At 33.0% G+C, this 69385-nt stretch overlaps 9 protein-coding genes, 1 non-coding gene and 1 pseudogene across 25 annotated transcripts; 5 read left to right on the top strand and 6 right to left on the bottom strand.

The window, feature by feature from the left end:
• The first annotated feature begins 5980 nt into the window (after positions 1 to 5980).
• On the top strand, positions 5981 to 8581 carry LOC108450795 (laccase-17-like). The gene is made up of 6 exons (XM_017748566.2): positions 5981 to 6223; positions 6308 to 6459; positions 6573 to 6817; positions 6905 to 7033; positions 7128 to 8099; positions 8193 to 8581. Exons 1-6 carry the CDS (start codon positions 6041 to 6043, stop codon positions 8321 to 8323), a joined length of 1812 nt encoding a protein of 603 aa, XP_017604055.2. The 5' UTR covers positions 5981 to 6040; the 3' UTR covers positions 8324 to 8581.
• A 13399-nt stretch (positions 8582 to 21980) lies between these two features.
• On the top strand, positions 21981 to 24012 carry LOC108451511 (zinc finger protein CONSTANS-LIKE 1). 2 transcript variants are annotated; one of them, XM_053028998.1, is made up of 3 exons: positions 21981 to 22495; positions 22598 to 22762; positions 23603 to 24012. In XM_053028998.1, exons 1-3 carry the CDS (start codon positions 22112 to 22114, stop codon positions 23798 to 23800), a joined length of 747 nt encoding a protein of 248 aa, XP_052884958.1. In that variant the 5' UTR covers positions 21981 to 22111; the 3' UTR covers positions 23801 to 24012. The 2 variants fall into 2 exon arrangements, with proteins under 2 accessions (XP_052884958.1, XP_017604683.1); XM_017749194.2 differs by having other exon boundaries at positions 21987 to 22495; positions 22589 to 22762.
• Positions 24013 to 26006: 1994 nt separating this feature from the next.
• On the bottom strand, positions 26007 to 29408 carry LOC108453344 (protein GAMETOPHYTE DEFECTIVE 1). Its single transcript, XM_017751391.2, has 6 exons — positions 28681 to 29408; positions 28524 to 28601; positions 28357 to 28437; positions 27927 to 28081; positions 26477 to 27837; positions 26007 to 26352 (listed from the first exon to the last, which is right to left on the bottom strand). The coding sequence occupies exons 1-6, from the start codon at positions 29113 to 29115 to the stop codon at positions 26219 to 26221; spliced, it is 2244 nt and encodes a 747-aa protein (XP_017606880.1). The 5' UTR covers positions 29116 to 29408; the 3' UTR covers positions 26007 to 26218.
• A 212-nt stretch (positions 29409 to 29620) lies between these two features.
• LOC108453345 (histone H4) lies at positions 29621 to 30147 on the top strand. Its single transcript, XM_017751393.2, has one exon. It carries the CDS (start codon positions 29621 to 29623, stop codon positions 29930 to 29932), a length of 312 nt encoding a protein of 103 aa, XP_017606882.1. The 3' UTR covers positions 29933 to 30147.
• A 426-nt stretch (positions 30148 to 30573) lies between these two features.
• On the bottom strand, positions 30574 to 31291 carry LOC108452547 (calcium-transporting ATPase 4, endoplasmic reticulum-type-like; annotated as a pseudogene).
• Positions 31292 to 33706: 2415 nt separating this feature from the next.
• On the top strand, positions 33707 to 36702 carry LOC108452239 (probable LRR receptor-like serine/threonine-protein kinase At1g05700). Its single transcript, XM_017750009.2, has 9 exons — positions 33707 to 33786; positions 33932 to 34451; positions 34550 to 35025; positions 35118 to 35250; positions 35339 to 35407; positions 35504 to 35575; positions 35661 to 35732; positions 35825 to 36054; positions 36371 to 36702. Exons 1-9 carry the CDS (start codon positions 33723 to 33725, stop codon positions 36550 to 36552), a joined length of 1818 nt encoding a protein of 605 aa, XP_017605498.1. The 5' UTR covers positions 33707 to 33722; the 3' UTR covers positions 36553 to 36702.
• Positions 36703 to 39547: 2845 nt separating this feature from the next.
• On the top strand, positions 39548 to 45354 carry LOC108453291 (probable NOT transcription complex subunit VIP2). Of its 10 annotated transcripts, none has more exons than XR_008283093.1 (15): positions 39548 to 39677; positions 40707 to 40810; positions 41283 to 41391; positions 41466 to 41644; positions 41836 to 42217; positions 42520 to 42732; positions 42823 to 42918; positions 43214 to 43302; positions 43496 to 43678; positions 44059 to 44286; positions 44408 to 44481; positions 44583 to 44635; positions 44716 to 44757; positions 44841 to 44985; positions 45083 to 45354. XR_008283093.1 is itself a non-coding variant. In XM_053028235.1 (15 exons), exons 2-15 carry the CDS (start codon positions 40793 to 40795, stop codon positions 45140 to 45142), a joined length of 1773 nt encoding a protein of 590 aa, XP_052884195.1. In that variant the 5' UTR covers positions 39549 to 39677; positions 40707 to 40792; the 3' UTR covers positions 45143 to 45354. The 10 variants fall into 10 exon arrangements, 9 of the variants coding, with proteins under 9 accessions (XP_052884195.1, XP_052884193.1, XP_052884194.1 ...); XM_053028235.1 differs by having other exon boundaries at positions 39549 to 39677; positions 41283 to 41361; positions 41836 to 41884; ... (1 more) ...; positions 43496 to 43603; positions 44059 to 44481; XM_053028233.1 differs by having other exon boundaries at positions 39549 to 39677; positions 41283 to 41361; positions 41836 to 41884; positions 41999 to 42217; positions 44059 to 44481.
• LOC128293642 (small nucleolar RNA snoR35) lies at positions 41311 to 41391 on the bottom strand. Its single transcript, XR_008283822.1, has one exon. It is a non-coding gene; the product is annotated as a small nucleolar RNA snoR35 (small nucleolar RNA).
• A 3868-nt stretch (positions 45355 to 49222) lies between the features above and the next one.
• Positions 49223 to 56616, bottom strand: LOC108453471 (E3 UFM1-protein ligase 1 homolog). Its single transcript, XM_017751588.2, has 20 exons — positions 56302 to 56616; positions 55706 to 56017; positions 55355 to 55621; positions 54857 to 54904; positions 54303 to 54368; positions 54094 to 54197; positions 53801 to 53894; positions 53657 to 53713; positions 52533 to 52971; positions 52252 to 52406; positions 52031 to 52096; positions 51885 to 51953; positions 51699 to 51791; positions 51550 to 51615; positions 51295 to 51341; positions 51115 to 51178; positions 50629 to 50706; positions 50481 to 50543; positions 49926 to 50018; positions 49223 to 49709 (listed from the first exon to the last, which is right to left on the bottom strand). The coding sequence occupies exons 1-20, from the start codon at positions 56473 to 56475 to the stop codon at positions 49602 to 49604; spliced, it is 2463 nt and encodes an 820-aa protein (XP_017607077.1). The 5' UTR covers positions 56476 to 56616; the 3' UTR covers positions 49223 to 49601.
• Positions 56617 to 57403: 787 nt separating this feature from the next.
• On the bottom strand, positions 57404 to 61327 carry LOC108453841 (nudix hydrolase 9). Of its 6 annotated transcripts, none has more exons than XM_017752174.2 (9): positions 60322 to 61132; positions 60149 to 60213; positions 60008 to 60064; positions 59717 to 59767; positions 59393 to 59451; positions 58961 to 59109; positions 58682 to 58825; positions 58031 to 58189; positions 57404 to 57782 (listed from the first exon to the last, which is right to left on the bottom strand). In XM_017752174.2, the coding sequence occupies exons 1-9, from the start codon at positions 60403 to 60405 to the stop codon at positions 57687 to 57689; spliced, it is 864 nt and encodes a 287-aa protein (XP_017607663.1). In that variant the 5' UTR covers positions 60406 to 61132; the 3' UTR covers positions 57404 to 57686. The 6 variants fall into 6 exon arrangements, 5 of the variants coding, with proteins under 5 accessions (XP_017607663.1, XP_017607664.1, XP_017607662.1 ...); XM_017752175.2 differs by having other exon boundaries at positions 59685 to 59767; positions 60322 to 61131; XM_017752173.2 differs by having other exon boundaries at positions 59685 to 59767; positions 60149 to 60223; positions 60322 to 61129.
• Positions 61328 to 66823: 5496 nt separating this feature from the next.
• Positions 66824 to 69076, bottom strand: LOC108449928 (3-ketoacyl-CoA synthase 12). Its single transcript, XM_017747315.2, has one exon. The coding sequence runs from the start codon at positions 68462 to 68464 to the stop codon at positions 67061 to 67063; it is 1404 nt and encodes a 467-aa protein (XP_017602804.1). The 5' UTR covers positions 68465 to 69076; the 3' UTR covers positions 66824 to 67060.
• Between the last annotated feature and the right edge of the window lie 309 nt (positions 69077 to 69385).

Raw genomic sequence — 69385 nt, 5'->3', positions numbered from 1 at the left:
GATTTCAACTATTTTGATCTTAATAATAGTTTTTCCAATCAAATAAGAAAAAAAAACCCATTGAAAAAACGAAGAGATAGAAGAAAAATTAAAAAAGAGGATATGAACAGTTTTTTTAGTTAAGGTTTAAGTTCAAAATTTTTAATTAATTAAAATTTTCAATTAAAATCTATTTTTATCCCATTTAGAAATCCAAGTTGTTACTTAAAATCTAGTTGGACTATCACGTAGGATTACCGTTAGAGAGATAACGGAACTTAACGGTAGAGTGATCACTTCGTAACAAAATAATAACATAAGTGATTAAAACGTAACATTTCAAACATAAGTGACTAAAATGTAACCTGAGGCAAACAAAAGTGACTATTTTTGTAGATTACCCTAATTTTTTTAGTACGCATTACCTGTACCAATCGAAAGCCCTCATTTCCCTTATTTTTTATAATTTAGTTTTTTTTTTCATGAATCAACTATAAACCTCATAAAACTGCAAACCAAAATCATAACATCTTTCTTTTCTAAACAGTGGTCATCAAATCGACTTGAATCTAAAATATGTTATCCACTCGTAGAAGGGTACTGATCCACCTAGTGGCGAAGCCAAGGGGGCTGGCAAGGGCCTCGATCACCCCTAAAATAGAAAATTTGACATTTAGGCCTTTTATAATTTATAAAATTCTAAATTAGTAATAGTAAAATTACACTTTGTACCCCAAAAAATAATAAAAATTTGATTTAACCGTTTAAAAATGATAAAGATATATACTATTAAAATAGTGAAATTGTATTTTTACTATCGTAAAAATATGCAATTTAATTTTGAGCCCCAAAAAATTTCTTTTTGGCTCTGCCACTGAATTCACCGTACCGATTGTTGAATTGTCACTTTGAGCTGACTAATCGGACTTTAAAAAGAAAACTTAACCACCCAATAGCTTAAAATAAAAACTTTCAAATAGTTTAATAATTTAAATAAAAATTTTAAAACTAAATAATTAAAATGTAGCATTACTAATAATTTAGTGATTTTGAGTGTAGTTTACCCATAATAAATTTTTTTTTTTCAAAAAGGATTGCTTGCCTTTGTCTAGACAAAGTATTTGTTTTGTAGTATTAAACAAGTTTAGCAACATGTTCTTAGCTTTTTTTTTGAGAAAATGAACGAAAAATCTAAGAATTGAAAGAATAAGTGAACCAAACACCAATTTAAAAAGATTAAGACACTTACCCTAAAAGGATCGACGGTTAGAATGCAAATTAAGTGTCTCTAGCAAACTATTTAACTTCAAACAATCATATTTAACTTAATTAATTAGCAAACTACAAGATTTAAATAGGAGAATAATTTTTCTTGCTAAATCAGGAGGTTCTAATATGGAATTTGGGAAAATCTCGAAAAATGGTTTTGAATTTGGGATAAATTAAAAAGAAAAAAAAATGGTGATACTAATGGAAAAAGGAAAGCAAAGTGGGGTTTGAATGTGGTGGCAAAGACGCCCCCACATGATAAAGAGTGATGTGAGGAGGCACATGCCTATTGCTTCCTTCTATATACTTTTCTCCTCTCAATAATATAAATTCTAATGCCTTCTTAATTAGAAGAATATATATATATATACACACATTGTATTATATTCAAGTGGAAATTATCACGGTAATAAAAAGTAAAATAAAATTAGAAGTGAAAATCTTAAATTATAAATAATAAAGAATATAGAGTTAGTAGAACACTGATCTAATGCTAATTAGCTAGTTGCTTTGCTGCAGTGAACTTGAAGGCATTATAGACTTGGCATTTGGTATATATTATTATTATTATTGGTGTATTATATCGTGTTCGTTTTTGCGTGATGTGTAATATTATGTCAGAACTAATACAATATAATTCTTTGACTTCTTTATCGAAATCAGATCCATGCACGTGCAAGGATTAACTCCATATTAACATGTCAGTTACCTTCACCTAATCTTCAGAAAGGATTGTTCATTTACATATTAAAAGCTCGCTCATGACACAATTAAGTATAATTTTTTTTCAATAATTTACAAGATTTCTTGTGATGGTGCCTCCAAAACATGAAAATTCAGAGCAAAGTAATTTAGCTTACGATCTGTCATTTAACTGCTCCAAACTTTGGACAGGATAACTGTATCTCACATGGCTATGGGGTATAAGGAATATGACAGAGCTTAATTTATCCCTTTTTCTCTGCAAAAGTAGAGAAATGCAGCAGCAATAGATGTTACCTGTCATTCTGTAAGGTAGAACAACTGTTTAGTTACTTGGGACATGCTCTATGTATGTATTTATTTGCTTCTTATGCTTTACTTCACTGCTTCTTCTTAACCAACCTTTTTCCCTCTTTATTTCTCTCTCAGATATGCATTTCAAACCCGGTATTTTCAACCGTGAACAATATATTATACTTTAGCAAAAGTAATTTGATGGATGATTGCTGCTGTTTAAATTATCCAAATTCATATAAGTATTTTACATAAATTTAATTGATAAAAGCTGTAAGTTTGGTGAGATGCAATCCCATGTTTGGGGTTTTGATGGGTGCCTTGAGATTTTTATTGGTTAAAGAGGAAGCAGCTGAAAGACAAACCAAATACCAATGTAATCCAAGTAGAAATAATATGAGAAAACTTATCCCAGCAGGTTAATGCATATATAACAAGTTTGCAATTCGAGATATTTAGCCCCACTACGATGCAGATTTTAGTGTACAATATTTGATGTGTAGTTTCTCGAAATGGAATCTTTGAGTCGGCCAAGTACTTGTCGTTGAAGCGACAGAGCGAAGATTTCTAAGCAGTAAGAGAGTTGAGTAAGTGGGACCATTACCAAGTAAACACGAAGTAGTAATTAAGTAACATACATAGTTTTCAGCTGAGGCTTGAGAGTTCACGGTCCTATGCTACATAATTGGGCAGCACGTGTAAATGGTTGAACTGGATCCATTAAGCTGGATTTCATGGGTCAGATTAGCTCAAACCAACTGCGCTTATAGATATACTATTTATACTCTCTTTTTTCTCAATTTTTCTGAAAACGTTAGTTTAACATGATAAAAGTATTTCTGTGAAAGAAAAGAAATATTATAAACATGGAAGGAACATGTTTGCTTACCTCACAAAGCATGGCCAAACAGTGAGAAAAATGTCAAACAAAAGAAGAGTAAGGTTAGGTGATAGTGTTATTATTATGGGTTTACAACTTATCTCGATTAAGCATAATTTGTAATTGTAATTGCTTGGAAGGGAAATGAGAAATGGTCCCCATGGTGAGCGATGAGTATTGATATAAGAAATCATCAGTGTCCATAGCTTTTTGACAGTCCAGCGAAGTAAATGATGGCAGCCCCATGTTGAAAGTTGCTGCTGCATCGGAACATCAGTTGTTTGTTTGGTAAATGGAGGAGAAAATGGAGATATCATAAGACACATATTGTGTAAACTAATTCCAATTCTAGGATGTCGATTGTTAGCTAGCTTTGGAGAGAAGTGGTGGTCGAGAACTAGGCCCTGGCGATGGATATTTCCGAAGCCTAGACAATATTTCTATGATATTAATGTCAATTTTGGTAGGGATAGGAACATGATATTGAAATTTAGGAGACAACATATGCGAATCACAACCATTCACCACTGGCATCATCACGCAACAGTGGTAACAAAAAGTTAGGAGGAAATTACGAAAATTACAAACACAACTAAAATGCATTAAAACTAGAGTAGATAGAAAATAAAACATCCAAGGAAAGTGAAGTATGAAAAATATTTCTTAACCTAATTAGAGTATCAGCACATCCCGCTTCCTCTATAGAATACATGCCTGAGCATATGTTAGTGTTATATTTGTATGCATACATAAAAGAAAAACCTTCAGAGAATTATATCACTATTTTTTAGAATAATATTTTCTAGCACATTTATTCAGTATCCATGAAACTTAATCGCAGCGGCACAATTTCACATGTTTTTTCAGTTCCCTTGATTCTAAAAATCAGTCAAATAGGACGCAATGAGAAGCAAATGCTAACATTTTTTTTAACGCAAAAACAGAATTTGTTTTTTTTCCCCTCAAAGGGAGAGAGATTGCAGAAGAAGAGGATGCAAACAGCCGAACACGGTATGCTTGCTAATAACAATGATTGGCCATATCAAAATAGCACCAAAAAAGAGACTCAAGCATTGGTCTGAAACGTGAAAAACACAAAACTCTGAAGCTGGAAGACGAAAAGAGCAGGAGCCAATCAAGTTTCGTAAGCCAAAGGGATCCAAAGCTCAAACCAGAGCAAGCCAAGTTCCAACAACACACCACTTTTTATTGACTGCAATACTCTGACACTTCATACAGATGTGTTCCATTATGGGTGGAGCTGATGGGCCATTTACCCAAAAGGGCTGGCTCTCGGGGCAATGAGAGTTTCTTTAAGTTTGTATTGGGCCGTACCAATATCATAATATAAGGGTAATAAAAAGATTTTGAAAATATTTGTTCTTTATGAGAAGCAGAAAAACATGTTGCCTGTTTGGACTGTGTTAAGGTCCAACATAAAACTAGATCCAATAGGCCCATCAGACTATTACCCTATGTTTGCATGCCTTCAAATTTGATGTTAGAATTAAGTAGTGGAGACTGGAGCGTGCCGAAGGAAGCCCCTTTTTTCCATCAGGCAAGCATCAATCACCCCAAAAATCGTCAACAGACTTCATGTCAAACTAAGCTTAAAAATCTGTTCAAAATAATCCATATGGAAGTTGCAGCTTTGGAATCTTCTTTTATACTTAATAATCCTTCTTTTTCCTTTCTTCCTGATCTTACTCCTCTGTTAAAGAGGAGAAAATTTTCATATGAGACTGCTTTAAACTGCAAGAGCACGACAAGTTGCTAACATGAAATAAATGCAAAATTTTAGGCAATAATACTCAAGGATGTTTGACATGAATGTCTCTACGTAAAAATACCAATATGCCATGATAATCCTTAATAAACAATTAATGCTGGAGAGAAAAAGAAAAAGAATTTCAACTGCTTTCTTTTTAAGCCATAAAACTGTAAAAGACATACTTGAAAGCTTGCATGATCTTTGCTTTTTTGGGGGGAGAAAGAGAGAGTGGTTGGCATGTAAAAGTCTAATTCAGTAATTGATACAATATAACAGTGCGATATCATATTCCATATGTTTTAATCAAGCTAATCTCCAGTCCAGTTTATATATATATCCCTTTAAACAGAAGCTTAACTTTTGTAGTTTTAAGTCTGTTTTTGCTTGTACAACAGTTGCTTCAATGGGGGTTCCCTCCTTATTCCTCCATGACCTGTTCTTAATTAAAATGGAAAAAGAATAGCATGGGATCTAACTCTGAAATGACTGCTTGATGTAAACCCTGAAATTCGCTTTGCCACAAAGCATAACGGTTGAGGCTTCTGGATAATGTCAATCCACGATTTAGGTTTTCAATCCATCATTTATAACCATATAAACTCTTTAGGTTAAAAACCCATTGTGGTGAATCCAAAACTAGACCCGAGTTTAGATTCGAATCTCAACATTGACATAATCGGTTTGTCCAAATATTGAAATTCACACTTTTTTCATTCTGAAAAGTTTGCCTTGATTAGCCTCTTTTTACTGCTGATAGATGGTAGGTAAATGTCAGTGTCATGTTTGGGGCTAATAATAATGTTACAGAATTTCTTCGTTGGTTCCAAGTTTCACCCATGAAGACAATGTGGGTTTTTACTACAAACATAGAAAACTGCTCAAAATCACGTACATTATGGGAAATAGCAGAACATTCATGTAGTATAGAATTCTTTGTTAAAATATAAAGATTTGACTTATCTTTGACACCACTCTAAAGTTGTTCTAACAACTGATTCCGGATCATACTGAAGTCTACATTGAAGCTACGGGTTTTTTTTTTTTTTTCAATTTAAACAGAGAGAGAGTTTCCATCACCTAATCAACAAAAGTACACACCAAACAACCTTTTAATTTACTATATATATACTTTATTGTATGCTTCAATGAATACATATACTCAAGGAGTAGTTCAAAGTTCGCCCGAAAAGGAAGAGAAATCAGACCAAGAAAAAGAAATGGCAGTTCCTCTTATTTCATCACCACCATTTCTGGTTTTCTTCTCATTTTTCACACTCTGTCTACTTGCTGACCCCGTACTTGGGATCACCAGGCACTACAAGTTTGATGTATGTTTTAATTTGGTATGATTATCAATCAGATATATGTTTGCTTATGACTTCTAAATTTAGTGAACCTTGACCGTTTTGTAGATCAAGTTGCATAATGTGACACGTTTGTGCCGTACAAGGAGCATTGTTTCAGTGAACCGACAATTTCCAGGGCCACGCATTGTAGCAAGGGAGGGTGATCAGCTTCTAATAAAAGTGGTCAACCATGTGCCTAACAATATTTCTATTCACTGGTATTGAAGTTTATTTTGAAAATGATATTCTGCAGATATTACAAGTTAAATAAATGATCTCGTATCGTTAATGAGAGAAGGTCTAAACTGCATGTCGTGGTGGTGTTAAACAGGCATGGCATTCGACAGCTTCGAAGTGGGTGGGCAGATGGACCAGCATATGTGACTCAATGTCCCATACAAACTGGTCAAAGCTACGTTTACAACTTCACAATTGTAGGCCAAAGAGGGACTCTCTTCTGGCACGCCCATATATCGTGGTTAAGAGCCACTCTTTATGGTCCCATTATCATTCTTCCCAAGCGTGGCGTTCCTTACCCTTTTGCTAAGCCGTACAAGGAAGTTCCCATCATTTTCGGTAATGAAATCATCAATGAACTGATCAATTAAGATTCTACATTTATTTTTGCGAACTCAAATCAAACTCCTTTATGATAAATTGTAGGAGAGTGGTTCAATACAGACCCTGAGGCTGTAATTAGCCAGGCACTCCAGACTGGTGGAGGCCCGAATGTCTCTGATGCTTATACCATCAACGGTCTTCCTGGACCACTTTATAACTGCTCTGCCAAAGGTACAAAATAGCTAAAACTTTGTGTTAAACTAAATATACACCCACATAAATTACAGAGATATGGGATTTACGCGGGGGCTAATAATTTTGACAGATACATTCAAGCTTAAGGTGAAACCTGGTAAGACTTACCTTCTGCGTTTAATCAATGCGGCACTCAACGATGAGCTCTTCTTCAGCATAGCAAATCACACACTAACTGTTGTAGATGTTGATGCCATTTATGTTAAACCATTTGAGACTGAAACACTTCTCATTGCCCCTGGTCAAACCACAAATGTGATCCTTAAGACTAAACCAAGATATCCAAATGCCACATTCTTCATGACTGCTAGACCATATGTGACAGGCCAAGGAACATTTGATAATTCGACTGTTGCCGGTGTCTTAGAATACGAATCACCGCCCAATAGCCTTCATTCAAGCATCTCAATTAAAATGCTCCCCTTGTTTAAACCAAATCTACCTGCTTTAAATGACACTTCCTTTGCTACAAATTTCGTGAATAAACTCCGTAGTCTGGCCAGTGCACAATATCCTGCCAACGTGCCCCAAAAGGTTGACAAGCATTTTTTCTTCACAGTTGGTCTTGGAACCAGCCCATGCCAGCATAACCAAACCTGCCAAGGACCTAATGGAACCAAGTTTGCAGCTTCAGTCAATAACGTATCATTTGCAATGCCAACTACAGCACTACTCCAGGCTCATTTCTTCGGCCAATCAAACGGGGTTTACGTCCCTGATTTTCCTAGCAGTCCTATAACTCCATTTAACTATACAGGCACACCACCTGACAATACTATGGTAAGCAACGGAACAAAGGTTGTAGTGCTTCCTTTTAACACTTCTGTGGAGCTAGTTATGCAGGACACGAGCATCCTTGGAGCGGAAAGCCACCCTCTTCATCTACATGGCTTCAATTTCTTCCTTGTCGGTCAGGGTTTTGGTAACTTTGATCCAAATAAGGACCCTGCAAAGTTCAACCTGATTGACCCTATTGAAAGGAACACTGTTGGTGTGCCATCAGGAGGTTGGGTTGCCATTCGTTTTCTAGCAGACAATCCAGGTAAGTGACATGCTGAACATAAATTAGATGCATCAAATTCTTGCTTAGATTTGATGATAATAACCAATGACAACAAGAACCACATGCTTGCAGGGGTATGGTTCATGCATTGCCATCTAGAAGTGCACACCAGCTGGGGCTTGAGGATGGCTTGGATTGTCTTGGATGGTGAACTTCCTAATCAGAAACTGCTGCCTCCACCAGCAGATCTTCCTAAATGTTGATCAATATGACTCATTTCTCGGGTCCAGTTTGACCAAAAACATACCCCTCAATCTTTTTCTTTTCCGTTCTTTTCCCAACTATTTTGATTTATTGACCCTTTCTTTTTGGCTTCTGACATTGGCCTATCAGTGGTCCAAAGTTGTTTTCTTGTTTCGTGTGGAGTTAAGATCTAAGTGAGGAATTTATTTTGTAACGACATTTGCAAATGTCAATAAATGAGGTCTCAATAATATATTGGCATCCTTTTGTTCATTCAATTTTAGCCTCTGAAGCATATCTATACGATTTGCAACTACTTCATAGTATATTTATTGCTTTATTTTTCATGACAATACCTTTGCCCTGATTGATCAGCTCAACCTGAATAGCTATAATAATCTTTCATAAATCTTGATTAATATATATGATCTAGTCTGATAAAAAAATTCACTTTATTATAGAAATTGCCAATACATTGTTACACGTTTCCTAGTTATCTCTCATATTGATTGCGTTAAAATTTACTAGTGTTCAGTAAAGCATTCAGCTAAGTTGAAAACATGTAGGATCCATGGCTCCTTTGATTAATTTTTAAAACATATTTAATCACCATTCTTCTTCACAAAAGAGCAGCAAGAATCATCAATGTAGTCCAAACAAGACCGGTCAGCTAGCTTTAGGGTAAAATTGATCATTTTCAAGGATGTTCCATGATTAGAAGCCTAACCAACTAAAACAAGATTGAGGTGATGAAGTTGACTATATCAGTGGATATATTATCATCCATATATGTAACTGATTGCCTAAGCTAGGGATCAATTATGAAGTTGTATAAAATCATTTTCCTAACTTAGAATAAAAATATCCACATGACAAGGACTATAATTCTGGCTGTACCTTATCCTCAAAAGGTCAAAATATTTGCCACTTCTTTTCTCCATTACAGTATTCATCAACCTCCCAATTAGTCCCACCAACAAATCTTCTTTGAAGATAGAACAATGAACGTGACAAACTTTAATTGCTTATGTTATTGGGAAATGACCCTTGATGTAAGAAACTCTCCACAAGGTTATACATATATGACCCTTTGATGTAGGAAACTCTCCACCGTATGTATTTTTCATAATTCTGCAAGACTTTTGTTGAGTTTATGAAGGGTAGCATCGAAGTCTTTTTTTCCTCATTTTAATTATGTGGGATTGGGATTGCTCAACTTTCAAAGTCAAAAATCTAAGGCACCAAACTTTCAGTTTAGATAGTTTGACATTCACTTTTCTCCTGCTAGTAAGAAAGATAAGAACTAACATAATGGTTAGGTCTCTGTCTATCACCAGATTTTTTTCTTTCTTTCTTTGATGTTAATCATAAAACACAAGCACTTTTTGGCTAAATCATCCCACGCTCTATTTTTCTTTTAGCTTCATAAAAGTTTTGACAAGTTAGTAAGTGCAGAAAAAATGACATGTTCCTACTTTGAAACAAAAAATCACCCCCCACCCCACAATTTTACCTCATATGGAAATGGGAAATAACTTTGAAACATCATCACAATGCTCCCTTCCATTGTTTTCAATGACACTAGTGGAAAAAGTTCCACCGCACTGCATGTAAAATTCTTCTAGTGAGGATTTCCTTTTTCCACTTTAACTCTCATTATAGGTTTATAAAAAGTTAAGTATATTATATATTATAAATTTCATCACTATAGAAAATAAATATAGTTCAAATCTAATTATATAAAGTTTGTTTTTCTATATAATATTATTTTTTATTTTAATATTATTTCACCGTTATTTTGTTAATTACTTAAATTTGTTAATTTTTAATATTTGAAATTGAAAGCTAAACCAATTAATTTAGTCCATTCTTGTACCATTCAATCCATTAACTTATTACATCATTAAATCTTTTAAATTATTACAACAACAATAATATATATCAACTAAACTAAAACTCAATTAATCATATTTTTGATTTTATGGATTCTAATTTTAATTATTTTTAAATAATGAATTAATTTATATATTATAATCAAAATGCTGATCTCCACGTGCCTCTTATAATCACTCATTGTAGTGGGTGAACTGTTTAGCACTGTTGGCCCCATTTCTTCACATTCCTTGCAGAGAGCTTATTATTTTTACAGCCATCTTTTTTATTATCTTTACATCATAACTTCACCGAAATCCCCACAATCTATTTTCTTTCCCCTTCTTTTTGGCCCCATGTTGCTCACAATAAATAAAGCCTATCAAATGGAGCTTAGGCATTGATTAATTTCTATAGCCTGGCTAAAATGTCGAAAATAACATGAACTAGTATTCGAAATTTGTGGGAAGTCCTACTTTAGTACGTACTTTTAAACTTTGAGATCAGACCGTAATTCAGCTTTCGATTCTCTATCATTGGAACTGAAATTTTTGTTTTTACGAATTCTAAAAAAGACATGATATTGACGTGCAAAATAGTTGGGAGTATAAGTTGAAATCATTTCAAAGCTTCAGGTTACAGAGCTGAGACATGGGTGCATCAAGTCAGCAGTAACTGCTGCAAAGTGGATGGAAATGGTTATTTGTTAAAGAAAATAGCGAAGGGGTTTCATGTTGTCTTCCGAATAGTGTACTCTTTGTTATTGTGGACCAACCAACGATCGAAACGTCGAGTAATCTTTATTTACTTGGAAGCTCCAGTACGTTGCATAAAAGTAGATAGTCTCCATGGCTATCAATTCCCAGTCCCAGATCCAGTGGATGTTTTTCTCCATTTTTTACTACTTATACATATATTTATAGAGAGAGAGAGAGAGAGAGATGATTCCGGTGGACCTACTACTGTGAGAAGAGGATAACCCACTATTGTGTTGTGTCCCTTCTTTCATTGTGATTCTTATGGATTCTCACTTAATTTCCACAAGTTATTTTCAATGTTTTCATCATCGTCTAAGGTTTTAGCCAACCATTAGGATTCATCCTTTTACATTAATTTTCATTTGTTTTCCTCAATTCGAATCTCGTGTTCATGAGTTGAAGAATTTAAATTAAAAAATTATTTTATAAAAATTTAATTGTAAAATATATAATTATTAATATAAAAATAATTTTAATATACCAATCATGACACTAGTATTGTGATAAATTTACGTAAATTTCAAGTTGATTGATATGAAATTTTCTATACAATTTTTGTGTTTGTAAACCCTTTGCACCATTTTTTTATATTGTAATCGAATTGCTTATTTAAAGGAATAATAAATTTAATATTCTATGAGATTTGAATTATAAAAAACAAACTAGGAGTGTATGAAATTTAAGTTTGAGTATGATAAAAAGTTATTGCACTAAGTCATGACCTGACTCGACTAGCTAAAGTGATGAATAAGTCAATTATGCATGTAGATGACTTTATTTGGTTCTTAATAAGGATATGGTTTGTCCATGGCAACATAAGCCAAAGCTTTACTTTCTTCCAAGAGATCGAGTCTCTACTTCATTGAGTGTTTCTAAGTGCTAACAGCATTTCCACTAACTATAAGAATATGAGACAACGTCCATATATAAAACTCATGGCCTTCATTATATTTTAAATGCATGTGTAGATTAATTCATATAATTATATAGTTTTTTAATGCAGTTATATCCTGTTAAAAAATGTTATAGCTAAGCTTTCTATAACTTGTATCATATCTTTGATTTCTGGATTTTAACATTTTAATAAAGTTGGAGAAATATTCAGTGTATGCTGTAGTTTTGATTTTCTTAGTAGCTCTCTTGTTATCTTAAATTAGTAATAATGCATATTTTTATGTCTTTAATAAGAACATTAATGTTGTTAAGAAGCAATTTAACAAATTTGAAAGAGAAGAGCATGGTCAGCCTCGTCCAATCTTTCCAAAATTGAAAGGGTACTTCTATGACATTCTAATGATGATCATAATTATGTTTGTTGATCAACAAAATCATAATTACTATAATCTACCCTAGCTAGCCTATAATAAAGTAATTAATTAACAACTTGTCTAACTATGTGCTTGTCACATGGGAGTTTGCCTTGAAAAATACTTAAGTCCATTTCTCTTCTAGTGGGTGTGGGTGGGGTATTTCTCCTTTCCCCTTTTTCTTTAAGTCCATTTCTCTTCAAGGCGGTCATGATTTTTCATAGGCAATCTTATTATAAAAATTGTTGTCAAAGAAATATTTTGCATTTCGGTGTTTGGCCCAATTTTATAATATCTGCCAACTTTATTCGAGAAATTCACCATTTTTATTTGAAAAATGCAATAATGCAATGAGTAAAGGAAAAGTTATAAAACAATTCATAGTCCATACTACAATTAACAATCAAAACAAATCCTTATATTTTATTGTTTCGGTGGTTTGATAACTTTTACGAGTCACTAAATATAGTACTTTAAACTCTATACCTATAGGGTTTGTAACAAAGCATTAAAGCGTAATGATTTATTGTCTGTGTAGGGTGATAGGTAAGGATCTTAAAGTCTTAAAATAACCGTCCAAAATGAAAGAAGAATAACTTTTGTAAAAACATTTGTGATATGATAAAATATTATTAATATCTTGAAATTTATCAGATATGTTATTTAATATATTTTTATAAAAAGTGTTAATGTTTAAAATTATATTTATAAAAAAATGATTTTTTTAGTTTTAATATTGAAATACAATATTAATTTTGTAAATATTAGAAGTTATTTTTTATTTTTTAATTTAAAATTAAATTGATATAAGTTTTAGTAAATTATTTTAAATATTAAAATTTATAAATATAAAAGATCTGTGTTAAAGTGTGGTTCAGACTTAAAAGGCAAAAGATACATTAATGATATTTTACATTAACAAAATGCAAATTTTGTAAATTCCAAAAGGGAGGAAGGGTTAGAAAACTGTAATAATTAGCTGGTATTTTTATTCATGTAAAAGAGTAGTACAGTTGGGCACTAATTAAGTAAAACTAGACAATTCATGCCTGATAATTAAATGATGGCAGGGTATTTGGTCCGTTAATTATTTTCCTGGCTATAATAGGAGACAATAAATAAACGATTATTGTGTGGTTTAATATATTTAAAAACTTAGCCTACTATATTTTATTTAAATAAGTATTTATAATTTTTAATTAAATAAGTTTCTAAACTCCTATTTTTATTGTAGAGATTTTTTAATATTAAAGTAAAAACATTTTAAAATTTTAAATTAATTTCTATTCGATTAAGGATAAAGTTAGAAAATTTTTTTAGGGCTGAAATTAAATTTTAACTTTTAATATTCTATATCTTTATAATTTTTAAATGATTAAATTAATATTTTATTATTTTTAGGAGGTTAAAGTGTAATTTTATATTTATTAATTTAAAATTTTAAAATTTTAAAGAGTTTAAATGGATAATTTTTTATTTTAGGGCATCGATGCCCTTACCGACCCACCTAGATACGCCTACTGCATTCAATGATGATGTGAATTTGATGAGAATAATTTATTAAATAAAAAATAAAATAACAGTTTTTGAAAGTAAAATTAAATAATATTTTAAATATTTTTAAAGTGATTATTTTTTTAGTCTCTTAAAATTTATGTTGATGTTAAGTTGTAGATAATTTATTTTAATATTAAAATTCAAAATAATTTATTTTAATATTAAAATCAAGAGCTTTTATAGGTAAAAATCATAAGCTAAGGCCTTTTTAACTACAAAAATAATTTAAAGGCTTGTTTAAATAAAGTATAATAGTTTAAGGGTTTTTAATATATTAACCTTTTTAAGTTGTAATTAATAAATTGAGCTTAAATTATTCGAATTTTCATATTGATCTTTAAAGTTTTTTCATTTGAAATGATATGTAAATTATCAATTTTATCTCATTTTACCAAAAAAATGTATGGCATCCAATAAAAATGTGCCACGTGTTATGTTCTTCTTATTGATATCATTTTAGAGTAAACTGAGATAAGATTGATAGTCAGGTTGTAACACCCCTATATCCAGTCCGACCCAAAGAACCTAATATAAGGATATTACATTTGGTACCAAAGTGATTTTGGCTAATCATTAATATATTTGAACATAAAAAAAAATCATAACTTATATTTAGAGCTGATCATGGGCTGGGCGGCCCGGCCCGGCCAGAAGGCCCGCCCGAAAAATAGGAGAGTTTGGGTAAAATATAGGCCGAAAAATGGGCTTGGGCAAAAAAACGAGGCCCGTTTAAAAAACGGGTCGGGCCTCAGGTAAGAGTTTTTTGGTTCGGCCCGGCCCGAATTATATATTAATATATATTTTTTATTTTATTTTTAATTATTTTAAATTTTTAATATAACTATTTTTATTATATTGTTAATTTGTGTATTGTTTTAAGAATTGTTTTAGTATTATTTTATTTGTTTTAATATTTATTTTTATGTTTTTAAATATATTTAATTTATTATATTTTAAATTTTTTATTTAATGAAATAAGAAAAAAAAATTAATATGGGCGGGCGGGCCGGGCTCGGGCTTAGTAATTTTATTTCGGGCCGGACTTGGGCAAAATTTTAGGCCCATATTTTGGGCCGGGCCGGGCCCGAGCCTAGTAGACGGTCCTAAAATTTTATTTGGGCTCGGCCCGGCCCATGATCACCTCTACTTATATTTTTGTCCCTATTATTTGGAATACACTTGATTTTCCTAAGTACATGCTATTCTATTCAAAATTTTGAAACATATCCTCTTGGCACTTGGAAATGTGATGAGATGGATGTTCACAACCTCATTTACAACTCTTCAAAATCACTGTACTTAATCTGCGCACGGAAAACAAAACCTTATGCTGAGTAAAACTCAGTGGTATTTCTATAATCCGAATATTTAAAGACATGATAATATAATATGCATATTTTAGTTATAAACACATTTGAATATTTAAGACCACATTTATTCAAACAATGGCATTAGCCATTCAATATTCAATTCATAAATAGATCATTTCATACCATTCTCAAATCTCATCATTTGCTATATAATAGCTTTTTACAATTTAATATGTATTATTTATACAAAAATATTATTCAATCTCATTTTCATGTTTCAATTCACTATCCCATTTTCATTTCACATACAATATCATTTCAATATCAATTATAGAACTTTATTATTTATTTACCCCTATTAACACGAGTCGGACTCGGACGGATACACAGATCCAACCTACACATCAGTTTGGCACCAGTGCCTCATTGGATAATCTGAAGTAGTAAATTGACACCCAGTGTCTCATCCGTTAAACTGAAGTAAATTGACACCCAGTGCATCATCGACTCGAATCAAAGAAGTCTCTGAACTCTTCCAATCCTATGGCATGTCATCTATATCCGACTTAATCCGATACAATTAATAGGGTTTCAATTCACTTTCTAAATACAACCAATATTCAATTATCATATTTGCACATATATACATTCATTTCAATTCAAATAATCAATATTCATAATATATATATCAATTCAATCCATTCAATCAGCTTTTAATTCAATTCAATGTTAAAATGCCAAATACTCACCTCAATACTTACCATATGCATTAAATAAAAAATACAACAATTAATAACTAGTTTCAAATTATAGAAATACAAACCAGGAATTCTGAGCTATTCCACATCACTTTTTCTTTTTCCTTTTTAGTTGAAGATTTCGGTACGACGTTAGCTACGGAATTAAAACAATTAAAATTCATCAATATAGCACAATTCAATTTTATATTGAATATTTCAATTTTTGACTCAATATTTGTCTAATTTTCAATTTAGTCCATAAAACGAGACTAACTTTATTTCTTTACAATTAATCATATATTTTTATACAAATTTCACTTTAAACTAAATTTAACTCCCTATTTTCACTTAAATCCCTAAATTTCAATTTTTTTACAATTTTGTCCCTATTACTCAAAATTTAAAATTTATTCTACAATTAAACATTTTTCATTCCTAACTTAAAATCTATCAATTCAGTCTCTAATACTAAAATTATTCAACGTTAACAACATTTAAAAACTCAATAATTGCTAAAATTTCGACATTTAACACCGAGATTCCAAAAACATAAAATTACAAGAAAAAGGACTAAATTGACTAATCAATTAAACTTAGAAACTTTGAAACCCTAATATATTATCTTTCTCCTTTCTTTCTTTTTTCTTTTCTTTCTTTCCTTTCTGTTCGTTTTGTTTCTTTCTTTGTTTATTCATTTACTTATTTGTCCTGTTTATTATATTTACTTTATTATTATATTATATATATTTACTTAAATATTAAATAATATATTATTATATATATTTTAACTTAAAATTTTATAATAATTTCAGCCTTATGCATCCTCATTTATAAATTATGGCAAAATTTCTTCTTTAGTCCTTTTAATTTTTTCTTTAATCTATAATTCAACTTTCACCCTTTATGCAATTTAGTCCTTATACCTAATTACTCTTAATTCATGCAAATTCACCTAACCAAAACCTAATTAACTACACAACTAACTAAAAATATTTATGAGTCCAATTTACAATAACGGAATCTCGAAAATGCACTTTTCGAGACCCGTGACTATCGAGTCGTTACATAGGTATCATTATGATAATAAAAAACCTTTAAGAACCAACTTGAAAAATAGAGTAAAGTTTAGGTGTCAATTTACTTTATTTTAAACCAGTCAAGATAATTAAATAAAACTAAATTATGGCACAACCAAAATACGAGTGGAAAAAATTATGTACCAAATATATTTATTAGACATTAATATCATAAATAAACGAGACTTAGGTGGAATGATAAATTTAAGCTAAAACATTGTAAATTATTGTGTTCTGAATTTGAATCCTATCAAGTGCATTTACATGATTTAAAATGATAAAATATCCTTAAAATAATATTTGCTTTTTTTATAAAAAATAAGAGGTTTTTGGTAACCTTATAATTACAACCTGGTTATAGTGACACCAAACTCAATCAAGCTCTTTATAATTAGTATAGATATCAATTAATGATAATGACGACTTCTTACTTTTACTCGTAGAATTAAAAAATTATTACACCATTATCAAAGGCTTAATTCACGAGTTAATCCATTAAGTATATATTTTTATTACTTTGGTATCTAAATTTGTTTACACCTATTATGGTATTTGAAGTTTTATTTTATTAAAGATTTTTAATGTTGTTTTAGTATTTCAATGTATCAATCTTTGAACAAGGGAATGAGAAAGCTCCTATGGCTACGTAGCTTATTTCTTCAAATCAGTATGGAGCATTGTTGGTTCTAATATGTGAGAATCCAAGCCACATCAAGGAGTTTAGGCTTATCTATTGTTGTAGCATTGTCTATAAATGTATTTCTAAGGTTCCAGCTAACAAAATTACTTAGTACCTATTTGTATAATCTTTAAAAGTCAAAGTACATTCATTAAGGGTAGAAACATAATTGACAACACTCTCTTGGCTTATAAGTTAATGATGAGTTATTGTAGAAAGCACATTTCTCCTAAACGTGCTCACAAGGTGGGTTTACAAAAAGCTTTTAACTTCTATTTTGAAAGCCATGGAATTCCTTGAACAACTTGTTAAGTGGATTGTTGTTTGCAAAACCACCTGTAACACCCCTAACCCACATCCTCATCAGAACAGGGTTATAAGAAGTTATCGAAGTTTACGGAATAATTATACAAAAATTTCATTATTTACCTATATTCACATCAAAACTGTCCACTTGGTCATAGTCACTAAATTATTTATATCTACAGCTACGGAACTCCAAATTAAAATCCACTAATTTTTCCTGAAACTAGACTCACGTATCTTCCTACCATACAATTTTCAGAATTTTTGGTTTAGCCAATAAGTACAGTTTATTCTTTAAAGTCTCCCATGTTTCACTGCTCGACAGTTCTGACCACTCTTCACTAAAATTTAATTATCTCTCTATACAGAATTCAAATAATATTATCGGTTGTTTCTCCTGAAGATAGACTCATAAGGAATCTAACAATATAAATTATGTCTCATAATTATTTTTTTACAATTTTTAATGATTTTTACAAGTCAGAACAGGGGAGCTCGAAATCACTCTGACCTTATCTCACAAAAATTCAAATATCTCCTGATATGAAAGTCTTTTTCTTACACCATTTCTTCTATGTGAAACTAGATTCAATAGGCTTTAATTTCATATCTTATTCAACCTCTAATTAGATTTTCATAATTTATGGTGAATTTTCAAAGTCAAACTACTGCTACTAACTAAAAACTATTTTAGTACAAAATATTGTTAACTAATTTATAACAATTTTACTTCAATTCATTTAAACTCTATACATGCCATATAAATCTTTAAACATAAAACAAAAGCTACCGAAATTGATCTAGATAGTGTGCCTTGTTGTGTTGATCCGATCTACCAACTTCACTTCAATTCAATCTACATAAAAATATCAAACACACACAAGTAAGCTTATTGAAGCTTAGTAAGTTCATAGGTTTAAAAGTAATGCTTACCAAACACAATATTTCCAAACAATACCAAAACATTTACTAAAGTTTCCTGTCATTCACAACCACAATTATAATACTTCACATAGTTGAGCTCAACATTAACAACTACTCAATCTCTTTCATTTGGTTCACTTCTCTTGTATTACTTATTATCAAATTAGGAAACAGCTTATGAAATTAAGCACGTCGTTGTTCAGTGCCACGATTCATAACTCAGTATGGTTTTCCTCATTGAAATACCATACCTACATTTTACAACTCGGTATGGGAAATGCCATACCTACGTTTCTTAACTAAGTATGGATTTGATAATACCATATCTACATTTCACAACTCAGTATGGATGATACCATACCTACATTTCACACTTTTCCATGGAACAACCATGGTCTTATCCGTCAATTCATCACATGTCACAATACGAACGTATTCAATCCTGTGTTTTTCCTAATTTGCATTTCCACATTTATTCTTTCATTAACAAAATTTTCACAATCTCACAACAATTTCATATATAATAACACATTATACCATTCAATTATTCACAAATGAACATCTAAATTCAACCATATGAACTTACCCGGCTGATTTGAAAAAGATATTGAAATTTAGGGACTATTCCGCAACTTTTTCTTTTCATCGTTCTTCTTTGGATTCTTGATCTATAATATAAAAAATTTCCACTCATTAGCATTTATTTGAATTCTATTTCAATTCAAAATTTATGCTCTTCAACTTTTGAAATTTTACTTTTACCCCAAAATTTATAGTTTTTACAATTTAGTCCCTGCTCAATTCACCCATTAATTGAACTAATTTTTCTCAATTAACACTTTATTTTATCATCATAAACTATTTCAAAACCTTTTATATTCTTAATTTCAACACCAACCTTCAATTCACAATTTTTTCACAATTAGGTCTTAAATACCATTTTCTATCAAAATCACTTAATAAAATCACCTTAATATGAAATTAAAACTTAAATTTCATAATAATTAATCATGAAATTCCCTTAACCATCCAGGGTAACTTCAAATTTCACCCATAAAATCAAAAACTAATGAATTCTATAAGTGGACCTAATTGTAAAAGTCATAAAAACATAAAAATTATCAAGAAAAAGCAAGAATTAAACTCACATGATGTAAAAATATGAAAAATCAGCTTTCTCCAGACCTTATATGGCATTTTGGCTGAGAAAATATGAAGAGATCTCTAGATTTTTCAATTTTGTCCTTATTTTATATGTTAAAATTATAAAATTTCCAATTTTGCCCTTATTTCCCTTATTTTTCCGCTGATTTTCTTGCCCTTGCCGTCCAGCCTATTCACTTTTAGGCTTAATTTCCCTTTAAATCCTCTTTCTTTTAATACTTGAGCTATTTATTCCTTCTAGTAAATTTTATTTTTATTACAATTTAGTCCTTTTTATTTAATTGACTACCCAAACGTTAAAATTTCTCAACCAAATTTTAATACTAACTAAATGACACTCCATAAATACTTATAAAAATATTTATAGCTCGGTTTTCAAATTCGAGGTCTCGATACCTTATTTTTGACTCGTTTGAGCTAATAATTCTTTTAATTCACCAAATTATTCTAAATTCTTACTTGACTCATAAATATTAAATTACTATCTTGTTCAACTTTACTTGTTGGATTTAGTGATCTCAAATCACCATTTCCGACACCACTGAAAATTAGGTCGTTACACCACCCCTAAGTTTTCCATATCCCTTAATGGAGGACTTATTGGTTTCGTTAGAGGGGAAGGGGAATAAGGCAGGGACACCCTCTTTCTCCCTACCTCTTTGTTGTAGTAATGAATGTATTGTCCAAGCTTTTAGAGGTGGCAAGTAAGCATGGAATTTTTAAGTATTACCCTAAGTTCCTTGGAGTACAACTTTCATAATTTTCCTTTACAGATGACCTCATTATATTTTTAAAGGGTACTAATGATTCTATTGTGGGCATTTAGTGTATAATAAAGGAGTTTTATTGGTTTTCTGGTTTGCACCTCAATGCTTTTAAGAATGAGCTCTTTTAAGAGAAGCATCACTAGTTTCAACATTAGTAAATTGCCCTTGAGGTATTTGAGAGTGCCCCTTGTGTGGAAGTTAACTTATTCAAATTGTGGACCTTTGATTGGCAAGATTTTGGCTAAAGTTAATTGTTGATCTACTAGGTATTTGAATTATGCTAGCTGGCTTTAGCTCATTAAAGTTATGGTATTCAGTATTCGGGCCAGAAGTTTATATTAAAAAGATTTCTCAATTTTGCACTGGATTCTTTTCAAAAGGAAGGGATTATGTTGCATATGAAGTCAAGGTTTGTTGACAATTGATATACTCACCTAAACGAGAATGTGGATTGGGATTGAGGAATCTAGAAGAATGGAACAAGGCTTGTATCTTGCTGCCAGTTGGAAGAATTTTAGCACAAAAAGATTCTATATGGATTGCTTGGATCAAAGAGTATGTTATGAAGGGGAAAAGCTTTTGGGATGTTGCTCCTTATTTTGCAAGTAACTGGAAATGGAGAAGAATGCTCAAATTGAAGGAGTTAGTTGCTAATAATGTTTCAAGGGATTCCTATATATATATATATATAGCAAGATTGCTACTTCAAGATTGTGGGAGGAAATTAGAATGAAGGGTGGAAAAGTGTGTTGGCATGGATTATTGTGGTTTCCTTTGCATGTTCATAAGCACTATATTGTTGCCTTAGATGTCAGTGCTGAATAGGCTCTTCATTGGAGTTTAATTATTCTCTATTTGACTAAATTTTGCGTTAAGGTTGAAATTTTAAATATATAAGAGATTAAGAATATTCAATTAAGAAACATGGATTAAATCTATAATTTTATGAATAGGACAAGAATAGCAATCAATCAAATAGACTTAATTGCTATCATTTGGATCAAAATTGAAATTTTAAAATTTGAAAAGTATAAAGACTAAATCTGACCAATTCATAAAATATAAAAAACTAAAATTACCAATCAAAGAATACTGAGTATATAGGGACTAATAGAAGAATTTGACCATCCTAAAATAAATATATTATTTTTTCTAATAGACAAAGTCAACGCCGAACGCATATAAGCTGACGTCATCTTCCATGTCAATCTCTCTTGGCTCGTTATAAATAACAGCTTTGGAGCCTCTGCTCTCTCCATCTCCAGTCCACTCCTTTCTTCATTTCTTTAGGCTTTAAAAAAAAAGCACTCAATCAAGTCAATCTGAATCCTTCCCGTGTCCACGCGCTATGTTTGGATACCCAACATTCCCACGCTCCTCCTCGGAGTTTCTGAGAGACTCCCTGACGTCTCCCGACGTCATGACATCGCCGTTAAACTTCCCATTATGTCCGCTAAATCAACTCACAGTGGCCGAGTCATACGACTTGGTAAGAGAGGCGCTTCACAGCAGCGGCAGCAGCAGTAGCAGCAGCAGTAGCGGGAGTTACAACTCGCCGAGTTCGCAATTGAGTTGCTGCACCCAGAAACAGGGTTTCTTGCAGAGGAGCGTCAGTAGCCATTCCCTTCAAAACAAAGGGTTTCCTTGTTACTTTACCTCAAGCCTTAGCGAGTTTGTTGACTCTGGTTCCGGTCCGGTTAGGAGAGCTTTTAGCACCGGTGATTTGGAGCAGGTAATTAGTTTATGTTATAGCCAACCTGAAGGCGCAAATTAACCCTTCAAAAACATATTGATTAACTTTACTTGGTTTAATGGGTGGGGATAGGGGTTGCAGAGTGGCGGTCGGCGGTCGGAGAGTCCATTGTCGAATGAGAGCAGTGCGAATGACATAATTGAAGGAATGAACAGAACGTACCGCTACAGTCCTGAGGAAAAGAAAGAAAGGATTGAAAGATACCGATCCAAAAGAAACCTCAGGAACTTCACCAAGAAAATCAAGGTCTGTCTTTACTCTTAATCTTAATTATAACTTTATAATAATATAGTTAACAAATCAAAATGTGTAGCATTCCATTCTAGTTAGTTGTGTACGAATGTCCAAGTTTCTAGAGTCAATTGAATTGGAGTTTTATCATGTTAAGTTTCTAGCATGCATGTTGAATGAGTCCTTTTTGCTAGCATATCCAAAATAACATAGAGGTGTATAAATATGTATATATGATAATCTAAAACTCTCTCTATTATTGGTATTCTCTGAATAAAATCTAATCCCAATGTTGCTCGCAACTTAACTAAAGTACTTCAATAATAAAAATACTATCACCCCCTCCTCCCCAGCCCCCTCTAGAAAAGCAAAAATCTATCACCCCCTCCTCCCCAGCCCCCTCTAGAAAAGCAAAAATCTACTGTGTAATATTAATTAATATATTAAAAGCATGATGGCTATGTTCCTCCTGGTTATATGATGCCTTTTGATGTCTGCCACATTCAATTTTGTGAAAGAACAAAAAAGAAAAAACACTTTTTTTTTCTTGTTTTTGGTACCATCCATACAAAAAGAAGACAAGAATCCCCTATGTAAATAATATATAAATAATTGTTCCATTGATTTTGTAAAACTAATTTATGTAAGTATCCAAATCCAGCATCTGTTATTTTTCTTCTCTATCTCGAAATTATCTCATATATATCATCAAACGAAGTAAACATAATGAATATATGTTTATGCCTACATGCATGCATTTTCACGTACGGTCTTTGTAATAATGTTAGATATACTGCTTGACTCAGCAGTCATTTGCTGATGAATATCTTTTTTTTTTTTTTTTTTTGTGGGCAGTATACATGTAGGAAAACATTGGCAGACAGCAGGCCAAGAATCCGAGGACGGTTTGCAAGGAATGAAGAAATTGAAAAGAATGTTGCTCAAGTTGAATGGAGCCACCACATCCACATTGGTGGACATCATGAAGAAGATGATGATGAGAATTGGGTCAATTTTCTGGATTCACTCTCTGCAAATCTTATTAATCCTTAATTGTTTTAAAAAGGATCATTAGTTGATCCTGATTTCTTCTATATATTTTAGTGTGGAAAATTTTAGAATTTTTTCTTCTTTTGCTTTATATATATATATTTGATGCAATATTAGAAGTCTCTTTCAGCTTCAAATAGGTGTTTGTAAATATGATTGATCACATTATTTATTATATGGAATTCCAAGGCTTATCCAAGAGTGAACTTTATAAATGGGCAACTAACCATCTCAAACTTCTCAATTCATTTGTAATATAGTGTCAACTATATTACCTTTATTCAATCTCAAGTAGTCTCCAATAGTAATAAAAATGCAGGATAAATAATAAAAGGGGAATGAATTGAAACTTCCACTTTTGTGAATCACAAGATATAGTACAAAGGATAGATACAATTTCAGGTGGATGAAAACAGTTCGTCAATTTAAAAAAAAGAACCATATTGTTCCCATTGAGAATAACTATTAACTACATCACCATGACAGACTAGACTGTAAACATAAAGAAGAAAAAAAAAGGATCTTTATACAAGAATTTTCTTACTTTCACGATACCCTAGTAATCATTTAACTCACCAATTTTTTCCGAGTTTTTTTCCTGGCTTCTCTAGAGTGTTGTTTCTTTTAGCTTTTTCAAACCTTACCAATATTGGGATGTAATCAGAAAGCAGGGAAAAAAAAAAAAAGAGAAGTAATATAATTACCATCTGTGTTTTGCTTATCATATTCACAGCTGGTGTTAGTTGATAATGACGAGGTTGATGTTTTATGAGAATTTGAACCAAGATGTTGCTTTAGTTAAAGGCTATTAACCCTAGAGATGGGAAGGGCGGCGATGTTTAGTTTTTGTCGGGCCCTGGAAGCGGCTGTGGTTTGCGCACTAAGTTTATGTATGACCTTTGCATTAGGAAAAGACGTTGAAAATATTAAGTTATTGAGAATCCAAGGTTCCCATTATCCAAATTATAATAAACAATTAAGCAAGTACTATGAAACTCTGACCTTTTTTTTTTTCTCTTTAGATTCATCATTGTCTTCAAAGTTTTCTTCTTTGAATATACTACGCAAATGGACAATAATCTTAGTAATAAAGAATGATAAAAAGGGAGAAACATCACAGTTTTTGGGATTGCAAATTGGGGGAAAAAGTGACGTGGGATGTTGTCTTTTTAGTGTTTTCTCTTTAAATAAAAGAGTTGTTTATTTTCCTGATCAAAGTTTTTTTAAAGTTATTTAAAACCTAGCTCCTCACATACAATAAAATTTTAAATTGCACTTTAATTGATTCATATGATAATCTTAAAAATGATATTAATTAGATTCATGAATCCCATCAAATTACAAGAAAAAGAAACACCAAAGTTGCAATTTTAAAAAATAAACTGGGTCCAGGAAGATGCCAAGAACATGAGCCGAATACAGTGAAACCCCATACTCTTTGGAAGAAGCTAGCCACCACAATAATGATGGTAGGAATTGATTTATAGTCTAAGCAGTAATGATTAGCCGCTTTTTGGCCACAATTTAGCTGCTATATTCACAAATTGATTTAACCTTTCACAAATTTAAAATAATTATAAATTTGAAATGTTAAAATTTTAACTATCAAATAAATTCGAATCGATTCGCTTTAAAGGAAGTAGATATTTTTATTTAAAAAGTAAATGCAAAGTGGGTTAAAGTAAATTTTTTTGGATAGCGAATATGGAGCGGTTATTGTAATTATTTGCCCTACCCCAACTTACTCTACTATGTAAAATTATCATTATATCTTTGTATATATAAATTATTAAAGGAGTAAAAATATAATAACATAATATAGAAAAAATTATATATTTTATGTTTAAATATTTTTTGAAGAATTATTTTAAATATTATATTTGACTTTAAAAATTAAAAATATCAAATAACAAGAATTAGATTGAAATTAAGTGAGATGAGGCTCGAACAAATGCATGATGCATCCATTTTCACAATTAAACATTCATAATGGAGTGGGACATGTGATGAAGCAAAACCCAATTATGAAGTAATAATAAATTTAATAATATCCCTAATTGGCATATCTACACCTTGAATTGAGTAGCAGTAATTAGGTGACTTATTTATTTTAAGGTTGGAGAGTCGTTGGCTCGATGCAAATTTACCTTTCATCACCACCGAATGTTTTAACAATATGATGGGCCGAAGTATAAAACATAATTAGAAATGCAGTAGAAAAGCACTGGTTAAAATTAATACCCAAAAAATTAACATCCAAATCTATATTCTCAAATTTACAGGTCTAAGGCCCATTCTTACAATTAACTGTATTGAACTCAGGCCCCATCCACAGACCTCTAGATTAGAAGTTTTTCCGTAAAAGAAAGAAAAAATAGTATTCAATAATGCAAAGGGTTAAACCATGCACACTCATATTAATTAATGTTCTTCCAACTTCACCCTGCGCTCTGATTTTCGAGCTGCTTTCCTCTTGAAAGATACAGGATACAGGTTGCGCCGTAAAGGAAACAAGGGCGCCTGATGATGATTCCTGTGTCTTCTTCTTGACTTTCCTGGCATTTGATAGGCAACTTGAAGTCAGATAAGGAGAAGCAAAGTCTGTTGATCGGGAGAAAATAATCAAGCAAACACACAGAAAACTAAAACCATCTGACTTCGATACATTGATACTAGTACCTGATATTCGCTGACCTAAAGTAGGATCATTAGTTTTGTTATCATCTTCTCCATGCCTTTCCAATTCCATTGCCACCTCTTGGATCTCATTAGTCAAGGTTGACGAGGGGACTTTAAATTTCATCTTTGGATTGGACTCTGGAAATGGATTCCTTAGTATTGTGGTTGGTTCTTTCTTGATGACAGTTTCATGCAAAGGTTCATTGCTTCGGACTGAGCCAAGATCATTCATACTGCTATCAGCTTCAGCAAGCTTTGGCTCTTCCATTAACAACACTTGGTTTTCATGGTTTGGCACTAAGGAGTCATCTTTAACTCTCGTCTCATCATCCGATTGCTGGCGTGAAATTTGATCAACAATAACTGCATCATCTTCAGAAGTCCTCAATGACATTCTTTCCGAAATATTTTCAAGCGAAGACATATTATTCAAGGACGAAGCCGTAGTTTCCTGGCGTTCCTTATCCATATCAACTGCTATATCAGCCACCTTAATAGTCTCCACACCTGAAAATACACAAGAACCTTTAGAACTCTTAAACTCCCTGCCCTGAGTAGGAGGTAACCTACTGCTCTCAGATGGAGGAGAAATCTCTAAAGCAGCCGCCTCCAGTTCAATGTCCATGGCAGATGTCTGATGAGATATCACCTCCTCATTCAGCATTACAGCATTTAGACCATCATTCACATTCTCATTTAGTAACACAAAATTTTGTTCATAGCACTTTTTGGATTGCAGACCCTGGTTTTCAGCTTCAACAGAGCCAGATGCTGCAACTGAGGCATTACAAGTCTCCGATTCTATCTCAGTCATGACCGTATCAGTTACCACTTCTTCAGAACCAGTTGAAGTTTTTGTAGCATAACTTGCCAGGTATAACTTTTGAGGATCCCCAAATGCAGAGGTCAGAGGTTCTGAACATGTATTATCTAACGTAGCATCATCTGTTTCAGGAAAAAGATCATGCCTGATGGAATTTTCAGACGCCTGATTAGTTCTAACAGATAACTCAATTGGCTGAGGAGTAGACAGAAAGCTTTTTACTTCTGTCTGTGGCTGGAAGGAAGCCTCACTTCCAGATATCAAATCCTTAATTTGGAAGCCATGTGAGGGCATCTTGTCAATAATAGAATCAAAATCAATGGCTTTCACGGTTTTTGATGCATTAGTGGAGGCAGAAAAGGATTTCGCCATGTCATCCAGCAGTAAATCACCTTCACCGCTAGAGATGGGATCCCACTTAAGCCAGTCCGCATACAAAGGTATTTCAGAGTCAGATTGCCGACTGGAGGACACTGCTTCAACTCTGATAACCTCCTTGAAAAAGTGCTTTCTTCTCAAAGCATTGGTCAAAAGGCTCCTGAACGATGAAACAAAAGGAGGTCCACACAGAATAAGACATTAACTACGGCCCTCGCAAAAACTACAAAGTTCTGTGAATTAGCATACCTACAATTTTTGGAAATAGCTGCTTTAGCTCGTTCCATAGAGAGACCAAGCAAAGATGCTAAGTTTGCAACATCATTAGGCCCTCTAACTTCACATACAGAAGGTGCAGCACTAGAAAGTATGACATTTTTTCCTTGAGTCCAATCCAGCAGCAACTGGAACAGTATGCTACAGATAATTAGTTCACATTGACAGCATCCACTACCATCTAGCACAACCAAAATTGCATCTTATAAAGCAACTAAAAAATCATAATTGAATCTCTCAATTCTTGCTGCTCACCAATTGTTAATATCCTAGTTCATCACCATTTCATCAGCTATAAATTTATATTTTAATGCGCTAAAACACATAAATTATTAGACCACAGCAAAAAAGAAAAAAAGAAACAACCGTTCAAAAACAATGCAACAAGCTCTGGATTCCTCACCTTAGCATTGGATATGATTTGCCTCCTTTGATGAACATCCACAATAAGATCAGAATATGTTATTTCAAAATATATCCCACGCTGCGAGACCGCAAGATGAAATTACCCATTAAAACAAATCAAAATTTCAATTTTGGATGAGTATAGAAATCAAGTCAATACCAAACCTTAATAGCAGCTTTAACCATAGGCAATTTCAATCGAAACGGCAACTTGTCTGAGAAATCAATTGAAATTATATCCACCTAAATCACAAAAAAGAAATAAAAGTTAAAACCTATATCTTTAAAATTTTCTCCATTGAAATTTGAATCAATTAATGACCTCGGCTTTTTCGCAAGCGTGATCAAATGCATTTTGGTTCAACGGCCTAACGGCAACAATGTCGTACGTCTTCAATATCGGGTTTCCCGAATTTAAAGCTTGTGACTGCGACGCCGTATCAATGCAGACGGTGAGGCGCGTGTACTGGCGGAAAGGAGAGGAGCGAGGGACCCCGAGGAGGTCTCGGTGGAAGTTTACGGAAGAGGAGAGAAAGGGGGCGACATCGAGGAGAGAGGAGAGACCAAGAAGAGGAATCGAGCACCGGTCACGATCAGACATGACGCCCCTGATCGTGCGGTTGTAGGCGATCCCCGTGTAGCCCAGCTCCATCGCTTTGATCACAATTTTAATGCGGGTGGATTTGGCGACGGTGGAATTCGCCTTGCTGAGCGGCGTGGAATCCGTGTATGGAATATTAAGGTCGAAAAACCCCATAGGCTCTCAAACAGAGATTATAGGTAAGGGTTTTTGGTGGGAGTTGTAGGGTTTAAAGATGAAGATGATCATTGGGTTTTTTATGAAGAAAACCAAAACGATGACGTACAAACTTGGTAATTACACTTGGATCATGAAATATATCTTGGCCCAAAGCTATTAAAAGGACTTTCTTATTGGGCCAACAATTAATAATGGCTCCCTGGTTTACGCTTAAAGAACTGTTTCTCGACTTTTCAACATACAAAAGAAACACAAAAACCATAATGTGCGCTTCAAAATAACCGCTAAAACAATCCACGTCAGTGATCCGCGTCGATGCTTCTCCTCATCTCAACCCTCCACTTTAACTCATCAATGGCAATAATTCATAGTTAAGACACATCACGGATCACTATCCCTACCAACTCCTCCTATAAATAAAAGATCCTTTAGTTTGAATTCCGTGTAACAAATCAAATCTCAATAAGTAGCGTAGGCTATAATCTAAGTTCAAGATTCGAAGATGTCGGGAAGAGGAAAGGGAGGCAAGGGACTGGGCAAGGGAGGAGCAAAGCGCCATCGTAAGGTTCTCCGTGATAATATCCAGGGTATCACAAAGCCGGCAATTCGGCGTTTGGCTCGTAGAGGAGGCGTTAAGCGTATCAGCGGTCTAATCTACGAGGAAACCCGTGGGGTTTTGAAGATCTTCTTGGAGAACGTGATTCGTGATGCAGTAACCTACACCGAACATGCGAGGAGGAAGACTGTGACTGCTATGGATGTGGTTTATGCACTGAAGAGGCAGGGCAGGACATTGTATGGGTTTGGTGGTTAGATGATTTAGGGATTAGATCTTTCTGCGATGTTGGCGGATCTGGACTAGTTCTCATGATATCAAGAATGTTTTAGGATTAGGAATAGGGCTTGTAATTAAAGGGTGCTATTGGGATTATTGGAAATTATAATTTGGTCGTGTGGTTTTCTTTGGTGATTTGTAATTCGTGCCATGAATTGCAGATTTTAATGAAATTTGGAATTTAATTTCGGCAATTTTGTTGCATTTTTCCCAAGTTTGTGTAGGTTTTAAGTAGAAATGCCAATTGTTACAACATCTGTTTCTAGTCGCTTTCAAAATTGTGTTTTTATGCAAACTGCGTTTATTAGAGATTAGCTAGAAGGATTTCTTTGAATTTAATTCAGAAATCCGTATGCTATTGGTAAAATCCTAAATTAAGATTGAAAAAGAATATATTTTCAATTTTGTAATTAGAAAGTAATTTGGTGTTATTGGGAACCGTATGTTTGTTTATTTCCAGAATGTACCTTCCAATGGAATGGAATTAGGGAAAGAAAAGAGCAGGAAAATATACTTTCGATTTTGCCCTAGTCTAGAATTTATGGATAAATGAAGTGAGAAGAAGAGCAAGTGAAAGTCTATGAAAATTGTATGTAAATGTTAGTTACAATCCAGAATAATCACTCAGTTTTCTGCTTTGATGTTTTAGTTGGAGCAGAATAGCGCAATCCAGATTTATGTCTGCCTACGAATTTGAGAACCAAGTCGATTAGAATGAGAACCGCTATAAGGAGCCATTCGTTTAGGCTGAGGGGAAAATACCAAATACTTGAGTAAGGAATGGCATGTAGAGTATCAAGAAGTATAGGCCAAATGACACTGACATGGCGAAAAGGAGCCATGGAGGCTTTGTCAATAAGCTTCCATCGTCAGAGAGGGCATTAAGTGAGTTGAACATTTCAATGGTTTTGAATTTTCCTGACCAAAAGTAATCGCATGGGTCTCTTACCGAATTTAAACTGTTGGGAACCAGCGGCGAATGGTGACTCAGAAATTTTTCCAGGAACCACATTGATCCCAGTTGGCAATTTGGTAACGAGACTATGGCAATCGCCACTCAGATCAATGCCCATGAAGGAGTGGTGTGCGTACCATATGACGAATACCCCGACTGTAGCTTTCCCGACATACATCCCAATCACCTGCACCAGTGAAGGAATTAAGTTAGCTCCCATCTTTGGTAAACTCAAGGACCAGAAGAAATGAGTTTCCTACTGCCTTCAGTTCAACAAATCGAAAAACAAAGATATTTTAGCAAGTAGAGGAATAAGATCCAAGAAGTGAGCGTCTGTACCACAAGAGTATTGCTTTCCTGACGAAGCTATACTGGCGAGTTTCGCCATATATAGTGCTGCACTTCACCGAGTTTCATGTAACCAGTTGAATAATCATACGAGAGGGTTTAGAGCGAGAGTACGCCAGTAATCTATGAAATTTCTTATACATCTTTTATAGTTTTTTTTTTTTGGGAAATATGACACATTGGCAGAAGTTAGAAAATCTTGAATTCACTTGAATTGCACTCAATGGAATCTAGAAATGTTAGTCAACTCCATTAGTACTCTATATAGGAAATTACCTGAAAGATGTAACTGCAAAACCCATCTTTCTCACAGGTTCTATGTATTCCAATTTTCATTAGCAGATATGAAATTGGTATGAATGGGATATCGGCATATTGCATATTTGCTCTTTCGCTTTCTTTTGACAAACCGTTTCAGTTTCATACTTGGAAGAACTAATTCGTCAAATTGTATTTCATATTGAGCAATGCCAAATTGCCAATCCTATTAGGCAGCCATATCTCTGGTGGGGACAAAAGTTAAATCATATTGGTTGGGATTTGTGTAGTTGTTGGGGTAGTGGAAACTTTGTCCGTAGATAAGGTGAGGCCGAAGCAATTTTCTCTGAGCTTTCTATCCATTTGTGGACTTTAGTTAATTCTATATACTTTTGTTCATGAGTCTATGGTGTTGGGTTAACCCCACAAAAGCACAGATGAGTTAACGTTTCCTTTTCCCTCCTTTTTCAGTCTATATATTTAATTTCTACCTCTGAATTGCTTTCTCAACAACAATATGTTGAACCATTTATTTATTTGAGTAAATTATTGGAAAGAAAAAAAGATTCTTTTCTAAGTTAATAGGATGGTGATAACAATGACATATATAACTTTTAGCAAAGAGTAAAACAAATGAAAACAATTGATCAGTTATAGGTTAAAACAACCATCATAGTACAAAAATTGTTGAGTGGGCGATAGTTCGGCCAATAACCATTGGCTAATGGCTAAGATTAGATGTGAAACTAATGCATAGTTAAGCAAACTCCCTCATAAGTAGTGATAGAGTAAGGAGCATAGGCCCATCATCAAATTTGACCCATGAATCTTTTGGTAAGAGGCCCAAATTATTAAAGGAAAAATTGTTAAAACTAGACTAACGTAATTGTGCATCATGACCCCGTGAGACTTTAGTATTTATACAATACATTTTTAGGTACGATATAAGTACAAGCATATGTCCAGTTAATTATAATGAAGAATCAATTAGTATAAAGCACAACATAGGTAGAATTAATAATAATCAAACAAATCTCATATATTGTGTAGGATTGAAGATCCACGCATGCGTTACACATGATAAAACATGAATTTAAGTATTCAAAACTTAAAAGTTTAACCTCTTCCTCGACTATTTTTCTTTTTGAAAGTTTAATATTTAGCATTTTACATATTAATATTTTGTATTATATAGATTTTTGTTGTTTGTGTAGTCGTATCTACTTGAAATATGAATACCAATTACAATATCAATTTTCAGGCACCTCTTTGCAAAAAAGGTTTTGAATAAGAAAGAATTTTTATTCGTAAAAAAAAAAAATAATGCTACTACAAGAAAAAGCTTAATCAATTACAAACTTAATGCCCTCATTCTCTTGTCAAACAGTCGGTAACACTCATCGCAATTGGCGGAAATATGTCGATACAGCATTTTTAATATTCAAAAGTTGCTGCTAATCAACATTCAATTTATTGTGGACTTTGCTTTCATGTTCGCAGTGTAATTGCCTTAGAAATCAACATATATATAAAACCTTCGTCTTTTTTTGTTTCATTGATTCAAAGCTAGAAGTTGCCCAAGAAGCAACTATACAAGCAGAGTCATAGCAACTTGTCCCTTTGCTATCCTTTACCTACTAATAATGGAGGGAATCAACGCCTCTTTTCTACATTTACAACCCAACTTCGAGGCATTGACTTGCTATCGTAAACTCTTCCAAAGTCAATACTTAATCTATAAACTATTTCCAGAAATGATTACTTCACGCGTCAAAACATATTTTAATTTAATTTATTCATAGTAATCTTTAAATGTGTATGAAGTTCAATGGATTATAAGAAAAAAATAACGGCAATAATAATAATAATTACACCCAACTAATTGAATTAAATTCTGAGTTCTTAACCTACGTCTAATTTTAAGTACACTATTGAAACAAAACACAATCAAGTGCATAAACTTAATTCGGATAATATAATGATGGATGGAAGGAATTCCACCGAATCCAAAACCAAACCATGCGCTGGCACAAGCAATCGCTTATGTTTACCGGTCTAATTACAATCTCACGACCTTATTTTTATTTTATTCTTTTGGAATATTTTAGCCTTATGACCCGGTCGTAGTCAACCTATACTATTCATTCACTACTCTTATTTAATGGCCATTAACCCCTTAATTTTGCATGTCAACTCTCAACTCTAGACATGGCTACCTATCTCTTACTTCTCATCATAGCAGCTTCAGCATTTTCCACACTTAATGCTGATAGTGAGTTGTTTTCTTATAATGTTTCACTTTATTAATTTTCATGAACTAAAAGCAACTTTATATATGCATATATAATGGTGTTATTGGTTTTTGTGTGGTTGTTTTTGTTGATATTAGAATTGATGTTTACATGTGTGAATTGCAGTAAGCATCGATTGTGGATCATCTGAATCTTACAGTTCTGATGACTATTCTATTGGTTGGGTTGGAGACGACCTCTACATTCAACATGGTGAATCTGTAGAGTTGCAATCTAGCAAAGCCATATATCAACCGATGGCCACTCTAAGGATATTCACTGACAGGAAGAAAAATTGTTACAATATTGATTCCGAAAAGGGATCTAAAGTTCTTGTCCGAGCCTATTTCTTTTATGGAAACTATGACGGGAAATCATCTCCTCCAAAATTTGATCTACATTTTGATGGGAATCATTGGATTACGGTGGAGACTTCAGCTGACCAACTTGTTTACTATGAGGCTATTTATGTCACGAAGACGGATACCATTAGCGTATGCGTAGCTCAGACATTTCCTAACATGTTCCCCTTTATATCCGCCATTGAAGTTCGGGACTTGGACTCCAAAATGTATGGGTATTCAGATTCGAATCGTGCTTTGATGTTAAGGAGGAGGGTTGCTTATGGTACCAAAGCAATCGTTAGGTACGTTAATGTTTTTGCCCTTTTTACTTGTGATTGTTGGATTTTCTTTCACCTTGCATAATTAACAAATCTCATGGTGTATGTTCTTGTGTTGTTAGGTCTACCGATGATTTTTACGATAGAATATGGGTTCCAGCCGTCAACGGAGACGATTTCACAGTTCTTACAAGTGATGAAACATTCATTGAAGTTAGTTTAGACGATAGCCCTCCTAGAGCCTTGTTTCAAAATGCATTTGCCACTGACAGCACTTCCACATCCATACAATTAGGGACTAATCTTCCCACAACTAAAGTTCCGGTTTACATGAACATATATTATTCGGAAGCTTCGGTACTTGATTCAACCCAGAAAAGATCGCTCCAGCTCCTTGTAGATGGAAAGGTTAACTCCAAACCCTTTATCCCAGTCTATGGAACAGCAGGAGAATTCACCCTGTACAACTTGACTGCCAATTCCGACACCACCTTCTCTTTGGCAGCCTCGCCCGATTCAACACTGCCCCCTCTTATCAATGCCCTGGAAGTTTTTACAGTCAGTGATGAACTAACAGATGGAACCAACAGTGATGATGGTTGGTACCTAAGGCATAAACTCACTTGATATCTTTCTCATTTCCAGACATGAAAATTTGAAACTTTTTAATTCACATGCTTTATATTCCAGTGGAAGGACTGGCCTCACTGCAGGATGAATTTGACGTACTGAAAGACTGGGGTGGCGACCCTTGTCTTCCTTCACCATATTCATGGGACTGGATCAATTGCACTTCTGGTTCCACACCTAGAGTAACAGCATTGTGAGTTCATTAATTTTTAACCAAAAATAGCTTTCCATGAAAGCTTGATGGTCAATGATATCATTTGGTTTGTTTAAATAATTTTCAGGTATCTCGGTAGCTTTGGGTTATCTGGTGTTCTTCCTGATTTTAGTTCGATGACAAGCCTCGAGATAATGTAAGTTGTATATATGGCACCAAGTTTATTATTTAATTTTTTGGATTCCAATTTGTTTAATCTGGTTTTTGAGATTTTCTTTTCTTTTGATTGCAGAGATTTGCACAATAACAGCCTAATCGGGTCTATCCCAGAATTCCTTGGCACCTTGCCTAATCTAAAACAATTGTGAGTTTTGTCGACACTCATTTTATCAAAATTTCCATTTTTATAATTTCTCGAAGCTCGACTGAAAACGTTCTTCCTCCTTCAGGAACTTGGCTGGTAATGATTTGAGTGGAACAATTCCTTCCTCGATATCAAAGAATAAAAAGTTAAAATTAACGTAAGTAAACAAATTTTGCTTATAAAATCATACCAGAAAACTGCTTTGTTTGTCCAGTGATTCACAATATTTGTTCATTGTCTGAATTTCAGTGTGACAGACAACCCAAATTTGTGTGTCTCCGGTAAGTCATGTAAAACAGCGAGTGTAGATACATCTGGATCTGGCGGTTCCTCAAGCAGCGGCGGCAGGAAAAAGAGCAAGTTACCAGTAATCCTTGGAACCACAATTCCAATTTTTGTGCTTGTCTGGGTTATTGGTGGTGTTTGTGCCGTGCTTCATCATAAGAGAAAATCAGCAGCCATTGCTGCCGGTAATGTAGGTTAGTATAATCACCAACTTATTCTGAAAAGCAACTTATTGACCCAGCAACCCTTTACAACTGGAATTCCTCGAATCATGAGGATAAACATTCAAATGGAAAACTTAAAATAAAATAAAAAAACTATTGGCCCTCCATTTCTCTTCCTGGAAAACGAAGGAAATTTTACAGGCCAAACAAACGAATGTATAGTTATTTAAAAAAAAAAAAACCCCGGATACTGTTTTGTCTTTCACGAGCTGACTTTAACATTTGACTTTCTTTTTTTACTATATTCATGCGATTTCTGACCTTGTTTATGTACAATGGTATTTAGGGCAAACGGGAGGAGCTAACAAGCCTAGTGGCAATCCACAGGCAGCTCAAATGCAGATGGCAGCTAATAATATGGCTCAAAACGTAATAAATGACTTCATAATGAACGTCCATGAGCAGCAATCGGCTCCAGAGCCTGTTTACAACGACGATCAACAAAATCATCTTGAAGAAGGGAATTAAGTTAATTGTTAGATCACCGTGACCTTAAACATCTGAAGTTGTATGTTAGATTGAATTTGTTTTTTTCTGAAAAGTGTGTTTTTGTGCAAAATATTTGTAAACGAACAAAACCGTTTGAAATAAAAGTTCAAGTTTGGAGAAAATATAAAAGCTTTCGTCGTAAACTAAAGAGGATCAATGGCTACCCTTTCGCTGGCCTTTAAGCAAACATGGAACGTTGAAACTTCGGACAAATATATATGATTTGAGTGAGATTTAAAAAATGTATATATTTCTTTTTTAGAAAAAAAGATAAATTAAATTTTTTTTTTATTTTTAATTAGATCGCTAATACAGTGCTCTCAAAATTAAAACTTTTGCTACTATATTTATTTTTACTTGTAATTCATCTTCGACCCTTAAGTATTAAAATAAGTTTAAGTGCGTATAAAATCATATTTTTAATGTAAGTTCTCTTATTTGTTATAATAGTAATAATATAAATTGAGTTAAAAATTAAATTGACAATTTTCAATAATTTTAAATATTAAATTAGTAAAAATTATATATAACTCATGAGACTATTAAAAGTGTTCATGGTGAAGCGGCCGCCCAATTTAATTAACTTGTTTTCTAATTTTAATCTAGTTCTGCCCAGCCCATGTTATCATATAGAAATAATATAAAAATTTATATTATTATTTATATATTCTGATAACTGAATTTTTTTTAAGCTATTATTTTTGAGTAATAAAACCAATCATTTAGCTGGGTTTAAACAAGTCAAGTTTGAACCTAAATTTTTTTAAAAAATCGGACCTCCCAACTTAATTAACGAACCCTCTACTATAATAATGAAAAAGAAATTCTATTGCATCAACTTTTCCTTTAAAAATATTCTTTAAAATTTGGTGATTTCTTTTGAAATCATGGATACTTAAAATTTAAGATTTAAGATTTATATTTTATAAAAATTAAGTACATGTATTTTGTTATATTAATATATATAATATTAAATTAATTTTAAAATTTTATTAATAATAAATCATATAAACCAGGATAATTTTTGCTATTAATTCTTGTATTATATATAAGTTGTTGATTGAGTCCTTATACTTTAAACATATCATTTTTAGTTATTGTATTTTTTGCATTCTAAAATATGAGTCCTAACCAATAAATAAATATTAAATACATTAAGGGTGTGTTTGATAAATTATTAAAATGAAAATCTTTAACATTTAGATGTACTTGATAATCATTTTAAATTTTTACTTAATATAAAATTTTCAACAAAAAAGTATTCAACAAGATAAGTAGGTAGATATCTATTTTTCACTTAATGTATAAAATATTAAGTTGAATTTTATTTTATTAAAAATTGAAATAATTATCATTTTTAAATGAGATAATTAAATTACCATATTTATCTTTTATCCAAAACTATACAAAATCATATAAAATATTATATTAAAAGGATTAAAATTTTAAAAAAATTTAAAAATCAAGATTTACTTTTATCAAACACATAATTATATTTGTTACTTATATGTACTATTTTACCAAACAATTTTCTAATATAAATCTAGCACTTATAAAATACATAATTTTTCAACAATTAAATTTTAAATTCATTATACACACCCTAAGTTAAGTTTTACTATTTTTGAAATATAATTCAACAAATATATTATCACTTGTGTAGTGTCGTGCCAACTTATTATTTTCATATATAACTAAAAAAGTCAATTAATGAATTTAATGACTATTATTTTGCATGAATACTAAAATTGAATTTTAAAAAGCATAAATACTAAGAATGATATGATTAGAGAATATAAACTAAATTTATAACTTTACATGCAGGACAATACTAATTACAAAATTTAACTAAACAAATTGAATTGCTACAATTTGGACCAATAATGAGATTTTAAAATTAAGAAATTATAAAATTAAATTTGATCAATTTGATAAGTATAAAGACAAATTTTAGCCAAAACCAACGCAAAATAAAAGGACTAATAGCAGAATTTTACTCTTAAATTATAATGAAAGGGCAATAAATTTACCATAGTAATTTATATTTTGTGGTTCCCTCGGAAATAATAGACCGTTAGCTAATATATATATTATGGGTAAACTACAAATTGGTCACTTAACATTCATAAGTTTTTATTTTGGACATAAAAAAAATTTGCAAATTGAGCATCACTGTTAACAATCCTTTTCATTTTAGTTATTCAAATTTAATAAGCTTTTATTCTGATCACTGTTGTTAATTCAATATTATTTTACACTTATTTTAGTCACCCAACTTTAATAAATTTTCGTTTTGTCATTATTTTTTTTCAAAATTAAATTTAATTTTTCAAAAAACCTAAATTTTACAACAAATTGAATTATTTAACTGTGGAGATGAAACCCATTTTTTTAACTCAATTCTTTGTAAAAAAAACTAGATTTTCCTCTAAAAAGTAGGTTTTTCCTTAAAGTTGAAAAAACTAAAAATAAAAAAGGTAAAACGGTTTTTTTGGGTGACCCAAGTATTTTTTTCACAAAACCCTAGATTTTTCTCTTTTGCCGGGGAAAAAACTAATTCTAAAAAGGAAAAAGATAAAGGAAATTAGAAAGATAAATGGGGTTATTACCTATAATAATCCAGATAATTTCGTGCAAAATCTCATTTTTCCCTTTTTATAGTAAAACTAAAATAATTCTAAAAAGGAAAAAAAAACAAATTAAAAAGATAAAATGGCTTTCCTTCTAATGATCCAAGATATTCCCATAAAAACCCAAGTTTTTTATATAAAACCCCAGGTTTTCCTTTTACTGAAAATAAATTAAAATAATTCTAAAAAAAGGAAAAATAAAATAAAAATTTAAAAGTTAAAATGAGTGACCAAAATGAAAATTTATTAAAGTTGGGTGACGAAAATGAAAACCGTTGTTAATGACAGTGCCCAATTTGAAAATTTTTAATTTTTGTGCCCAAAATGAAAACTTATGAAAGTTGGTGACCAACTGTGTATTTTATCCATTTTCCATCCTGGGCTCATTCGATTTAGGGCAGAAAATAAAAATTAAAAGATAAAATCCGACCCAGAACAAAAACGCAAGACCTCGATCGTTGATCTACCTTGCAGGTGTAGCTCACTCTCTTCTCACTCGATCTTGAGTCTTCTGAGTTTGATCTCCAAGGCTAATTTTTCTTTCGTATAAATGTTTTGTTTGTTTTCTTAGTGAAGATTATTAGTTTTTTGAATTCCGATTTTTAATTTCTCTTACCGAATTTTTTTTATTAGTTTCTGTGAGTTCCGATTTTTATTTTTACTGAATCTTGAGTTTAATGGACTGTAGAGACTGTTTTTAAGCCACTGTTTGGCTGCTAAGAAACAGTAAAAAAATGTGAAAGAGCAGCCTTACGATGCTGAACTGAACTAACCGGAGAGTACTGTAGTGTCTTTTTATTCATTTATTTGGGAAAAAAGCATCTTCGAGGATTTATTTCTTTGAATCAGGATATTGATGTTTTTTGCAAAAATGATATCTATATCAACAAATATGTTCGGTTTTTAGTTTTCTTCTTCTTCTTCTTCTTTTCGTTTTTGGATTTATCGTTTAATTTAAAAACAATGGATTAGTTTAAGATGAAGCAATCAGTTACACTGACTTATTTCCTTCCAACTTAAAATGGTTTAAGATGAAACAATGGATCAGTAGTGCTGCTATAAATTTGGGTTTCGTTTTGTGGATGTTCTTTGGATGATTTGTTTAGTGATTCTTTCTATTGTGGCCATGCAAAATTTCCTTAATTTCAATACAGAAAAAAATTTTATGAAAGCCAAAAGGTTTCAAATGTATCCGATACAGGTTCTTTTCTTTAAAGAACATCATGTACTGTCATTGGGAAGTGGAAAGTTGTAAAAGTGGGTGGTTTTAAGCCAAATGTGATGTTGTGAACCATAGCTGGACATATTTTCTTGGTGCAAATGTCATAGCCTAAGTAGCGGGAAAGAGTTTAGATTGTTGTTGTTTTACTTCTACATATCTGTAGTATTTTGGGTGTGTATTGTTGGTATCAGGTTTGGCTCAGCATTGGCTTGATGTTTGAATTTCACCTCCTTTTTATTGTTCTGGGGTTAGTTTCTTACAATTATGTTTTCCTTTTTCAGGCTATAACCCCTACGAAACTGAAGATATTGAAGGGCTCTTTCTCAACAGCTAATGATTTTATGCATGTTTCATTGACACTTGTGCAATGTCGGGGTTACTTAATGTATTATTTCTGTAACTGAACAGTTTATTTAGAGTTGCAATCTTTTAGGAACGTTAATCTCATTTGTGTGGTTTCTGTAGGTGAACTTAATTCTTTGAGAAGAAGATGATTAGATTGTTCTTTGTAGTTTGTAGATGCAACATATTGGATTCTGTTGCTTCCTTATGTCTACGTGCATGTACTTGATGATAAATATTTTCTGGCATACTGATTTCTAAACTTAGAGAGTATAAATATTTTGGCTATAGGTCTTCAGTGGTTTGAAATGTTAGAATTCCTTTCAAAATCATAAATGATATAATATATAGGAATCTTCTTCCTTTCATGGTCTATTGTCTTTTTAATTGAAAGTTAAAATCAAGTTTGCATTTGATTCCTTTCTCTTGCCTGTATCGTTTTCCTTCTTGCTTGTATTTTTTATAATAGTAGGTTCATGTATTAACTGAAAACTATAACGTGCATATCATTGCAGTCTTCTATTAATGGATCAGCTTCAAATCTTCCGGACAGTAGCGGACGTTCTTTTGGAACATCTTTCTCAAGTCAGTCTGGTGCGGCTTCCCCTGTTTTCCATCACGCTGGTGGGTAGATTTTACCAGAACTCAATCTTCTTTGTTCGTCTGAACTCATGCAATTGTGTTGTTATTTTTTGCAGGTACTATTCAAGGCCTGCACAATATTCATGGTAGCTTTAATATTCCCAACATGCCTGGTACCCTCACATCTAGAAACTCAACATTAAGTAATGTTCCAACTGGTGGGGTTCAACAACCTACTGGGAGCCTTTCTGGTGGCAGATTTGCATCAAATAATCTCCCTATTGCTCTTTCTCAGGTACTTTTAATATTCCCACCATACTATGATCTGACTTTTTGCGTTTCAGCATTAGAGATGATTATATTTTTTTCTCTACACTTCTCACATGTGGTCAGGAAACACATATAAAATTGAAAAATAATAGGAAGAAAGTGATATCTAACTTTCTTGTAACATGTACTCTATTTCTCATCGATACCATTTTGCAGTTATCTCATGGCGGCTCCCATGGACATTCAGGAGTGACAAATAGAGGAGGTATTAGTGTTGTAGGAAACCCTGGATTTAGTAGTAACACAAATGGAGTTGGTGGCTCTATACCTGGGATTCTACCAACCTCTGCTGCAATTGGTAACCGTAATGCTGTTCCAGGATTGGGAGTATCCCCAATTTTGGGAAATGCAGGTCCTAGGATCACGAGTTCTATGGGAAACATGGTTGGTGGAGGCAACATCGGGAGGAGTGTCAGCTCTGGTGGAGGATTATCTGTACCTGGTCTTGCATCTCGTCTGAATTTAAGTGCCAATAGTGGATCAGGAAGTTTAAGTTTGCAGGGACAGAATCGGTTGATGAGTAGTATGCTTCCTCAAGGTATGTTACTGTGAAAAATTGTTTCGTCACTTGTATGAAAGATCTGCATTTGGTTATGGTACTGGCTATAATTGCCCTTAGGTACCAATCAGTACAATGGCCAGAATTTGAGATTCCTATTCCTTACTCTTTTTTATTGGTATTCTGATTTCTTTTCTTGCATTCTAATTCTTAGTTGATCCTGAATACATGTTTCAGTTTTATATTTTTGGGATTATTACTTTTATATGACCGAATGTGAGTTTTGTGGATTTACTAGTTTAGCCATAATTGTTCATGGGAATGACACTTCCTGGATTCAGGATCTCCTCAGGTAATTTCAATGTTAGGCAATTCTTATCCTAGTGCTGGGGGTCCACTTTCCCAGGGCCATGTTCAAGCTGTGAACAATCTTAGCTCTCTGGGAATGTTGAATGATGTGAACTCAAATGAAAATTCCCCTTTTGACATAACTAATGATTTCCCTCAGTTGACAAGTCGTCCTAATTCTTCTGGAGGGCCTCAAGGACAATTGGGTAAGTGAAGAAGATGCTTTCTGATTCTTTATTTTGGCTTTTTTTCCTGTTGTTGAGTTATAGCAATTTAAGTTAAAAAAATTATAACAGGTTCATTACGAAAACAAGGTCTTACTCCCATTGTTCAACAGAACCAAGAGTTCAGCATTCAAAATGAAGATTTCCCTGCTTTACCAGGCTTTAAAGGTGCACAGATATTCTGTGACGTGGTTCTGATATTCTGTGACGTGGTTCTGCTTTAATTCTACATTCCGGTTGACAGCAATAAATCCTGTATTTCTTTATCACTTTACGTTCTGTAGAATCCAGCTTTAAGTTATATCAGTTCTTAATATTACGGTTATTCTACTATATTGACCATCTACTGAGTTTTTATAGCTGTTCTATTGGTGCCTTTAATAGCTTACCTTTCGTTCTTGTGATGCTATATTATTTTTTTAAAACTATCATGTTCTTGACCATATTATTAGATATTATACAGGTGGAAATGCTGATTATGCAATGGATTTGCACCAGAAGGAGCAACTTCATGACAATACCATTTCAATGATGCAATCTCAGCAATTCTCTGTGAGTCTCTTCTTATAAAACTGAAAATTGGACTATTTTCTTTTTCATTTCTGGAATTATTGCTCGCTGTACGTATTATATGAGTTATTTGTTTCAATTTCTTCTTCATTTGCTGAAAAAGAAGTATATCTTTTTTTCTTCATGCTGTATGTATTATGAGATTTTCTCTAATTCTCGTGTGTGAATTGCTCAGATGGGGAGATCTGGAGCATTTAATTTGGGTGGATCCTATTCATCTCATCGCCCACAGCAGCAGCAACATGCTCCATCAGCCAGTAGTAGTGGTGTCTCCTTTGCATCTGTAAACAACCAAGATCCTCTTCATTTACATGGCTCTGATATTTTCACATCTTCGCATTCGGGCTACCGCACACAGGTGTGGTATTCCTTGCAAATGTAACTAAGGGTTTATTAGGGGGTAATAGGAAATGAATATTTTTTTTGGTCTGTATCTTTCACTGATAGGAAATCAAAGTAGAGGTTCGTTTTGAATTGAAACATCATATTTGAAGAGTGTTTCAGTAGGTGGGTTGGGTTGAGATTCATTGTTGGTCAAATAGGAATGCTGTGGAATTGGCCCTTTTCTTTTTTTTTTCTCTTATACAGAAGGATTTTGAAAGTTCAAGAAATGGGTTTGACATTCTTACTATAGACATCTTTCATATGTGCATTTGATTTGTACATCAATATCATTTTCTTTTTTGTATAGGATAATAAAATTGCTCCTAACATCCTCTTTTTTCATTTTTGGTTCAGAACAGTGGGCCACCTGGGATTGGGCTAAGACCTCTAAATTCCTCAAATACGGTTTCTGGTATGGGTTATGATCAGCTTATCCAGCAATATCAGCAACATCAAAACCAGTCCCCCTTTCGTCTGCAACAGATGTCAGCTGTCAATCAGTCATTTAGGGAACCAGGCTTGAAATCAACACAGGCTGCGCAATCTAATTCTGACCCTTTTGGTTTACTTGGTTTGCAAAGTGTAATAAAGATGACTAATCCTGATCTGACTTCCCTTGCTCTTGGAATTGATCTGACAACTCTTGGCTTAAATCTGAATTCATCGGAAAATCTTCACAAGACTTTTGGTTCTCCATGGTCAGATGAACCTGCTAAGGGTGACCCAGAGTTCACCGTGCCACAATGTTATTATGCTAAGCAACAACCTGCTTTGCATGTAAGCTATTTTTTATTTTGTAATTCGGTAAAATGCTTGATGTTACTGTGTGGATTACTGAATTTCTTCTGTAGTTCTGATTTCTTTTTTTGTCCATGCAGCAAGGCTATTTTTCGAAGTTTACAGTGGATGCGTTGTTCTATATATTTTACAGGTGTGTTTTTATTCATTGCTTCTCTTGTATATTTTAAGATCTTATTCTTAGCTATCTTTACTTCTCTGTTTCTAATGCAGCATGCCAAAAGACGAAGCCCAATTATATGCTGCAAATGAACTGTATGCTCTCTACTGAATGAAGTGTTTTGAAATCTTTATGCACATTCTTTTGCCAACTGTCACTTGACACCTCTTATTGACAGTTATAATAGAGGCTGGTTTTACCACAAGGAGTTCCGATTCTGGTTCATGAGGGTCCCCAATGTGGAGCCACTAGTTAAGACAAACACATACGAGAGAGGTTCATACCACTATTTTGATCCCAACTCATTTGAAATAATCCGCAAGGTTGGAACTATTACATTACTACTACATTGTTTATGTTGATTTTTACTGTTATTGGTGACTCTAGTTGAGGAATATTGACTGTATATTTCAACTGCAGGATAATTTTGTCGTCCATTATGAGTTGTTGGAAAAGAGACCGTCGCTACCTCAACATTAATATTTTTCCCCCTCATTTACACTGTAAAGCACAAGCATGTAACTCATTCCTTTATAACATCAGTTTGCAGCGTTTGTGTTTTTGCAAATTTTAGCGATTTTAAGCATTTCTGTTCATCTTTTTCCCAAGCCATTGTAGCTTCTTTACAAATCTAATGCATACCAACATTTCCATCTATGACATTCCACCGAGTCACTGAAGACTTGCTTTAACCTGTTGTCTAGGTTATTTGAACTTTTAATTTGTTTTCTTTTTTAAAAAGAATCTGTATCTAGCATCGATGTCCGTCACATGTTCGAGTATATAAATTAAAAATGACGATTTGGGGTTGATCTCGTCGATCATTTGTATGGTAGTTGGATGACATTTCTTCTGCTGTTGGCATGGCTCCAGGGCCCTCATTTGTATGTTTGCGCGATATATCTGGATTGGTACATTAACCATCTCCGTTTGATATTCAAGAATTATTATATTCAATGGCTAGTGATTGCCTATTCAATGCATCTGTGCTCATTGCCGAGGAAGCAACCCCTTCTTGGGACTGTCCAGTGGTGGTTACTCCTTGATTACCGCCCAACTCCACTGCTGTGACTTGTCCTTGAGTTGATGTTTTCTGTTTCCGAACTAAGAGGAAAACAAGGGCAAGTATAAATAAGAAGAATATAGGTAATACCACAGCCAATCCGAGTATCAAAGCCAATCTTTGCTCTGCGATTGATTATTGCTCGAACCTATCCTGCAAACAATGATAAATACGAACAATAAACAAGTAGGTTTGATTCAGAGATATTTCCATTGCTGGAATTGAACTAGTGTCAAATTATGGTCCTGGCAGGCAGCTTACATGTATTTTATTTGGTTGTTACTGGTTATACTTTACGGAACACCACCACAAAATTGTTATCCCGGAGGTCACTGAGAAAGATAAATTTTTATTCAGCAGAGAGAGAGAGTAACGAGCCTTGTTGCTTGTTCGTATATGTACATATACCCATGCAACTTGACTCATAGTAGCCTTAGATTAGGCAGCTTTCCAAGAACATCTTGAATTGGACCATCAAGGTGGTTGTTCCGCAGATCTCTGCGCCAAGAAGGAAGCAGAACAGTACAATACTTTAGGCATGTAATGTATGAATACCGATAAGACTGCGTTTATCATAAAATAGTAACAGTTTCACGTTTTCTTGAGGGTGTGGCTTTTGATGCTAAAAAGTAATTCTTACACGGTTTCCAGGTCATCATCCATTTGGCTAAAATCTGGAAGTGGATCATCAAGACCATATCCGGAGAGATATCCGCAAAAACAAGTAAGAAACAAATCAAAGCAATCGGATGCTAGCATGTCAAAATAGCTAAAACAAAAAAGAAAAGAAACATTGAGGTTACTCTAGGAGGGTTATCACCCCTGCAATTCCACCATTGCCAGACGGTATCATTAGGAATACACTGTTCCCCACTTCACCCTTGTTGCTGTTGGAACGTGCTTATCAACACTTCTAGTCCATTCACTGCTTAACCATACATACGAGCCCCTCAAGTTACCCCCCAAAAGAAAAAAAGTCTTTAACATATCTATGAGAGAAGGGAAATGACACTCACAGTCAACTTTTAACGTATATACACCGACAAGAGGATCACTAGCAGTGTATACTTCGATGGCGCTTATTAGAGGAGACAGTGTGTAACCGTTGATTGGAAGTTGGGACTAGCTCGATATTCAAAGTACGAACAGAGATGGCATTTATCCATACGCCACCACAATTCTGATATAAAAGGCTGATTGCATATACAAACTCATTGTTGACATTTATGTTGAATGATCAGGTTGCGGGCGTATACAAAGGTTCAGTGAAGCAGTGAAGTACAGTTCCACATGGTCAAGCCGGTTCGTTTTGCTAAATGTAAAAGACAATTCAAGGTTCTGTTTTGGACTTAGAGCTTCAACTGCTTCGATTACAGCCATAACTGGAGAGTAATTAACATTTGTTTCAACAAGTGAGCCAAATGTTGCGTTTATCGCCTTCGAACCAGACGGAATCATCATAGGTTCCCATACACGATTGTTAGTATCACCACCAGCATACCTGACAGATTATAAACTCGAGGAGTCATTTTAAAACCGAAAAAAATGTTCCCCTATAGTCAATCTTACCCAAGAATCCAGTGGTTGGGACCGGCTCTGTAGTTGTGTCAGTAGCCATTGAACCATGATCTATCATTTATCATCTAACATCCCTTACCTGAATTGAACGTATATCTAGGGTAAAGATTATTACATTTAAATACGATGAATGCCTAACTTGAATATTAATTTAAACACTTCATTTTAACATATTAAAGTTTATTTGAAGCAATTTAAGTCATTTCTAGTCTTCCTTTAAAGTTTGGTTACAAATAAGGATCATTCGAGGTCTTTTCAAGCCTAAACAAAGTTAATGTCGCGATTGAAATTGAGTGTTGCAACACTGAGGACAAAATACTCCAATGACTCCAATGTCCCGACAAAGCCAATGTTGCAACATTGAATATTGGATGTCGCAACATCAGGGATAAATTTTCCAAAATATGACTTAAACACTTAAAATTAAGTCAAAACTATCTTTAATCATTCTACAACATTTTTATACATTTTTAGAATTTAAAATATATCAAAATATCATTCAAAAACCACTTATAAAACATGCATATATCCACTTAAGAAAGATCATCCCAAGATACAAAATGATTTTAAACATGCATGACATAGTTTTGGAACCACTTAGCTAATTTACTACAAATATTCTCATGGTTCTAATCCTATGTATGTGCCACTAAATTACCAAAATTCAAATTCCATACACTTCAATCCTTACTTGATGATGAGATGAGGATGAAGATGACCACTACAAAAGATGTCTTCAAACCAATATTTACCTATGTGTTTAAAATAATGCGTTAACATTTAATAGTAATTAAATTTATAACATTAACATTAAGTTAATTTATTATTTTCAAAAATCTAATTAGGTAAGAAAAAATTCTAAGTACTTATAAATCTTAATTAGGTTATGCTTTCTTCAAACTTTATCTACCTGTTTTGCTTTGTCTACACTCCTTCCATCTCCTTCCTTATCTTTCTCTTCATTTCATGGTAATTCCATAAAACATGAGAAATCAATTTATTTATTTCATAACATTTTCATGCTCAAATAATTGCAATAAACATGATACTACCACTAAATAAAAAACTTACCTTAAAACCTTAGTTTCTCTCATGATCTAAATTTTCTCTCTCTTCAAACATGAACATTTCATTTTCAGTTTGAAAACTAAGCTTGCTAGGCTGTGGGTAACTTGTGTCTACTATAGATTTCCATGAAAACTTGGTAGTTTTTGGCTTGGAGGGGTCTTTATTGATGATAAGGACCAAATTGCAAGAAAAAGAAAAACTTCTCTTCAATAATGGTAGGTGGCTTGAGAAAAATGAAAAGAAATATGAAGTCTCTAATTTTTCCATCATAATATCTAGCTATGTTAATAATAATTTAATACATTATAAATAATCTATGAAAAAAAATTAGAGGTATATATTAAAAGAATTTAAGGATATAATCAGATATGTTTTGAAAGGCTAAATTTATTGAAAATTTTAGAATTAGAATTAAAATGATAAATAAGGGTTAAATTTGTCATTTTTTTTAAATTTAGGATTAAATTGATAGAATATGTAAACAAAAAAAAAATTTGTTATTAAACTCATAAAGAAGACTTACTCAAGTTTCCGTCACTCATTAATAGAAACTAAGGAGAGAACGACTAAAATATTTAATTTTAAAAATAAAATAATTTGATTTAGAAAAACATTAAAAATAATATGATATGAATTATGTAGTCACAGCAATAAAAGTTGCCTATCGGCAATATATTATATATTCCACGGCCCGCTAAGTGAAGCGAAATAGAACACTGGGTTACAACATCGCCTAGTAAAAGCTCTGCGATTTGAAGATTATTATTTCCTTGTATTTAATTTTATTTCCCATTAGAGCTTAATGCATGCCAGTTTTCAAGCCACGGCTACTTGTAATCATGCATTAACGATTTGGGTATAAAACCATTGCATCAATTAAACCTGTTTTGACACAATTATTACAATTACGCTTGAAATTTGGTATGAATTTATCTAGGGACACGTAAAGGCAACGGAAAAAAATGGGAAAGAAATTCACATATAGTCGCTATAATTCAATACCCAAGGGAGCTTGAAATAAGAAACGTATAAGGAAGTTGGCACATCCCATTTCTCTAGATTCCATGTCACATTTTCTTTTCGTTTTTTTCCTTCGAATATAACTTTCAGTCCAGTTAGTATGCTTGATTTGAGGAGAAAATGGAAGGTGGGGGGCACTAATGTCTATAACAGCAGAGTGAGTCAGTTATCAATGAAACCATAACCAAGTGATGGTCGTCTTGAGTTCTGTCAAGCTTGAGAGCCAGAGAAGCCTAAAACCAAAGCTTTTAGCGCCGGCATTTGGCCCTCCAAAAGCTCCTTTTTACTCAAAATTCTATCAGATGAACAGTCTGCTTCCTGCCACAACCAAAAAATAAAACAATGATGCTTGACACATAATTCAGAAGTAAGCTCGGAACGCATAATCAAGACCTAAATATCTTTCAACATGAAAACAACCTTGCAACCTAATGAACACCAAAATGAGAAAATTTGTGCTCATTGCCAAAGTATGAATGGCACTCTGATTAAAAACCAACATTATAACAACAATAATCATATAACTTAACTTACATCACCAGCTGCAGCAGAAATAAGTGCTAAAAGTGTCACTGTTGCAGTTTGGAAATCTGTCAAGATCTTGTATGCTGAATCATCTAGTTTATCCTAAAATAAGAGACAGCAAAGCGTTACATATAAATATTTTTGGTTGAACAATTTAAAGAAGAGCCCAAGAAGGTTAAAGTGCATGATTTATGCAACAAGTTCACGTGTAGCCTTGGCTAAAATAGATGATATAAGTGCTATTTTGTGTCCAATGCATGTCTTACAGATGAAGAGACATTGTATTTGCTGTTAATCACACTGATATTTACATTGTCACAACAACCTTCTAATTTGCCATCATCAGATACAAAAGAGATTGGGCACTTTGGGCCCGGTACACAAGTTTGTTGTATACTGAATCAAAAATATCCCAACACAAAGTTTCAGATTTTACCATTGCCTTCAAATATCTAGACTGTTAAAGCTGATAAAGAAAAGCTTATTTGAAAACAAAAAGCCAAAATGTTTTTAGATGTCTCAAGAAAAATACAGTGAAAAGAATACATGTTTATGGCACCATACCTTCAATCGAGTTACAGCAACAGAAATTGCCCGTCCAGGAGCTTGAAGAGCTCTACTGTGAACCTATGAATAGCAGACAATTGGATTTAGCAAAACAATCATGATTAGACATTGAGATATATAGGAAATGGGTGTTCTATCTAGCCACCTGTATATAAAGTAGGGAAACAACTTTCGGCAGAAGAGAAACTGGGTCAGTTTCAGCAGATACTTGAGAAGTCAAATCCTGAAAACAACAAACAATGAGAAGCTCCATCGTATAACCTTCTTGAGTTTTCTACTGGCTTCTTCTTCACCATATACAAGGAGGAAAGATTTGCATCTCACAACCTTGGCCATAATACGCTATGCCAGAACCCCCAAGATTAGAACAAACGTAAACATATTTACAAAGTAAATCATGCTATGAGCTAACAGATAAGCAACTGAGTCCAAGTGTAATCTTGAATTTTGATAGCAATGGAAGATACTTGTGGATAACTAGCCTTGGCATGCCACCTGAGGCCCACCCTTTATTTAATATTGCTGCAAAGCTTTAAAAGCATGAAGGTCTAGCAACCACAAGGAGGTAGTTTACACGCGCGTGTGTGTGTTGTGTTTTACAAATCAATATAATCAAGTAGGGTATGCATGCCTTGCGATATGAATGCAAGAGAGTTCTTTCCAATTTTTTGTCAAGCTTTTTAAGGAATAACCCACTGCAAAAATGGAACATAAAACATCATGATTAATGTAAGTGCTAACTTCAGGTAAAAATAAAAAAACCCAAAGCCCACAAAAGACACCATGGACAATTAAACAGAAAGGACATAACCTCTCCTCAGCCAAGTCTCTCAGTGCAGGCATGAATGTCTCCACCCGCTGATGCATACAAAATCCCAAGTTAAAATTCAAGTATATCTCAAAAAATATATATAGTAACAAGCAATACATGGAAAGTATCTGCTCTATTTAACAGAATCAGAGATGAAATAAGTTAAGAGAAACAAGAATATGAGGCTTTTGGTAGTGATTATTATCAGAGACAGGTAAATCCTCGTATTTCATGTTTTAATAAACAAGAACTGACCTTCCCTTCCAAAGCTTCAACCACTGCCAGGGCTCGTTTTGACTGAGATTCAGGAAGGCTCTTAGCCTGAAAAAGCAAAAGGTATCAAAACTAATAACAACAGCATTATCCATGTCAGAATGTTAAATGGGTTAGGAATCATTTCATACTATAGCAGTTCTTTCACCGGGGCTAAGTGAAATGCTTTCTGAATTTTGAGAATCTTCAACTTGAGTCCCATTTTTTAACTTGTTGTGCAAGTTCTGTAAAGGATGGATCATGAACCATTAGACATACTTTCACATCATTAGAGTATAGCAAGTCAAATTAAAACAAAACTTGTACTTAAGTCCTACCAGGTTATGGAAAAGCATATCAGCTATCGAAGTGGCAACAGTTCTAAGCAAGTGCCTGTGCAAAGTAACCTATAAAACAGAAAAAACTCAAAATAAGCCCTTTCAAAGTAATCTCTTTCAAATAAATGACTATAAGAAGAACTTACAGAAGTTGACTGGTCATCTTCAAACAAATCTAATGCCTTCTCATAAAGCTGCATATTTAAGAAAGACTGCCAACGAGACAAGATTAACAAAGAGAGAAGAAATATAAGTTAAGGTGCACAATAGAGAAGTTAACAACATTTCCAAGAGAAATGGATACATAATACTGGATAAAAGAACCAAAACCTAAACAAAAAATGAAAGTTACAGCAACCAAGCAGACCTCATCAAGTTTCCTTTGCAAATTATCAAGTAAAATTTTCATTTTCTCCACATTTTCTGTGAACAATGCCTTTCTCCTCTCCTTCAAATAATTTGCTAGCATAGGTCTTAAATAGTCAGCCAAATATTTAAGAATTGCTTGAGGATCATCAACACCTGACACATAGACATGATCAAATATATTAAAACTCAGATATATAAAACTCAGATAGAAAAGCCAAAACTAATTTGCTAATAGATAGAGAAAAATAATAACATCAATATCAATAAAAACTTATAGACCTTGTTCTTCGAAATCAGGAAGCAGGGCCTCAAGCTTTTGCATTAACCATTCTTCTGAAGGCACATTTTCCTCCTGTGCTTTAATTGAGTCCTTCTTCACTACTTTTCTCGAGTCTGCAACCTGAGAGGAAGATGCATCCTTGCCTTTCTTCTGGTTTTTCTTAGATTTGGTGGGGATGTAATCCTCGTTTTCCGAATCACCTTCAGCTGACACTGTTCTTGCACCCGAAGATTTTCCCTTTTTCTTCTTTGATCCTTTCTCAGTACCACGCTTTTTGTTGCCACTCTCAGTAACAATTTCAACTGGCTCTGAAGACTTGCTTAAATCTTTTCCGGCTTTAGCTTCCTTAACCATGTGTGAATCATCACTCAGAATAATAGTGGAAGACCCACTATGGCTAAGGGTTTCCAACTCTTTCTCTACACGATCATAGACATCCTAACCAACAACAAGAAGAACTTGTGGGCACCTAACTTTATGAGAATCAAAGAGGGTATAATATAAACGCAGACTGACTTCAATTAGTATTCTAGTATCCAAACCTGTAAGGTTACTGCAAATACATGCCTAAGGAAGTAAAAATGTTAGGCATACGATGTTGAGTGTTAAATCTGGGTAAGAAAAGTTAGCCAGAAAAAGGGGGCAAATAAAAATTTAAACCCCCAAAATTGCAGAGGGTAAAGATTTTAAGAAGTTAAGCTTGAAGACAAAGTGAACAAGTCAGGATCCTATTACTTATGAACCCTTGGAAAAAGACATTTTTCTATCGTCTGATTCAAATGATAAAACTATTTTCTTCTTCCAACACAAATTTGCAACAAATCAGCTGGACTGCTATTAAGATTCAGCTGTCATGCAAGACACCACAGCTAAAACTATTAATGACCAAAACTAACATCTGTGACTCCTCATTACATTGCTTTTCAATTGAAATCATAGGTGGCAAATTGCATCAATCTGACCAAATATGCCAGTCCCACTCAGAAACTACTTGTTGGGAATAAATAATGGTAGACTTACGTGGTAGACAGATATAGATACTTTTTTATATTAGGCGTGCTTGTAAAGATTAATTTCTTTAACTAATTTGAAATACTTACACAAATCAACTCAAAAGTCCTACCTTCACAAAGCTGCTGCTAAATAAATAGGAATCCCCTACGATGAGTGCCTTATTAGCCTGAAATAAACACGAAATAAATCTATATGAAATACACATATAATAAAAAGGAAGTATGTGATCAACACACAAGGGGTAACACGTTACCTTGAGTGCTGACTGAACAGAAGGGGAAAGGGACAAAATCTTAGATGCATCTTGGGCTCCAAAAGATGTGGGCAATAAAGAAAGAGAATCAAGCCTGCAGTATCCAATCCAATTAGACCAGGGATAGAGAAATCAAAAAGAAAAAGGACCTTGACACACAAAATAGAATAAGATTATGTTGAAACACTTTACAAACATTATTTATGCAAATCTAAATGTCATCCTCAGAAGCATATTCCTGAACATACAAATTACATGGTCACAAATTATGAAAACTTATTTGTAGGTCTTACCAGCTACCACGTTCAATTGCATCCTCAATAGCAGCATCCAACATCTCAATCATTGAAGGGTGAACAAATGCTGTAACTAGTGGTATGCCTTCAGGAAATCTGGGCTAAATTGGAGCATAACCAAGTTTTAATTAAATAAAAACCATAGAAAATCATCAAATGTGGCATAATCACTACACAATCTGTTTATCATGTATGCAATACATTACCTGCAAGTACTGAATAGGCTGGGAAATTCCAAGTTTATGCAAAGTGTCATAGCTGATAAAAGAGTTCTGTAAGAAAAAGGGAACAATGAGGAACATAACATCAATGTTTATCTAACATGCAAAGAGAACATAATTAGTGATAAAACTCAGTGACACTTTTAAATATGATAGACCACAGATTATGTACAGTTACACTTGATAATCTGGAACTGTAAATGAAACTTTGAATGAAATGCATGTGATGTAACATTGATAGATTCATTTTTTATTTAAATGACCTAGGATGCAAAAGTCTAGTGAACTACCAAGGACTAAACATTTTTTTGACTACAGGCTACAGCCTTCTCGGATACAGCTGTAGAATCATACATCACAAAAATAACAGACTTCAGGGGAAGAGGGGTAGAATTAATATGAAGAACCAGAACCGTCACAAAAGTACATCAACAGACAGCCTTAGGAGACACATCATATGAGATGCATGCAATACCTCTGCATATGCATCTAAATATCAAATAAAATTACAAATAAATCCAAAGAGTAAGGAAACAGACCTGTGAGAAGAAAGAATCAACACACTCCTTTTGAGCAATAGCGAAAACCTGTTACATGATCACACTTAAGTATTAAAAGCTTGTAAAACAAAATGTTTATCATGCTTGGATTTCTTCAGAAGATAAACTTGCACTCTCGGCAAATTCCCCTATTTCTGCAATCCTATCACCCTATTTCTTTGGTGAGTTTTCAGAGTTTACTAGGATAGAAAATAAAATAAAAGAATTGAAGCAGCTTTAAATGTTGACTAGTAGTACTCCTTAACATAAGCAAGGAAAATATTCATTAAAAAGTAATCATCTTGCAGTTTAAATCAATCAATTCTTAAATTTCCAAACTGGTGCCTTGAGGAAACTGCAAAGAAGCTACCTTTCAGTTAAAAAGTCTCAACTAGGCTAGAAAGTAGCATCAACAGAGGATTTTGTAAGCCATTAGAATTTGTTTATTATATAATGTAAATCCAGACAAACATCAAAGAAAAAGCTCATATTACATACAGTTGGAGTCCAATGAATTCCTGCACGAAGTGTACCAAGAACCTCGCCTTCCTTAACCAGCCCATTAAAAAGGGATTGGAAGAATGAACCTTCAACTGCTAAACCAGTGGCTCCTTCCATTTCTTGTAACAGCTGCTGCAAAGAGCTCCACAGAACAGACAAATTCGTTGGTACCGTGATACCCCTGGAAGCACCACGAACCATGGCACTGACACGAGCTATATATGCAGGTGTGTACAATTGCCCACCTTCAAGCCTACCTTTCACCTAGCAGACCAAGTAGGAAAAAAAAACTATCAAGAAAGTTCTTCCTCCAGTTTCCAAAAAGTATTTACAAGGAAAGTAAGCTACCAAAGTCCCTAGGCGAGGCTCCAAGACAGATGCCACCAACTCAGAGCCAACATATAACTGTGCAGCCAATTCAGCTAAAGCAATTTGACTGCATTCCTGCAGTCTCTCATTGATTTCTTCAGCTACAGAATCCCAATAAGATTGTGATATAATTTCCCCTTGAATCAACATGAGCCCTGGATCCTCCGATACTACATGCTGAGCTTGCTTCTCAACATGATATAAATCCACCCCAGTAGTATCCGCAAGATCAATCAATGAAACACGTCCTAATTTCTTCACCTCCCCAGCAATTTCATGTCTCAATTGCTCCTACAATACAATAGATCATGACGATCAGAAAATTCAAAATAACCCGCCTGTAATAAATCAAATATACATGCATAACAACAAAAAGATACTAAAATTTTACACAACAATCCAGAAGGAAGGAATCACGTGCATTTTCTAACATCATTTTCATGGAAACCAAACAACCGTTAAAATTCATAATACAATCCAGAAGTAATCATCACTACCTAAAAAAGTGTTTTCTTATTTATTGTGTTCATACTTTTCTTCCTAACCAAACATGAGATAAAGACAGAGAGTATTACGGGAGTGATATATTCTTTGCCAGAAACTGTATGGAGAAGTTCGAAATCAATGATACGAAGCTCGTGGAGCTTTTGGACCAATTCAACGACGTTCCGTTCCGATAATCGGATGCTCGATTTGGCCTGCTGTGCAAACTCGAATTGCCTCTGCAATTCCAGCAATTCATCATCCATTCTTCCTATTCCAAATTCCACTCAACTGAAGAAGATCAGCTTTTTTTAGGGTTTTATTATGAGTTTTTACAAAAATCTTAAAGATCTGAAACGGAAGTAAAAGTTAATTACTCAGAAGATTTTGTTCTGTTTTGTTTTGTTTTTCTGCTGAAGCTTTTGGGCCTAAAAGGCCATAAAACAAAACATTCCTGGATCTCATTTGCTTGATTAAGGCTTCGATGGAGGCCCATTTTAATCTTCCCATTGGAGTAACGAAGAAAAGAAAAACATTTTCTAGATTCTCTTAATAATTATTTCATACATTGTTACCGGACTTCAAGCAAAATAGAGGGGTGACATGCAAATGGAGGTATAGTAAAAAAGAAAAAAAAATTAAATATAGAAAAAATCTCCATGTTATTCTGTGAAATTTAAAAAATTCATCCCAATATTAAGAATAATTACTTTTTTAATTCAAGTAAGAGAACATAATGGAAATTAAATATTTTTATTTCAATTTTATTTAGCCCAATTTAAAATTCTTTTAACATGTAAAATTTCTTTTTATCATCATCTTTTGAACTTTTTTAATGAAAAGTTAAGCTTTTTAACTGCTAAAGATGGTTAAAATTATTTACTTTCATTTTATTTACTAATTTTAACCATCCAAGTGAAATAATATTTTGTTATTTACTTACCTTAACCTTCTACTCTTTTAGTTTCCTTTCATCTTTTCTTTTACTACTGTTATTTTTTATTGCATAATGATTATAATTATATTCACTCACCCATAACTTTGTCATCTGAAGTTGTTATCAAAAACTTAATCAAGACAGATTTCCTTTTTGGTTATGAAAATGAATTAAGTTGCGATTCACATCCCGAACCTGCTTGTTCAAGATAAGATATTGTTTGTTAAATACAAGATGCTTGAATTGGCCCCTAAACCTTCTTTCTGTTAAAGCTACAAGACTTTCAAATTACATGCAAGTTGGAATGAAAATGTCCAACAGAAAGAAATCCCCACAATACAATAAATAACTCCTCTGATTTATTATACAACATATCACACTGCTTACAATTAGCCTGGAATTTCCTTGAAAGCAATTAAAATGACGTTATAGTTACATCAAAGTTTATGAACTCGATGTTATTGCTTTGAAATCTAAGATGGAAAATATATAGAAGAGTAGAAATTTGAAATCGAAGAGAGCAGCAGCAATGAACTATCATCAGTTCTTCTTCAACGCTTCAACCATTAGTTTATAGAGAGCAAATCCACCTTGATGACAGCCAGGCATTTTTAATGTCATATGCTCTACTTCAATCTGATCATCAAAACGGAGCATTCAACATTTGAGGGGGAAAAGATGGGTCTGTATTTGTATATTTGTGTTATATAAACTTTGACATGTTCATGTAATTGTGTTATATTCACTAGCTATATGTCGTTTTTTAGCTATTCTTCACATGTCATGTTCGTTTTGTGTCTAGGTAGAGGGGAAGAAAGCAATCCAATCAACTTCCAGTCCTACCAAAATTTACCAGAAGAAAAAGCAAGAAGGAAAAGACTTACCATTGAGACTGTATAAAGTTGAGTGGATTCATAGCCATCTTGTGCCTTAGAATACAGTTGATGGATTTCTTTTGATTCAAGACTGCATTTAATAAAGAAAAAGATAGCTGGTCTAACATTCAAGACCCTGCGGGATATGCCGATAAAAAGAGGATCTGACTGCAAGCAAAAGAAGAAACTGGAATGAAAGCATCTGGAAATAACAAAGTTGTTTGTCAACTATCTCAAGATGAATTTATAACGGGATTTTTTGAAAAAAGGTCATTATTGTTTATGTTATCCGGACTCTTCATGTTCCCTAGAGTAACCAAATCCGTATATGGGTATGGGGTACAAATTATAACTGAAAATTTAAAACTTGTGTAATACACATCCTCATATCCAACACTCACCTCAAATCTGGGTAACAAAATGTATATCATCTAAAAGAAGGCTCTCATACCAAGGACCAGATAATAAATCGCCTATTCCGAATCTCAAACCTAAAGAGTTATGAGGTTTAAATATTTATTTTCTTCGACCTGTGTCCTTTATCAAAAAAATGACAAACAGAGCTCTGTATTCTAGATATTTTGGACAATTCAAACTACCCCCAATTTCACAACCATTAACAAAAGGAAGCAGCACCAACAACAAAGTGACTTCGCTTACCAAGGATGTAGCTGGCACTCCAATTTCCTCAACAACTTCACGGATGATGCTTTCGAACATCTCCTGCAAAACCTTTTTATTAACAAGCTCAGAATCTTTCGAGCCCTTGCAGTACTCGTGGGTTTCTATGCCAACTTCTTGTGGCTGTAAAAGCAAAAGTACAAAAGATACACCAATTAATGCAGATAAAACATGGTAGCTTAAATTAATCTGAAAAAGAAAAGCAGGGTCTTAGGATAAAAAAGTAAGATCTATTGTGTACCCTTCATTATGTATTACCTCAGGGTGGCCTCCTGGGAAAACAAAATGCCCAGGAAATTCGCCAACATTATCACTTCTTTGCAGCAGCACTATTTTTTGGTCAGATGTCTCCACAATTGCACCATTACCTAGAGGGCTCGAGGTGTGTTGACACTGTGTTGGGTCATCTGCAGAAAAGTACTGATAATGGTCAAGAGATGCAGAATCTCGCATGTATAAGCAATCAGAAGGTTGCAACCGTGTTTGTAAGATTAAAGTTAAAACTTCAGCCAAGTGTTGTAAAGGGCACTGAGCGAACTCTCAAGTGCTAAAACTGTTATATTGTTTTAGGCATAATGGGGTAAATAAAAGTATTTGCCAGCTATAGTATATATAAATTTGTGTTAACTGCTAACGAGAAAGAGAAAGAATCTCATCTGCAGATGATATCGTAAATTCGCATTGAGATACCTTCTGATGCAACCAAGAATTTTTCCCATGAAGGATTCAAATTTGTCCCCACAAAAGTTCTGGTAACATGTAGAGAAACATCAATAAGATATGATAAAGTAAATGTTCTTATATCATTATTTTTTTTATTTGGGTTCTCCTATATTTATGGCAATTGATCATGATAACATCCATAACCGTGATAAATGCTACACAAGCAACATGGCAAAAAATGCTATATTGATTGCAATTTAAATCCAGAAGGTATGTTAGGCAAAAATGCATGCATAAACAAATAGAGTGAGAGAGAGACTTATAATCTGTCAATCCAAGGTGAAGGCATACATAAGACTCTTTCTTTGATCCATCTCCACTCTTCTGACTATACCCTCCATACTGTAAAAATTATCAGTAGTGGCAACAATAATGAATGCTAATTTGAACAAAATTCATTCAAATGAAATAACTTGGCAAATGTTGAAGCATCCTCATCTTGGGTTTTTCCCCATCAGTACAAAAATGGGGTCAGGTTTTCTTTTGCTGCATCTCAAAAGATTGCCCCTAAAAGTTTATGTGGGGGGGGGGGGGGGACACAAATTTAAGAGATAAACAAGATTAAATTAGATCAGATCATACCCTAAATTTCTTGCCATTGAATAAAGATCCATTTTTCTGAACCCTCTGATCCCATATCTAAGCAAACCAAAAACACATCTAAGGTTAAAAAAAATTTGAACAACTCGACTTCCAAAAAACTTGAAAAACTTAAAAGTTTACCTGAGAAATGGAATTCTCCAAATTCGAGTCTGAATGAGGAATTCTATCGTATGATTCATCGAAAACTGCGGACAGCTTCATCCACCCAAACAAACAAATAAAGGCATAATAAATGAAACATTAAAGCAAATGTAAATGCATAAAAAGAGAATAAACTGGAGAAAGTTAAAAACCTGTGGCTGAGACAGACCGAAAGGGCATGAGAATAAAAGCTTGTAAGCAAGAGAAGAACACCCGTTGCCCACTTCCTTCTCCATTTTTTGAGATATCTTAATGAAAATTCACGATTTGACCTATGGTCAAGGTAGCCTCGGAGTTGATTTTTCTTCTTTTTCACGTATAATCCCAAATGCAAGACGAAAGTTTATTGATTTTAAAGGTGCAAATGTATCATATTTTTTCTGAAGAAAACAACACATTTTGAAAACCTAGGCACCCGTTTATTCTAGTGTCGTTCATGTTATTTCTTTCTGTCGTTTTTTTTTTTTTTCGGCCAGTGTTCTGTCCTTTTTTATGTTTAACAAAGATTGCATCCAATTACCATGGCATGGGATCCATGGAAAGGTAGTCTCAATCACACACAACCCACAAATGGGCGTTAAGAATAGGTACAAAATGGGCCTGGCTCAGTATCAATACTTCTTTAATAGAATGATCAGATCCTTGCCCAATATATTGAGCTATTATTAAGGTCGGAAAACTAACAAAGTGACTGACATGTAAAAAACTAAACAGCCCAAACCTTAGTTGGATATAGTCAGATCATCACAAAGGAAGTAACTCTTTAGAAGGTTTATTAACACAATTAATAAGATACCATTACCATACGATGTTGATAAAAAAATACAATAGAATAAAACATGATAGAACACAATGTGTATAACTTAGATATCATATTCGAATTCAAAAATCTAGTATATTTAATAATTTACGTTATATTATATTTTATGATAGTCACGAGAAAAAAGAACACACACAGAAAATATAATACACAATATATACATGAGCTATCAAATTTGCATGTAAAACGATACCTGGTGTGGTTTAATTTTGGAGCAGCTTTTTAGACTTATCATCAACCAAAAAAGTAAAACTGGAACTGACCTTCAAGTTAAGCTAAGAACCAAGATCGCACGTTAAGGGAAAGGCAAGGGAACATGCATGTTCATGAGACCCTACATTAATTGTATGCCCATCCGCATTGAAGGCCAATAAATTTGAGTTTGCTTTATGTGCAAAACTTCCGTACAGCTAATTAAACAAGCAAGACATTTTCACATGAGAATCTAAAGCAGTCCTGGCTAACAAAAGTAGAGGGTTTTTCTTTTTTTAAATTTGATCTCAGATTGTCTGTGTGAGGAAATATTTTATTGCCAGAAACAACCACAACAAAAGGCAAGGCAAACGTCATCAAATTATATCCATTATTTCATCTATTTCCCCTTGTAGATAGAAACAGAGAGATAAAGGGTTCAACCTTTATGTCTCACTTGAAACATGGGAAGCGAGTGAGTGACCAAAAAGGGCGGATGACCAATGTGAAACCCATGAAGGGTTTTTCCGGTAATGTGTCAGTTTAGGGGAAAAGATTACTTCTTCTTAATATGGGAATATGGTGGCCATATAAAAACCTTTCACATTAAAAATATTCGAAGAGTGTATTTTATAATGATTTATTTGGTATTTTAATTTTATAAAAAAATTATTTTAATTTTTTCTTTTTAATTTTAAACTTGTAATTTTTATCAAATCACCCTAAAATGAATAAAGAATTTAATATTTGTTAATTTTTCTAACATAACATACAATGTGGATTGTTACATAAATGATATGTCAACAATAAATTAATTTTTGAAATTTTAAAACTATTTTTATAATAAAATAGTTTTTAATAATTTTAATAATTTTAATATTTTTATATTTTAAAATTTTAAAAATTAATTAAATGTTTACTTGATAATTCATATCTGTCAAGAAAATTAAAAAGATTAATTTTTCTATCCATTTTGAATGATTCTATGAAAATACAAGTTTAAAAATTAAAAGAACCAAAAATTAAATACAAAACTTTCAAATGAATTTTTTTTTTAATTTGAGAGAAATAAATGATTGTGCCATACAAATTTTCGGTTTCATCAAATCTTGGGCAGTTGATATATGACTATACATAAAGTACTTTTCGTGAATTTTATTTTCAATGAATTGTCATTTATGAGAACTGCTCGTAAAGCAAAAGGAAAAACATGAAATGCTTACAAGTAATATCAAGATTTTAAGTTTTAAAAAACAAAGTTGAGTAAAATAATGAAATTTGATAAATTGATATATAATTTCAGTAGTCTTTCTTCAAAATTCGTATGAATAGGTGGTTTTCTTTTAAATTCTCTACAATAAAAATATTTTATTTAATTATAATATATATTTTAAATTTTACATTATTAAAAATATTTAAAATTTTCTACAAAACAAACGTTATGTATATTGCTATTTTTATATTTTTAATATTATTGTTCTTTTTATAATTATATTTTTAATTCAACAACAGAATTGCAATTGTTAGTATTTTAAATTGATGAATTTTAAAATATTAGAATTAAATAAAATGATATTTGAAGTTTAATTTCTTATTTTAAAATAAAATCATATATATCAAATAAAATAAAATAAAATTATACACTTATTTATAACGATTTATTTTAAATTCTGTTAGCAATAGTCACCGGACCTGTTGATGGACAACTAAACTGCAGTTTCAATGATTAAAGCGCACTGTAAATATATGAATTAATTGCACCAATCATCCTTAAATTATGATTTTTATTTTAAATTAGACCTTAAACTTTAACACATTCTAATTACATGCTCAAACTATGATGTTATATGAGTAAGGTCCTTCCGTTACTAGAATTGCTAATTTAACTATTAAATGAGATGTCAAATATTATGTGACACGATTTAAAATGAATACCGTAAAAATAGATGTTGTAAAAAAAATCTTTGTTTTTATTTGTTTTTAGGTTTTCGAAGCTCTTACAAAAATTATTGTCCACTCTCTCTTTTTTTTCTTATTATACTTTATTTTTAGCTTTAAATTTTAAAAATTGTGCAATAACATTTTACTATTTTTAAAAAATTATTATTTTAAATTACGTCACATAAGATTTTTTGTGTCATTTAATGGCTAAATCAATGGTTTCAATAATGGAAGTGTAACGACTTGAAACAAATTGATGTTGAAATCTGCGGTTTAGGGACCCTGTTTTCATAAACCAAGTCTGTAAACATTTCATAGAATTTATGAAGTTATTATATAGGTGAATTTTATATAAGTATTTTTGCCGAATTAATGATTAATTAAGGTATGATGACTAAATTGTACAAGTGATAAAAGTTCAATTGTTATGGGTTCTTAATTAGAAAATGGATTGAGGGCTTAAATAGCAATTAACCAAGGGTTCAAAACAACAAATAAACCATAAATAAATATTAGATAGTGGACGTGAGTGCATGTGATGATTAATTAGACTAAAACAAGCTTGATTTAATTAAAGTAAAACTAATTACTTGATTAACATGTTAAATACCATTATAAAAAAACAAGTTTAGGTGGGAAGAGAGAGGAATCATCTTCTCCACCGAATTGAAGGAAAGAAAAATTAAGAAGCTTCACGCCATTGAAGAGGGTTCGAAGCTTTAAATCAAAAGTTGATATATGCAATTTAGTCATTTTCTTGTAATTTTTATGTTTTTGATATCATGAGAGCTTAATTTAGCTAGTTCATGTATCAATTTGTAAAACTGTTAAAGTTTAGAAAGTCATTGATGAATTCTTAAAGTTTTAGGCGTTAAATTGATAGATTTTAAGCTGTGAAAAAGGACTAAATGATGAAGTTAATTGATAATTTCGTACATTAGGGACCAAACTAAGTAGATTGTAAAATTTTGCTGTCAAAATAAGAAATAGGAGGTCCCTAATTGATCATAGTGAAATCAGATTTCATATTGACATTTTAAATTGAAAGTTATGTTAGTCTCGGTTTTAGGGACTAAATTGAATAAAAAGTAAACTTTGTATAAAATGATGATTGGCTGTGAATTTGATTAAGTATTGATGTCATTGTATGTTTATGTTAATCCGTAGCTAACTTCGATCCGAATTTATCAAGAGGAAAGGAAAAAGCTAAAGCCGTCAATGAATAGCTCGGAGTTTTCGGTTTGTATTTCTACAATTCGATTTACTTAAATTGTTGCATAAATTCATTACATAACATGATAAGATATTGAGGTAAGTTGGGACTGATTAGATGAATTGTATTTACATGAAAATGTTGATTTTTGAAATGAGGGATTAAATTGAAAATATTAAAGATTGATAAAATGTGAAATTGAATTTGTATTGGATTGATTCGTGCTATCATATGAATGAAATTATTATTGAGTTGATGAGTTGGATATGATAAATTATGAATTGACTATATTTGGAAATTTAAATAGTTATTATCCTATTAATTGTTCGAGCAAAGTCGGATATAATTAACCTTCAAGTTAAGCTTATGAATTGACTATATTTGGAAATTTAAATAGTTATTACCCTATTAAATGTTTAAACATATTCGAATAAAATTGTGATGCCATAGTGTTATATCTAACTTTATTTGATAATATATTTTGGTATAATAAATTAAAATGTTTTTGAACAAAAGTTAAAGTCGAACAAAATTAGCAAAATGATAAAATCAAGTTAAAATGGTTTCAATTGAGTTAAATATTTTTCAATCATGTTAAAAGAGTTTTAAAACAAGTTATTATTGCTCGATACTTTTTGGCCAAGTATCGATAGTTTCCAAAATATCGGTACCCATTCTAAAATTGATACCAAATTGATATTATGTTTTCAATTAATTATAAAAGTATTGATACATGTTCAAAAAGTATCGATACCTTTTATCAAGTATCGATAATTTGTGTTTAGTATCGTTGTAAACTAACTTTAACAGTCACTCAATCAGTCATTAAATGCTAACAGTATTGATACTCGTAGAAAAAGTACCGGTACCTTTTGTTATTGGTGAATTTAATGATATAGTATTTTCATCCCTATTGACTCCGCTTATGTTTTCAACAACCACAACGGTTGGAGCTAAAAGACCAATCATTACAACCTTAGTGCTTAATTCTTTCATACTTTTCTTGTACATACTTGTAAGCTTTCATTGTTATTCTTTAGCTCAAATGTATTCTTGTTTATTTGTGCTTTATTGGCAAATTTCTGATATTGTAAGGATTGCTTCTTAGTTTGCTATTTGTATTTACTTTTTGAATGGTTGAGTCTTAAAATTTGGGTAGAAATCTTACGGGAGTTGCAATATTAAGATTTTGGGTAGAATTCTTAAGAGAAATTGTAAGGTAAAACGTTGTCCTCAAAGGTTATCAAATTGGTGAAATTGAGAAAATCCTTAGTTGTGAAAAGCTAAGGTAGTGGAGTAGACAATTAGGGTCGAACCACTAAAAATTGAAGTGTTCATTATTTCTATCCTTTTATTAGCAACTATAAAATTTTAATAGACCAATTCATCCCCCTTTTGGTGATTTCGAGTTGAATTATCGAGCTAACAATTGATATCATAGCTAGACTCTAAAGACGGTTTAACAACCAAGAGAAGATCCTTGGAGAAGCTCAAACGATCATTAACTCATCCTACAACAATGACGTCTACTTTCAGGTCAATTTTCTTTGATGAGTCTCAATCTATCTCTAAACCTCCTTATTTCAATGGTGATAACTGTTCTTATTGGAAGACAATGATGATGTTGTTCATCCAAACAAATAATATTGTCCTATGAGACATTACCATGGACGGTCCTTCCATACCACTCAAACAAAAAAGAGAGCTTTTAGTTCCAAAAGGCAAGAATGAATGAAATGAGGAAGATGGGAAAAACATTCAACTCAATGGAGACAATGCACATTCTATTTTGTGTACTTGGTCCGGATAAGTATAGTAGAATTTTGGTCTTGTTCAAATGCCAAAGACCTTATTGATATAACACCCATAGTTTAGGTATGCAATTAGAACATCTTAAAGTTTTAAAACCAATTTAAAATCAATATCTTAGTTTAAAGATGTCTAGTACAATTAATTCTAAAATTATATATTAAAAACTTTGTTTTCAATTTATGGTTAGAAAAATGCATTCACTAAGTTTAGAGTTAACAAAATAACAATTGTTTTTTATTTATTTTTAAAAAGTAAAAATATATAAATAAAATACATGTTCATCTTTAAATTTTGTTTATAAAATTAAAAAACTCGACAACTATATATGAAATAGTAATCTAATTTTCACAACATTTTCTCGAACACTTTTTTAATAATACTCCTAACAAATTTTTAAAATTAAGTTTTTCCTCAAGTGCAACACTAATATGAAATTAAACTTATAAATATTCTAAAAGTAAATATTGTTGGAAAAAATAATCACGAATTTTAAATATAAATAATAAAACAAATTTAAAAAAACAAAAATATCTTAAATATGATTATTATAGTCAACAAAGTCAAATCAAGGACAAAATATTTTCGTTCATTTCAACTCTTGATTGAGATTAGGTCAAGATTTGTGTGATTTGTTTAAATGTTAACAACTTAGTCCCTCGAAGAACAAGAGCATTGATTTGAAAATCTCTTCAACTATAAACCTGATTCCTTTTTAATTTCCCTCGAAATTCAACAATAAATTAAGGATTACCAATTATTAATAAAAAAAAAAGGGCACACTTCTCATCACCGAAAGCTGCCCAACTTATTGTTTATGAATCCACTTTGGGATTTAACAATCTTAAGAACTTGACTGTATACAAAGAAATACAATGATCAAATTTAGATATTTTATTTTTACCTTAATAGACTTTTAATCTCCAGGATTGAAGGTGCTAGGATCTTCATCTTGAATCCAGCCAAACTTTTCCATGTAAGGATTAACCAATGTCTTTGGTGGGTACATGTAAATTTCATCTTTCCATACATTCCCATCTCCTAAATCCCTTACAACCTCCCACAAACAACTGTTGCATTTAAAGCCAGCACCAAAGCTTATCATCAACACCTTATCCCCTTTCTTCAGCCTCTTTTTGGCTTCCATGTATGCCAAAACATACCACAGGCTACTTGCCGATGTGTTGCCAAATCGATGCAGTGTCATCCTAGCTGGCTCCAAATCATACTCGGTCAAATCAAGGCTTATTCCGATCCCATCTATCACTGCTTTCCCTCCTGTGTGGATGCAGAAATGGTCCACCCCACTCTTGAAGTTCACCCCAGCTTTGATTGGTCCTTGAGAAGCTCCCTTGTGGGAAGAACCATGGCGGACGACGTTCCATTTTTTAAGGAGTGAAACTGCCATGAACCGTACTAGTTCCCTAACAGGCAGGATCTTTGGGGTGATGACCCTCAAATTATCGACGAAAGAACGAGTTGCGGCTTTGGGAAGGCTTTTGCTAAGGTGAAATCCCATCCTTCCTTTATCATCTTCCCTTTGGATACAACAACCATACGAATCATCTTTGGCTCCATGATGTGTTCTCACCAAGCATTTCAATTTGAACATTGCTCGATGCTTCAAGGACTTGTTGTTTGTCAAAAGTACTGCGCAGCCACCCGAACGGAACAAACAATTGGAGAGAATCATCGATCTATCGTTGCCAGCATACCAATTCGGACTCAACGATTCCGAAGTCACAAGCAATGCGAACTTGTTCTTGTAAGACTTGAAGACATTGCGAACAATGTCAAGAGAAATCAGACTAGCACTACACCCCATTCCAGTTAAGTTAAAAGACTTGATGTCTGGTCTCATTTTGTAGTGGTTTATGATCCGAGAACACAAAGAAGGAACTGTGGATAACATGGAGACATTGACGACTAAGAGATCGATTTCTTGAGGAGATATGCCTGCCCTTGATAACACCTTCTCGATGCTATCGTGAAAAAACTCTTCCATTTCCAAGATCCCATCTTCCAGTTTCGGGCTCTCTTCTCTTCCGGAAAACATGATCCTCGGGGCGTAGGTTTGTTCTCCGATGCCTGAACTGACAATGGCTTTCAGCAAGAACTTGTACTCGTTGAGTCCGAGATTCTTGTTCCTCTTTATCACTTCCCCGCAGAACTCAGTCCCCACCATCCTATCATCACTGGGCTTGTAGCATTGGTAATCCAAAATGTAACATTGTTGGTCTCTCACGTTATTGATCCAATTCCATATTTTGAAGAGAAGATAGAAAATTGAAATTATCAACAAAAAAGAGAACGACTCCATAAGAGACAATGGGAAATGACAAAAAGGCAAAAGAAAAAGGCTATACTTGGTAAGATCGATTGAGCCGATAGAGATCAAAATAATGAAAGCCTTATAAAGGAGAATCTCCCACCGGACTCCGTCCTCCACCCCGAATGAGTTGGAGTTTGGACATGTGAAAATGCTTAAAGACCCACTGCTATCACTCAACAGTCAACACCCACCAACCGAATTTGCGTGTAGTTCCGTATCAATCTTTATTACAAAGTCGAGACACAGTCACCCACCCCTTTAGCGAGCTCTGCATCATGTGAGATAATAGAAAGCAAAGCAAAGAAAACACTGTCAAGTGCCAACCTTGGCCAACTATATTTTTCTAGCTGATTAAATTTTATTCCATTTGAGTCAGCAAAGCGTTCCAATCTCTGATGAAGTCCAGTACACGCAAATGGAAATGCCATTATAGTTCACAGTTAGCAGCTTTAACCAGTTCGGTTGGTCATCCGCATTTAAAAACGGTGAGTCTGGCAAATAAAGATATACATAGATTATAGGGAGACGGAGCTAATTAGTCTACGAAATTATATCATTGTCTGCATGGAAAGACGATTTACATTTGAGAAGGATGAGCTCTTCTTTTCACGCCTGCCTCATTTTCCATGTTCTTCAATTCAAATATTAATGCAGTAACATTTTTTAATATTGTCTAAACATTTCTATATGTCTCAATTTTTGAATCTTTACGTATAGATTTGTAAAGTTTAAAAATAAAATTTTTGACAATCATTAGGATAACTTTTCTTGTGCAGAATAAAAATATTTTATAAGTAGACTTGTAATGTTTTTAAAATCTTTAAAAAATTTAATATTATTAAAATACTTATGGTAATATTATAATTTTCCTGGTGAAGCTTTCTTCGTCTTCTTCTTTTACTAATTTTT

This window comes from Gossypium arboreum, chromosome 5 (assembly GCF_025698485.1).
Source record: "Gossypium arboreum isolate Shixiya-1 chromosome 5, ASM2569848v2, whole genome shotgun sequence".
NCBI classification, from domain to species: domain Eukaryota; kingdom Viridiplantae; phylum Streptophyta; class Magnoliopsida; order Malvales; family Malvaceae; genus Gossypium; species Gossypium arboreum.
Note: the sequence above shows the minus strand (reverse complement) of the source record. Positions and strands in the feature narration are given on the sequence as shown.

Excerpts from the sequence above, each read along its gene's own strand:
- LOC108450795 (XM_017748566.2), top strand. The coding sequence starts at position 6,041 with ATGAATACATATACTCAAGGAGTAGTTCAAAGTTCGCCCGAAAAGGAA. Across the intron at positions 6,460-6,572 it reads AACAATATTTCTATTCACTG|GCATGGCATTCGACAGCTTC; the intron begins GTATTGAAGTTT and ends GGTGTTAAACAG. Across the intron at positions 8,100-8,192 it reads TTTTCTAGCAGACAATCCAG|GGGTATGGTTCATGCATTGC; the intron begins GTAAGTGACATG and ends ACATGCTTGCAG.
- LOC108451511 (XM_017749194.2), top strand. The coding sequence starts at position 22,112 with ATGTTTGGATACCCAACATTCCCACGCTCCTCCTCGGAGTTTCTGAGA. Across the intron at positions 22,496-22,588 it reads GCACCGGTGATTTGGAGCAG|GGGTTGCAGAGTGGCGGTCG; the intron begins GTAATTAGTTTA and ends GGGTGGGGATAG. Across the intron at positions 22,763-23,602 it reads ACTTCACCAAGAAAATCAAG|TATACATGTAGGAAAACATT; the intron begins GTCTGTCTTTAC and ends TTTTGTGGGCAG.
- LOC108453344 (XM_017751391.2), bottom strand. The coding sequence starts at position 29,115 with ATGGGGTTTTTCGACCTTAATATTCCATACACGGATTCCACGCCGCTC. Across the intron at positions 28,082-28,356 it reads AAATCATATCCAATGCTAAG|TTGCTGCTGGATTGGACTCA; the intron begins GTGAGGAATCCA and ends ATACTGTTCCAG. Across the intron at positions 26,353-26,476 it reads TTTAGGTCAGCGAATATCAG|GAAAGTCAAGAAGAAGACAC; the intron begins GTACTAGTATCA and ends ATCAAATGCCAG.
- LOC108453345 (XM_017751393.2), top strand. The coding sequence starts at position 29,621 with ATGTCGGGAAGAGGAAAGGGAGGCAAGGGACTGGGCAAGGGAGGAGCA.
- LOC108452239 (XM_017750009.2), top strand. The coding sequence starts at position 33,723 with ATGGCTACCTATCTCTTACTTCTCATCATAGCAGCTTCAGCATTTTCC. Across the intron at positions 33,787-33,931 it reads TTCCACACTTAATGCTGATA|TAAGCATCGATTGTGGATCA; the intron begins GTGAGTTGTTTT and ends TGTGAATTGCAG. Across the intron at positions 35,733-35,824 it reads AATAAAAAGTTAAAATTAAC|TGTGACAGACAACCCAAATT; the intron begins GTAAGTAAACAA and ends TCTGAATTTCAG.
- LOC108453291 (XM_017751307.2), top strand. Across the intron at positions 43,303-43,495 it reads TGCAATCTCAGCAATTCTCT|ATGGGGAGATCTGGAGCATT; the intron begins GTGAGTCTCTTC and ends TGAATTGCTCAG. Across the intron at positions 43,679-44,058 it reads ATTCGGGCTACCGCACACAG|AACAGTGGGCCACCTGGGAT; the intron begins GTGTGGTATTCC and ends TTTTTGGTTCAG.
- LOC108453471 (XM_017751588.2), bottom strand. The coding sequence starts at position 56,475 with ATGGATGATGAATTGCTGGAATTGCAGAGGCAATTCGAGTTTGCACAG. Across the intron at positions 51,792-51,884 it reads ATATGCTTTTCCATAACCTG|AACTTGCACAACAAGTTAAA; the intron begins GTAGGACTTAAG and ends CATCCTTTACAG. Across the intron at positions 51,342-51,549 it reads TTGAAGCTTTGGAAGGGAAG|CGGGTGGAGACATTCATGCC; the intron begins GTCAGTTCTTGT and ends TGTATGCATCAG.
- LOC108453841 (XM_017752173.2), bottom strand. The coding sequence starts at position 60,405 with ATGGAGAAGGAAGTGGGCAACGGGTGTTCTTCTCTTGCTTACAAGCTT. Across the intron at positions 60,065-60,148 it reads TGGAGAATTCCATTTCTCAG|ATATGGGATCAGAGGGTTCA; the intron begins GTAAACTTTTAA and ends TGGTTTGCTTAG. Across the intron at positions 59,110-59,392 it reads ATTCTTGGTTGCATCAGAAG|ATGACCCAACACAGTGTCAA; the intron begins GTATCTCAATGC and ends ACTTTTCTGCAG.
- LOC108449928 (XM_017747315.2), bottom strand. The coding sequence starts at position 68,464 with ATGGAGTCGTTCTCTTTTTTGTTGATAATTTCAATTTTCTATCTTCTC.